Source organism: Gobio gobio (genome assembly GCF_949357685.1).
Source record: "Gobio gobio genome assembly, chromosome: 3".
Classification (NCBI taxonomy): Eukaryota; Metazoa; Chordata; class Actinopteri; order Cypriniformes; family Gobionidae; genus Gobio; species Gobio gobio.
In genome coordinates, this window is record NC_137099.1 from 12,183,368 (window position 1) to 12,255,456 (window position 72,089).

The 72,089-nt window shown below is 41.4% G+C and overlaps 1 protein-coding gene across 1 annotated transcript; it reads right to left on the reverse strand.

Annotated features, from left to right (window-relative positions):
- Positions 1 to 9,656: 9,656 nt before the first annotated feature.
- LOC307123284 (interferon-induced protein 44-like) lies at positions 9,657 to 30,590 on the reverse strand. The gene is made up of 6 exons (XM_079811772.1): positions 30,413 to 30,590; positions 30,237 to 30,270; positions 13,092 to 13,296; positions 12,784 to 12,930; positions 12,524 to 12,695; positions 9,657 to 10,196 (listed from the first exon to the last, which is right to left on the reverse strand). The coding sequence occupies exons 1-6, from the start codon at positions 30,453 to 30,455 to the stop codon at positions 10,171 to 10,173; spliced, it is 627 nt and encodes a 208-aa protein (XP_079667898.1). The 5' UTR covers positions 30,456 to 30,590; the 3' UTR covers positions 9,657 to 10,170.
- Positions 30,591 to 72,089: the final 41,499 nt, after the last annotated feature.

Sequence of the window (72,089 nt, forward strand, 5' to 3'; positions counted from 1 at the left end):
AAGACCTCCTTCAGCTTTCCCAGAAGCTCCTCATGAAGATTCAGCCCAATGCTGCTGATGACATCTGCAGTAAATGTTGATTTTGTTTTCCTCCCCAAAAGTAATATGGGGTAGTATCCAACAGCTTCAAGGCGATCCAGCTAAAATGTGATCACACCAAGATATGTGTAAATTACATTGCAAGTACACTAGTAAACTAGTAACAAACTAGTAATTGTATTACTTATTTCTTTGTTGAATATGAAAAGCTGCAATATGATCTCCATAATGGACATGTGGCTCTGCAACCCGATTTCACCCCTTGCTAACACGGGATTACACTGTAGATTTTTGTGTTATTCATACAACAAATTACATTTTTGTGTGTTATAGAAATGACATAGTTTTATATTGTGAACGGTTAAGGTTAGGCAAGAACTTACAGAGGTTAGGGTTAAGATTAGGTAAAAGTTTACATAATGTATAATAGTGTACTGTAAGTACAGGGGTCTGCGTGGCATAGTGGGCTAAGTCGCTGCATTGCCGGACAGTCTGCGTCACGATGGTCGTAAGTTCGAGTCTAACATGTACTGTCTGACTTTCCTTGGGCCACCTGCACGAACCAGTGCAGAATTGGCATTGCGCTGCCCAGGGTTTTGTTTACTTAAATCAGATTCTCTATCCTGTCATGTCGCTCTCCAGCGACTCCTTTATTGAAGTATATTCGGTTAACGTTACCCATAGGTCTCAAACCAGTTCCACGGAGGGACTAGTGTATGCTGGTTTTACTCTTTTACCTTGTACAAAACTGATTGAGTAGGTCAGTAATTGGTTAGGATCTCCCATCATCTGGCAGTCTAGGTCTTAATTGGTCACTACTTGAAGATAAAGACTAAAAACCAGCATACACTAGGCCCTCCGTGGAACCAGTTTGAGATCTCTGACGTAAACATTCTGTGCATGATCCGAATAAAGGTGAACAGTGAAAAAAAGTTGTTGGTTCAAGCGACATATGGTTGGATGAACCATGTGCGTGCCCCTTGTCATCCCACAGACCTATATAAGCAGTAGCGAAGCGGCAGACAAGGCAGGATTTGGAACATGGAATACAGAAGAGAGGAAATTCTATACAAAAATAAATAAATAAAAAGTTATGATTTTAGTTTATATCAAACACAAAACAGTTAGGCGTACCTATTACACGCCACCTTGGCACACTTAATTTTAATTTGGTGTCTCTATAGAAAAAAAAACACAACATTATTGTAGTAAAGCTTGTTTGTACGGGAAGAAGGAGGCGGGAACCGGCGAACATTCAACAAGTTTTAATCAAAAATAAACACAAACTAAAATGGCGGCGACAGCCCCTCGCGGACGACTGTCTTCTACATACAAATAAACACAAAATGAAAATAATAAGCTGCAGCCCCTCACGGTCGACTGCAGCAACACATAACAAAACATAAATAAAATACAACATAAAATCCAGGCCTGGTCCTCTCTCGTCCCTCACTGTCGTCGCTCCTCCTTTATACTCCCTCACTCCTCCGCAAGGGCCGAGATCGCTGCGGCTCGCAGCTGGCGCTCATCCTCTCTGATGAGCGCCGCCTCGTCCCGCCCTCACGGTCCCTCGGCCTCGCTGCTCGCCACATACCCCCAACGCCCTTCGCAGGCCGGGGGGCACTCCCGACTCTGCGCTCTACTCCCCCGATCACGGCGGCCGCGGGACCTGGGGGTAAGAACAGCGAGGTGAGAGAACGGAGCGGGGAGCATGAGGAGCGACAGAGACGAGAGAGTGGAGAGAGGAGAAAAAAAAAAAAAAATTCTGGTCCGGTTCCCAGACACACTGCCGCTCGGTCCTCAGCCAGCCGAGAGGCTCTTCCTCGCGGTGCCATGCGGTGGTACTGGACGGCCGGTGGACGGCTCGACACTCCTCCGCCCCCTGGCGGCCGGCGGTGGCTCCTCCTTCTGAGGGCGGCCGGAAGCGAGTCCCCGTCCCGCGCTCCCTGCTCCTCCCCAACCTGGCGGACAGCAGCGCTCCGGCTCCTCCCCAATATGGCGGACGGCAGCAGGCTTCGGCTCCGGGCAAGCGCTGGGGACTCCTTCGCCCCCTCGCGGACGGCAGCCACCCCACCTCGACCCAGGGGCACGGCAGCGAGCTCTCCGTCCCACCGACCTTCATCCGCTCCAGCACCACCGCTTCGGGCAGCCGCTCGCGGACTTCTCTCCTCCGCGCTGCCCGAACTCCGCGGCACCGCGATCCCCCTCAGCTGCGAGGGCTCTTCGACAGCGTGTCCCTCCTTCCTCCCGGGCTTCGGCACCACTGTAGTAAACGTTGTTTGTACGGGAAGAAGGAGGCGGGAACCGGCGAACATTCAACAAGTTTTTAATCAAAAATAAAGACAAAATAAATATGGCGGCGGCAGCCCCTCGCGGCCGACTGCCGCCTACACACAAACACAAATAAACACAACGTGAAAATAAAGGCTGCAGCCCCTCACGGACGACTGCAGCGGATAACAAAACTAAAATAAAACATAACACAAACTCCAGGCCTGGTCCTCTCTCGTCCCTCACTGTCGTCGCTCCTCCTTTATACTCCCTCACTCCTCCGCAAGGGCCAAGATCGCTGCGGCTCGCAGCTGGCGCTCATCCTCTCTGATGAGCGCCGCCTCGTCCCGCCCTCACGGTCCCTCGGCCTCGCTGCTCGCCACAATTATGTTAGATGTACACCTTGGGGTGAGATCATTCTATGATACAGCTAGCCTATACAATGTAAACCCCAAGAGTTCATTATTTTGTTGAAAATTAATGCACCTAATAAAGTCGAGTACAGTGATTTAAATATACATATCACAGGTTTAGAGTAGCTAAATGTTTAATAAAAAATTAACAGTAATACTTATATTTCACAACATGTGAGTTCACCTACTAAGAGTAAAAAATTGTTTGGGTAAAAAATAAATGTGGGTACACTGAAAAAATGGACGATTGTGGTTGCAGATTAACATAAAAATGTTATGTTTGATTAACATAACTATTTTGTGTTTAACAGTTATTGTATTTTGGTGTTTAACACAATATAGTTATGTAAATCAAACATAATATTTTTATGTCAATCTCACAACCCAGCTTTCCTTTTTTTCAGTGTAAGTATACTTACATACAATGCAGATAAAAAATGTTCAGAATAATCTTAATTCAAAAAGTCAAACTTTACAGTAAATTGCATTGTATGCGTAAATTGCATACAACACAGAGCCACAGAGGCTCGGGCTCTGGCGTGGCGACAACCATCATGTCCAAAGACACATGCTCGATGGCCATGATGTGGAGAGGTTCTGGAACAGGGATGGGAATTAGCACCCGCAACCAGCCAAATGCGGGTGATTTTGTGTTGTGGCGGGTAAACACTCTTCACCTACCGGCCACCGTGGCGGGTAAATAAAAATAGCATAGCGTACTGTTTCACCTGGACGGCGGACACTTTTAGAGGACGCACACCTTCAAAAAAAAATGTGGCGTTACATCGCAGGCGTTTAGAGGTCTGCAGAGAAAACATCTCAGGAGGAGCCAGTGGACAAAGAGGCGAAGGTCAAAAAAAGTTTTTTTAAAGAACGACTGAGAAAAGCAGACAATGGGGAGTCCCGCGATTGGTTAGATTACAACGAGACAAGTCTGACAAACTTCTGCTCGGTATGTTGTCAACACGCTTCAGAAGATGCCAAAACTAATAGTTTCATTGTTGGGACTAAAAACCTAAAACTGGAAGCCATAAAAGACCACGAATCATCCAAATGCCACATCCAGGTAAAAAAGAGAGCACAGGGAAAAGCAGCCCTGGAGAATATGGCTGCCATGAAGGCACTTACCAGCCTGAAGACGGCCCAGCTGGATAAGATGATAATACTGTTTAGGAATGCCCACGCAATCGCGAAAAAAGGCCATTTCAAGATTACGAATGGAAATGCAAGTAAGTCTATTTTTCTTTCTTTCTATGAAATGTTGAATAGTAGATTTTAGATTAAATGCTGAATAAGGTCAGAAGAATATAGCGCCCATGTAACTAATGGGTCATTCCTATTATACAGTGACTTTTCTGTCCCTATGATTTACTTACTCATATATTTTATAAAATGAGTCACATATTTATAATAAATGGCTTAAATTATAAATGTAGGTCTTCTTTATCACTTAAACAGATATAATAGACATTAAAAATACTATTTTGTATTTTACACATCTTTTTATTGATATATGCATTCAATTTTATATATCATATCTGAGGATATTTCATATCCTCAGTGCAAAGTAATCAACTTCCACAAGAACTATAAACCATGAAATGATAAAAATCTCAAAATATTTTTAGATAGAATAGGCTAAACTGCCTCTAATCATATGTTAAATGTTTTGCATACTTATGTCTTATTTTGAGAGGTGAGAAGCATTAACAGCATATACAGTATATGTTTTTGAACAAATTGTTTTATTATTTACCATCCTGTTGGCAAAAATGGTACTTACTTCAAACTTTACTTTTTGTTTATTTTTCCATTTTCATTTTATAGATTAGATGAGAAAAAGGGAATTAGCACAGGTAGCACATACGTGAATCGGAAGCAAGCCAGGGTGTTTATTAAGCACATAGCTGCAGCTGAGAGGAAGACCCTTCAGTCAAAGATAGCGACAGCGAAATTCCTCTCCATTATGTCTGACGGGTCTACTGACACACAGGAAATGCTGTATACACGCTTGTGCAACCGAGGCAAGGTGGAGGTCCACTTTGTAGGGATACAGGATGTGGAGAAAGCAGACAGTGAGAACATCGCTCATGCAATAGATAACATGATGAGGGAGGTCTGTGGAGATGAGTGGCAGGCCAAGTTAGTGGCATGTGCAACTGATGGTGCGTCGGTGATGACAGGGACACTTAAAGGAGTAGTGAGCAGGCTGAGAGGAAGTAACATACTCGTCCTGGGTATTCACTGTATGGCACACCGCCTGGAACTAGCTTTCAAGGATGCCATTAAGAGCTGCTCTATGGCAAAACAGATTGAAGATGTGCTGTCAGGGCTGCATACATTCTAGTGTAAAATTTCTCTCAACAGGGCAAACCTAAAGCACAGCTTCAAGATTCTGGGCCAGAATCCCCTTGTACCAACTAGGGTTGGAGGCACCAGGTGGGTCTCTCACCTCTTTAGGGCCATTGACCATTTCTTGAGGGGTTACCAGGGACTTACCCAGCACCTAGACCAGGTAGGCTAAATAACAGTGTAGAGAACTTGAATGTTAAGTTAAAAGGTTAGGTCCGTTTACTGTCAGGAATTTGTTCAGTGTAATTTAATAAATCAAACTAACTTACACTTATAACATTTATATAAAAATTATAAATTGACTAATGACTTTTCTTTATTGATTCGACGGATTTTGTATAAGGATTCAGTCACCAGATTTTTCATGTTTTGCAACTTCATGCATGATTGCCTGACTCACCTCAGCAGCCTCTCTCTGACTCTTCACACCTCAGCTATCACAGTGGCTGAAGTACACAGCTGCCTGACAGCCACCCAAACAGTGCTCACAAAAGACAAAACCAGGTGAGTGTCAGAGTGAGAACTGAAAAGTTGTGTTAATGCTTAGCTGAATATCTTAAATAAACTTACTAATGTAAATGTACCACAGACCTGGGCCCAAGCTAAAAGCCTATGAAGCATCACGAGAATGATGACAGCATCCTGAACCGTGTCATGAAGGCCAAGTTTGAGCTGCTCGACAAACTCTGCCAAAGTCTGCAAAGCCGCTTCACCGATATGACCATAGGGATTCTCCAAGCTACAAAGTTAGTGAATCTGAACAGCTGGCCTGACGCAGATCGCTCTAAATGTATGTGGTTTAGGGTCATACATAACATTTAATCTACAAAGTCATGAAAGCATATAATTCAATGTTGTTTCATTATGTCTGTCTCTTTTCAGAATTTGGTGAATCAGAAGTGGAGGAATTAACTATACACTTCCAGAGCATCCTGACATCCTCAGGGGTCGCTGTTGAGCTCATCCCAGATCAGTGGACCATTCTCGAGACCAGACTGTATGAGACGGGAGAGAGTTTCCACATGAAGACCTGGCCAGAAATCAACAGGTCTTTGCAACCACAGTGCCCCGACATCCTCAGCCTGGTTGACCTCATTCTCACCATACCAGCCTCTACTGCAGACTGTGAAAGAGGCTTCAATCAAATGAAGTTGGTGAAAAGTGACTGGAGGTCCCGTCTTACATCAAGAAGCCTCTGTGACCTACTGACTGTCCACCTATCCAGTCCCTCCATTGAGAACTATGACCCCAACCCTGCTATCCAGCTCTGGCATCAGGCTAGCATCCGGCCTAGAAGGCCACAGTTCATGGAGGGGAAGAAGAACGCTCAGGAAAGCACCTCTGAAACTTCAGAATCTGATTCTGATGAGCAGGAGTAAATTGGACTGAGAGTCGGGAGGATGGGTGGAGGAATGTTAGTTTTTTGTTTAATCTGCCCTACTCATTTAATTAAATGTATATCAGTTCATGGTTTGTGTGTGTATAAGAGAGAAAAAGAAAATGTCAGTATTTAATTGAGACTTGAGATTAAATAAACTGCTTAAGTATTGCAGAGCTTGTAGTATTAATTTTCACATGCAGTTACACATTGTCGGTTAAAAACAAGAAAGGGGCTTGTAAAAACATTGAGTGGCTGGTAGATTTTGAAATCCACCAGCCACAGTGGCCGGTGGACAAAAAAGTTAATTTCCATCCCGGTTCTGGAGTAGCGGCCATCTTGGCCGACGATTCTGGAATGTGTTCTTGAACTGGAATCCATGGTGAATCATGCTCTGTGGCCACCAGAGCTCGAGGCACATGGCCCCCTCCAAAAAACTTTTTAGGATAAGGATCCTCCTCAACCCTCCCCACAGTGAAGGTGGAACCACTTAACAGTAGAGCGTAGTCCATGTATTGTTCTAAATGGAGTTAATTTCTTCCTCTAGGCATACATGACCTTAAAGGCTTGTTCAGGCTATGCCAGTAAAAGTCCTTAAAATCACCATCTTTCCAGAGCACAGAACTGACCAGTGTAATCCTCAATGGTGTTTGTCCCCTGACGAAGAAACAAAATCTCCTTTGCTGGATCCATGTGTTGGTCAGTCGATCTGTAATGCTGGGTACAACAAAAGCAGGATGAGGCGGATCCACATGCAGATTTGGTTTATTAACAAACGTGGGTAAAGACAGAGATAGAGAACACCAGGAAATCAGGAACAAGAGCATCTACAGTGAAACATCGACTGACCCAGAACAGGGAAATCACAGTGGTATAAATACACACAGGGAAACAAGGTTAACACGATAACAAGAGGGAGTGGCTAAATGGGAAACTAATCAGCATGAAAAACTACAAAGGACTACCAACAAAACAAGAGTCCTCACAAAACACAGCCCACTGAGCAAAGTTATGTCCAAAAGACGTCTTTTCAATGTCTTTGCCCCTAGAGGCGTACGTTGAAAATACGTCCACTGAGGAGCCAAAATGAAAGTTTTAATGACGTCTGTTTTTGACGTGTTCTGCACAAGGTTAAAAACTAGTTCAAATGTGCTCATTGTGGACAAATTTTCCATTTGTAATTGCAAAGCAACTCACAGACAGTGTGTGTTTGTCCAGAAATCAGGAAAATAAAAGAAACTTAGCTCACACCTTTAGACACTTTAGAAAACTTATCATCTGTAATTCACACATCTTTGGATTGTGAGAGAATCGTGGGATTCAATCCAGGATCTTCTTGCTGTGAGGAGACAGTGTTTCCCACAGAGACACTGGTGCTGCCCTTAATCACAGACATAAGACACACTTTGACTATTTTTGTCAGACGTCTACAGAAGCTCTTACTGAGAATTAACAGAGCTTTAGATGTTGATATTTATGGTTAATTTGAAGTCACCATTGTGGTGGGAAGCGTTTGCTTTAGTTGGGCTCTTGGTCCCTGTACTTGAGTTAGCTTTTCTTTGGATGTTATAACTGTGTGTGTGAAACACAATACTTATGGCTGAGAAAGCAAAGATAAAGCGACTTCAGGTGTTGTCAGCTCCTTGTTGATGACTAAATCATCAGATGTCTAGAATCTGATGTTGTGCTTTTGAGTTTTATGTTCTTGTTCGGCAAATAATAATTTGTTTATATACTATAACCTTGTGAATCTGCTGTATTGACACCAATAGCAATAAACAAATCACTCATCCTGAAAGATGAAAAAACAGCAGGTGCACATTATTTTGAGAAAATATTTCTCATGGTCACACACAGACATCAAGATTTTGCATATGATTCACAACAACGGTGGCAATCAAGCATGAGTTTTGTATTTGAAGCTACCCATCATGCATTGCAGCATGAAGTTTTTTTTGTTATGATTGTCACCGTTGTTGTGAATCATATGCAAAATCTTGATGTCTGCGTGTGACTATGTGAAATATTTTCTCAAAACAATGTGCACATGCTGTTTTATCATCTTTCAGGATAAGTGATTATTTTATTGCTATTAGTCCCGATACAGTGGATTCACAAGGTTATAGTATATAAACAAATGATTATTTGCCAAACAAGAACACAAAACTCAAAAGCACAACATCAGATTCTAGACTTCTGATGATTTAGACATCAACAAGGAGCTGACAACACCTGAAGTCACTTTATCTTTGCTTTCTCAGCCATAACTATTGTGTTTCACACATACAGTTACAGCTGCCAAAGAAAAGCTAACACATACGGGGACCAAGAGCCCAGAAATAGTCAAAGTGTGTCTTATGTCTGTGATTAAGGGCAGCACCAGTGTCTCTGTGTGAAACACTGTCTCCTCACAGCAAGAAGATCCTGGATTGAATCCCACAATTCTCTCACGATCCAAAGATGTGTGAATTACAGATTTCAAGATTTCAAGATTTCAAGAGTTTTATTTGTCACATACACAGTTATATACACAATATACAACTGGCAGTGAAATGTAAACAGGTCCGCTCCATGGACAGTGCAAATAACAGTTACAAGAAATTAAAATAGAAATAGAATAAAATTAGAATAAAAAGTATTAACATAAGTAGGATTATAAATAAATCAAGTAAAGATAAAAATTGGAAATAAGATAAAATAAAAATATAAAAAATATGTGGATATGATAAGTGAGATAAACTGTAGACTTAAAAATAAGTGGTTAACATAAAATATATATATATATGTATATATAAAGAAGTATAATGTGCAAGGTTTATTACAGGTTGTTACACAGTAACAATAGGAACGTAAAGTGCAGTGCAATGGCAGTATATGGATGTTAATGTTTAAACTGATGCTAAGTTGTCTAAAGTGTCTAAAGGTGTGAGCTAAGTTTCTTTTATTTTCATGATTTCTGGACAAACACACACTGTCTGTGAGTTGCTTTGCAATTACAAATGGGAAATATGTCCACAATGAGCACATTACTAGTTTTTAACCTTGAGGTTCCATGAACGTCTATATCGGATGTGCAGAACACGTCAAAAACAGACGTCATAAAAACTTTCATTCTGGCTTCTCAGTGGACGTCTTTTCAACGTACGCCTTTTCTCAGTGGGAGGTTGGAATCATGACAATATATTACTTTATTGTTATATTGTAAGTCAACAATATATATTGACGAATCTTAAACACAAGTGTCACTGCATTTTCCCCATATTATTTATTTATGTCATTTAATAGTTTTAATGTTGTTAAATGTAAATATTCTTCTTCTGAATCTTTCTATTCATTTTCAGGTTTACATTTGAGTCTCATATTTTCATTGACTTTGAACCCCACTGTATTCATTCATAAAAATTAAACACAAAATCCTCTCTATAGTCATTTATCACGTTATTTGTATTACATTTAAAGAATAACGCACTCCAAAATACATTATTAACTGTATGAGATTTTTGTCAGTCACTTTGAATGTCCACCAATCTATCATCTGCAATCTGAACAATCTGTTCAAGTGCCTTTAGTATCAGAACATCAACGTCATCCTCTGTGTCAATCTCATCATGGAAGTTCTTCACTGGGAAGATGTTTGACAATGGCAAGCCAATTTTGACATTGCACAAGTCCATCTGGACAGGAACAGAATGTTAGGTCAGAAAATTAGATGTCACTTCATTCCACAATCACTTGAGGAATCCCTACAGCAAATGCAGAAGCACAACCCATTCTCACTCCCAAGGCGTCAAAATCCGAAGCATGGTCAAGTGCCTTCCGCGTCACAACAAAGACGCCAAAGTCACCCCTAGGCGTCACTATATCAACGCGCTGAGTGCTCCATTGATTTCAGTTGTTTACCCAATGCGTCAGATCAAGACGCATTTTATTCTTTGCATTTGTAAAAGCATACATGATTTTATTAATATTTTATTCATATTTAAAGGTTACTTTTATATTTTGGAGCAGCTAACCCAACTCCTACCCTAAACCTACCCACTCCTAAACAATATAGAAACACATAACAGGCAAATAAAAGTACAGTCACATTTATTTATTGCAAAAACTGACCAAAAACAGTATAAAAGTATTAACTCATGTTGCATTCCAAGTCTTCTGAAGTCACACGATGTCTTCATGTAAAGAACAGAGTTGATCTTAATGTTTTAATCGCTGAGATGATGATCCCGCCGCTCCGTTAACGCACTCATTCATATCTCATTCAAATAATACACACACCTCTTTAGCATGACGCATTCGGTCACAAGACACACGAGAACCAATGACATTTTACAATCAAAGCTGACGTAATGACGCAATTGGTCACGAGACATACGAGAGCCAATGCAATTTCACTATGAAAACTGACGTAACGGGCGGCAATATTTGAAATTTTATGTGTTCGTGATCTTCTGCGGATGGAGACGCTGATTGCTTTTGGGGATTTTCTTCACACAAATCAAACGCTTGGCCTCGGAATATTTGTATTTTTTTAATAAATTGTGCATGCAGTCGACTCTGCCTGTTATATCTCCATTTTATACCACACAAATGGGTAGGTTTAGGGATGGAATGGGGTTGGGTTACATGTTAAAACGTGTCTAGATAGCATAAATAAAATGATGCTGGCTGATTAAATTGAGAATCACAGTCCAACATGTCATAATGGCAAAATCATAACCCAATATATGATCATCATGACGATAACTTTCCCATGCCCGACGCGTCTGTGTCTGACGGCAAAGGTTTCTCATTGAAATGAATGGAGCACTCGGCGCGTCAATATAGTGACGCCTAGGGGTACCTTTAGCGTCTTTATTGTGACACGGAAAGCACTTGACCATGCGTCGGAATTTGACGCCTTGGGAGTGAGAACGGGTTGCGAAGCAATGTAAAGGTTCAATAACACAATTTTTTTTTCTCAACAAAATTGAGCATTTGTGGCAGTTTGTTGTACAGATCTACATAATTAACCTATATACATTGTCTGGGTCATATAAATAATTAAAGGAGTACTTCAGCGCTGGGAAGATGAATGTGTATTTAAACTGGGTCATTTATGTAGTATAAATGTGAAATTATTTTTTAATTTGGTGCCTTCTGGACTGAGAAAAGACAGAAAATGTGTTTGTCTCATGTGGATGAAAGACAACAACTCCCAGAATGCACTTGCTTTGCTGCCCTACGAGGCCACTCCCTACACCGCCCCCAGCGTCGTTTTGATCTTCATAATAATACAATCATTTCGTTCAGTTAGAGAATAAACACTTCAATTAAAAACTGAACGTGACTTTTCAAAACGTGTGAGTGAGCCGAACGAAAGTCACGGCACAAACACAGCAGGAGTCAGATTTCATTCAGCACGAGCGAAGAGCTGAGCAGAGCTGAGGTAAGCGTGGCAGTCATTCACGGTGCGTGTCCAGTCTGGCGTGTATCCAGTCTGGCGCGTTTTTAGATCGCATATGAAAGCAACTTTCATAGGAATTCATTGAAAAGTTGAAACACACACTTTGCTCTGCACCGCCCGTTATTAATGCCCGATCACTGTGAGTGAGATCTCTCCCATATGGGCGGGTTGATAACATGCGGAACAGCTCCGTCTACTGGCTGTAGTTTTTAGTCTCTGGCTAAAAAATCCTCAGATGGCGCAAAATGACGATATTTGCGTCATCTGAGGATTTTTTTCCAGAAATAAAATGCATAATTATCTCGTCTCAGGGGGACATGAGGGGGGAAAGTACCATAATTTGAATGTACTAACGGGTTTCTACTGATACAAATCTTAATGCTAAATCGCTGAAGTAACCCTTTAAGCAGAAAAGTTGAGCCTTGACACATGCCCTGTTTGCACTTGAACCTTTTTTCTATCAACTAGCGCTCTAGAGGAGATCTTTCCTTGAAAGCCTGTATCTGGATTTTGTCCACCTACTCATTGAAAAAACACACAAACCCAACCCACTGTATGCCCTCTTCTCTCTCATATAAGCTCATGAATGAAAATCATAATCAAACATTCAGGGGTCAGTTTTACCTTCATCACTGATTTTCTTGCGGATGATCATCAACTTGTCCAAAACTTTATTATCTGTGAGTTGGATTGTATTTGCGGCTATGACGTAAACCAGACAGAAAGCCTGATCGGAGAGGGAAGGGTCACAGGTGTAAAGTTCATCCTTGTGTGTGAGTGCCTCCTTCTCATTGAACTAAGATTGGAAATTCAACAAAATATGTTAAACGTCAAACCTACACATACCAACTTTATGTTAAAATGTTAATGTAGTGATTTATTACTTTATAGCCGTCCTTCACATGGCCAAACACAGCACTGATGATGTCATCTGGTTGTGACCCAGCCAACACCTCAGGTTCTAAGCCCTTTATGTCCTTGAAGACGAAGGGCAAAGATTTTTTCCCACTTCTGATGGTGTATCCTTTGAGCTACAAATGAAGACCAAAAATATAGAAGCATAAATATTTGTGAACAATTTCCAAGAAATCACCACATGATTATCTAAAATGCTTAACGCTCAAGAGTGGGCCAAATTACATTTTTGGGTCTTAGAAAACATTAAAGTTCTGTATAGGTAACAAATACCTACCTTTTGTGTGAAACTATGACTGTCACCAGCAGATGTATCAACTAGCGCTCTAGAGGAGATCCTTCCTTGAAAGACACTATCGATGGAGTTAATAAAACTGGACTTTCCTGCTCCAATTTGCCCAGCAACCAGGATCTTGATGTCCTTTACATCTGGATGACTCGGAGAGAAGTTTTCCAGCTTTTCTTTCAGGGCTTTTCTCTGTCTGTAAAAAGTATTGGACCAAACTTAACAAACTAAACACCAGGAGCAGGAACATGGAGTCTGCCCAGGAATAGAAGACATCAAACATATGACAACGATCCAACCCAGGACTGCATACACAAGGGGCCCTATCTTGCACCCAGCGCAATTGACTTTGTACACCGACGCATGTGTCATTCCTATTTTGCACCCGCGCAAAGCGCGCTTTTCCCTCCACAGAAGCACGTCGCTAAACTAGTGAATGAACTTGCGCTACCTGGGCGGTTCAGCGCAAAAAAGGAGGCGTGTTCCGGCGCAAACAATCCCTGGTGCTATTTTGCTGTTCCATTAAACAATTGCGCCACTGACCAGAAAAAACCTAGTCTAAAGTCAGTGGCGCGTTGCGCGTTGCGCGTTGTTCATTATGCTATTTTAAGGGCGCATGCTTGACCATAATGTATAGCGTGCACAACGCGCATACACTTTGCTCATGTAACCTACACAGATGCAACAGTTATTTTTGCAAATCATAAATTGTTACACTAAAAAAATATTAACACATGACATGATGGAAATCATTGTGGTGTGCCACAATAAATCTAATAGATAAATAAATAAAATAGGCATAAATCTAGCTTACAAATGATTCAGGCTAATTGTAATAATTAAGGATAAGACCTGTTTGCCCAATAGTGGCAAGACATATATATATATAAGGACATCTGACAAATTGGTTTGTCCGTCAAGAACCAGGAAAAAAAATCGACTGAAAAACTGAAAAAACTGAAAGACTGAAAAAAAAAAAAGACTGTGAAATCACCTTTACCATAATGTACAACATTACAACTTCACTTCTCTGTCTTTCACTGCTCTTACAAGAACATCAGTCTCCTCGGCTGTGAACCGCTCCTGGCGTGCGCCTGGTAAATACGCCATAATAATAGCAATCCATAATGGAACTTGCGCACCTGCTTTTAAAGGGAATGTTGGATGACACTCTGATTGGTTTATTCACGTTACGCCCAAACCACACCTATGAATAATGAAGCTACTTCAGACCAACCCATTTTAGATTTGCGCCGGGCGCAAGAGCCATTTATCCCGCCGGGAAAATAGCAACAGCGCCGAGACCCGCCCACAAAGTTACTTGCGCTTCACGCTTTGACACTAGCGTTTCAGATCGTTAAAATAGGGCCCAAGGAGACTATAAAGGGTACAAATCAGGAGGGGCCAATTTAACAATAATCAGATAACAAGAGGGGTGGGGTCAAGACAGAAGACTTCACTACAGTTTTGTTGAAACAATTTAAAACAAAGAAAACATGAGAATTTATCATGTTTGTGGGCCAAACTGCTGCCACTTCATGAAAAATAACTTCATGTCAGGTCAAAATCATGTTATGACAATAATGGTCAGTAGATGCCAGCCACTGTGCAAGAATCCAGTGTAGCAATTATGGACGCAGACATATAGATGAATTAATCTTCCAAATTATCAAATGAACATCCCCTTCACAAAGCCTAATTCAGCTCCAGACCCCAGGAAATCGACCATCGATCACGAGAGAGATGGAGGCTCGATTCTGCCCGGAGCTACCAGTTGTAGTTAATAATTACTCGATTTCCTATGGACTTGTGACCAAACTTACACAAAGAGGACAGAGGACTCGTTGTGTTCACAAGACAAAGAAACAAACCAGATCTCTGTCTTTGCAATGACCGGTAAATGAAATCCATGTGACACAGCTAAAACTCCAAGCAAGCTCACAGAAACTGTTACATACTGATTACATATCAAATTACTGATTATTGGACTTTCATTCAAATAGCCTTCGAAATAGCTTGTTAGTGTGTTTACAACTGATACACGTGACTATTATGCATGTACATTACTCCCAATTCATGCAATTATGTAACTATTGAATGAGTGGATGAAAAAGCATCGTGTTTGATACCGGTGTGTTCGTATGGGTATAATCCAACAGATGAGCTGAATGAAATCTTTATAGAATTGATCATGTCCTTACAGTAAGAAATTAGGTCTAAATTTACTCTCTGCTTAAGAGCAGGAAACTCAATTACTATAGATGACCCAATTTTATGGGAGGGGTGGAGACACAGTCACCCCTGAAGCCTATTTGGCCAGAACCCATCCAGGGGATGGGCAAATATTTGAGTTTAATCTCAAAACACGAACAAAGTTTTCAGTTCAGAGTTGAGTTGAGTTGAGTTCGGTTCAGAGTTCAGTTTCCAATTCACGTCACAACCAGTTCAGTTCGAGCTGGTTCGCGGCCTGTTCGCAGTTCAGAGATGAGCTAAGTCCTAGCAGTATGACCAGAGTGAGTTCTGAACGGAGAGCTCCCAGGAGACGATCTGACGATCATGACAGACCAACATCAGAGAAAATGGGTTAACAACGATTTCATTCAGGCCATTTGCTTTTCTCTCACTTTCCTTTCTTTTACTTAAAGTTTATTTTATTTCCGTTAAGTCTCGGGTTCTGTTAAGTTTCGCCGCAAAAGTCTCTCAACAACGAATTTCTAACAGTGCGCTCCAACTTCAAACAACGCCCACAAGACTTTCATCCAGCCGCCAACACGCCACGTGATTGGCTTCCCCAGACGTCGACCAGACCTTCAGCGAATCAAAGATCCGGGAAAACCCATGTCCAGCCAGGAAAAGGGAATCCCCCTTGTCAGACGACACACGAGACATAAACGCAAGTAATGCCTCTTGATTCTGAGCTGAACTGGTGCATTAGATCAAATGTAATAACCCTGCCTAAGAAACGATAGGAGGTTAAATTACTGATCAATGGTTTCTTCAGGTCATGTTTCATAAATGCATAGATTGGTTAGGATTTCATAATTTCTCTCTCTTAGAACTTATTCTTTCCTCACCTTCTTCCTTTCTGCAACGTGTGAATATGCGAGTGCGTGTGTTTATGTTAGATATTAGTTTGATGTGTTAGAGTAATCAATAAAGTTCCGTTTGTATTCAAAGATAACTGTTCTTGTGTTATGTGCTTATCAATTTAATGTCTTGAACTGCGTCTAAGTTACCTGGCTGTTAAATAGTGTTTCACTATTAATATATTAATAAACACTATTAATATTAATATCCGCTGCAGAGTTGATATTTACGGCCCGTTCAAATGAACGCTGGAAGAGTCATTTGCTCGGCTGTAAAATAGACTCTCAAAATTCCCTATGAATTCATTAATTCATTAATTTGAGCTAAATATACATGTTTCCCTTTAACAGAGCCCCCTTTAAGTTCTAACATATCGGCGGACGAATAAGTTAAGGTGTAAACATTAATTCTGAATTATTTATAAATTATAGTGTCATTCGAGTCTCTTTCATTTGAATTCAGTTCCCCGTTGAGTTATTATTTTATCTGACTCATAGTCGCTACACCAGACTATATTTATTTTGAAATTATCCAATTATTACTTAACAAAGTTTGGTGTATGTATATGCAAATATACATTAATTTCACTTTCTCTGTCTGTGTGTGAGAGAAAATGTTGTACTCTGGATCAGGACCGGACTGGGAAAAAATTTCAGGCCGGGAAATGCCACACCCATCCAGGCCATCCCATACACCCACAACAAATTTTGAAACTATCACATAAAAAAAGGTTTAACCCTCTGGAGTCTTTTTGTGGCCCTTTAGAAGTTTTGACATGCTCTGACATTTGTGTTTTTTTCAGTTGCTTATAAACAAAGTAATGGCAAAAGTGTAATTACACTGTATTCAGCACAAACTGGGCTACCAGAATATGTGAGCAACATGTATGTACATGCTTGTATTTTTGAGAGAAAAATGTTTATGCACGGATTTTGAAAAAAAAAAAAAAATGTTTTAAAATTAAGGCCTCAAAACACACAATAGATATGTGTTCACCAGGGACGTCGTTAGGCCTATTTTAGGGGGGCTGAAGCTACCCCAAAATGTTCCTAAGCCCCCCTAAATGATAATAAGAACAATAATAACAATTTGATTTATCAATAACCGTATCCTCATTCATATTTAGACGCAACAAATTATATATATATCCAGCTACAAAAAAATTGCAGAAAAGTCGGAAGTTGGACAGAAGTACCAAGAGTCGTGCTATCAAGATGATGCATCGCGTCTCATTGCATTGGTGTGAACTGTGGCAGCTTTCAGAGCATTGCAGACCGGAGCGCTACTGCAAGTAACTGGAGGATTCATCTAGTCTCGTCGTTACCAAGGTTATAACCGTTAACGAAAATGAACGAAAACTAGGTGGGTTGTCGTTAACTGAAATAAAAATAAAAACGAGGCATTACAAAAAAACGATAACTAACCAAATCTGTAAATCTGTGTGTTTAGCAAAAATAAAATAAAATTATAGATTAAATGTCCTTAGTTTTCGTCTTTATCAATGTCTTTCATAGAGCAAATAACGTTCAGATGCATTTCCTTTCCCTGCGTCTCACTCACACTCTCTCTCTCTCACACACACGCGCACACACACACACACACACCGCCGTCTTCATGAGAACGAGTGTTCGTTGAAAGTAAGTTCGCGAAAGGTTTGTATCTCGTGAACACCTTTACACAATCACACATTAAAAAGTGGAATACAAATATTTTTAATTCAAAATATAATTTTGTCAGTGTGTTAATGTCAACCCGAGAAGCGATGGCTACTTTAGAAAGTTAACTAGTCGCAAGTTTGAGGTAAAATGCACTTGGGTTGTCGATGTCAAAACACTAAAGAAGCTGTGATTAAAATATTAAATAATGTTATGTCATTAGGCTATTGTATAGGGTAAATTTAGTATAGGGTGTGAAAATTGTACAGCTGTGGTAATTGTAGCTTATAGGTTTAGCTCAATTTAGGTTTAGCTTTTATTTGTATTTTAGCTCAAAAATGGGTTGAATACATGCGGTTCCGTGTAATTAAATAGCATTCAGTGGACAACTTATCTTATATAGAGAGGAATAGTATGCTATTACTTTATCATACATTTACATGAGCAGACAGATAGCATTTAAGTCATTGCTTAGTAACTCATAGTGTAGCTCTAGATGTGAGTGCAAAGATTTTGCAAACGCAAGTTACAAATACCCTGGGGGCTAAGCCCCCCCTGTCTTCCAATCCTGGTGTTCACAATACTTTTGACTCCATCTTGTATTTCCATAGAGTTTTTTCTTTAAACTGATGTGAGAATCATTGAGCCTACTCATTAACATAAAACAATACACTGATTTAAAATTTGTAAGACAGTTTCTCTTCTCAAAGCCAATGTGCGAGGAGGCGTGATATCTAATGAATAATGATAAGATAGCACCTGAGATAACAAAGGACTCTCTTTAATGAGCTGCAGGTAAGTCTGTGACAGAGAGCAACAGGGCAAAGGAAATATATATTTTTTGTAGTTTATTATATTTGGAATGTAATCAACAAAAATTATATTTTAAATGATCAGAAGATTTGACTTATTGACTTATTGACTTAACTACAACTGGTAGCTCCGGGCAGAATCGAGCCTCCATATTTGACTTATAGATTTCTTATTTAGTATTTTTTCTTGTTTTCCAGTCCAAATATTTAAAATTCTTAAATCAAGATTAATTTACTAGGTGAGTACAAATTTCTGGGCGGAAAATAAAAAAAAAATCATAAAAAACTCTTCATACTGGCAGCCGGAGGGCGCTCCGTGCACATGTAGTCCATATATGAAGATATCTTCTTCATGAGTGCTATGGACTACATGTGCACGGAGCGCCCGGCTGCCAATATTAAGTATGAAGAGTTTTTTTATGAATGAGATCATGACGCTCGTATTACTATCTTTAGAAGGTACTGACGGTTTTGATATTCATAACTCCTGACACATATTAACAAATTACGGTCACTATATCTTTGAGAATAAAACAGAGGTCAAAAATGGAAGCTTGAGTCTTAGATCTTTTAAATGATAGTTTGTCTAGGTAATTACTTACATCTGGGCATCGCCTCAGTATTTTAATCTCTAGAGATTGCTAATGTGTCGTCATCATGACGTATTCCCAGTGGTAAACGCAAAGCATTTTGGGAATCCGTGGCACAAACGGGCGCCAGTCTTCTTTGCATGGAGGGAAGAACGCAGTGTTCAAGATGCCGTCTACCTACTGTTATAAACTGCAATAGTCCTTCTCACGATAGAAGTGGCATAAAGCTTAAGAACGGGGTATACAAATATAAGTAAACACTTTGCCATTTGAATGATGTCCTGTATGAACAAAATGACGGAGTATATTTTTATGTGTCCACTGTTCCGCGCCCCCCTCTCTCAGGCCGGCTACACACTGCAATCGTGGCGTTTTTTGTGTCTTTGCACACCAGAAGCGTGTCTGACGCGGCGATGCTGCTGCTAGGTGACATAGTGGAAGGCCTATACTTCATGTTAAACGCTTCCAACGTGTCGCGTGAAAGATAGGCGTCGGTTCTATTTGTAGCATTTTCCGCGCGGCTCGAGCCGCAGGTAGTGTGAACGCTCTAACCTGTTAACATGGGAGCTGAAATAAAAACGGACACACCACGCTTGCAGTGTGTAGCCGGCCTCACACACACACACACGCACGCAGGTTTGTTAAATTCGGACTGCATGCAGATAGATGAGAGAGAGCGAGGAGTGTGGTGCTTAAAACATTCGCATAACTTTGAACGGACGACAGTTTTCTGCCCCACTTTTACAATCTCCAGGTACTGGACCCATCCATCTGTTAAAAAGACTGCAGCGACTTGAATTCTGAAAACTTTGTGTGTGTGTGTGTGTGAACGCACAACACTTAATATGTAGTTGTATATATATATGGGTGCTGGAAGTTGGGCAAAAGTTTGACGTCCCTTGACCAGTCGCTCAGCTCGTAAGGATCCAGTCCTTTGATTCCCTTTATTTTCTCATCAGATCTCGTCTTTGCATTAGGATTTAGTTTTAGGCGATATGGTCTGACAATGTTTTCTTTAGCCCGCTGCATTTTGTAGGATTATAGTCTGTTTTTCTCTCTAATTTTTAATTATTTTCATGCCAGAACACTAGCCTGCTATGCCAGGCCATGTAAACGGGCCAAGCATACCCATAATTCTTTGCATTCTGATGACGTTACCGCCCAGTTGGTCACATGTCTTAGCGATCTCTATAGAGCACGTGCCTAGTGGGCGTGGTCGCATTAACGTATAATGAGCTGCTCAGGAACGACTGACATCTCTCTGCTTTCAAACGGATTACATAAACACAGAATATTTGTTTTTGCTCTTGCTCTTATTTGTTCTTGGTTTACAGTGTTTAAAACCTGACATTTCAGCGTTTCTTCAGACACATTTCTCTTGTTTGTAAGACAAGAATTCACTAAGCTAGAGGTCATTTTCTGAAGACTATCTGAATGAACGTCTTTGACAGAGAGGCTGCAGATCGAGCATCATGTTAGTTTTCTTCATTTTGCAAAAAGCACAACAATTTGTTTTTATTGTGACTGTACAAAAAAAAAAAAAAGGAACTTAACAGATTATGATGTATAACACTTGCCTGAATGATAAAAAACGACACAGTTATTTGATTCTCTTTGGCACTGATAAGAAAAAAAGCAAGCCAATCACGCCGGCGTGAATGCCGACTCAAGAGGGTTGAATCCTTAGGCCATGCACAATAATTACAGGTTCTCTCTTGAACTGCACCTTCACATTCCCTATTTCCTTTTCATATCTCTCTAGCTGTGTCCCAAAGTGAAGGGTGCGCACTTCGAAGGCTGTGCACTTCGAAGGCCAGACCAGGCCACGCCATCGAAGTGCTCGAAGTGCATGAAGGGCGAACCGAGGGATAGGGTTGCCAGGTCTGCACAACAAAACCCCTCCAATTGCTAATCAAAAGTAGCGGAATCACGGCCAAAATGGGCCAGCATATGCCAAAACGCGGGGGGGCGCCCAGTACAAAATTGCTAAAGTAAAGACAACTTACACCTGTGGAGTGTGGACTTGGCTACAAACAAAACAAACCACATCAAAAGTAAATGCCTCCCAATTCCAGACTTGGCAACACTGAACCGAGCGTTGTTGAATGGGCTGTAGCAGGGGCACGTTCAAAGCTCAAACCGGTGCGCAACATTTTGTTACGGTTTCCGGTTGAACGTCATGTTTCCTGGAAACGGTGTGTAACGGTGTGCAACGGGTTTGAGATGCGTTTTTTCTCGTTTGGTGGGTGTGTCAAATATGTCAGTCCAATCAGCAGCAACATGTATATAAACCACGTGGTATTAAAGAGACAGCTCACACAATGGGTCCAAGTAAAGATGTTTACAAATGTGTCCGCTGCAGCTTGGTATACACAACAATTGAAGATATTAGAAGACATGATTGTCCTAAGAGTTTTTATATATATATATATATATATATATAAAATCAACATGATGATGTATTTATTTATATATTTAGTTTCATTGCAAGGCAAGTTTATTTATATACCAAATTTCATATATGGTAATTGCTTGACATAAAGTGAGAAAGAAAATACAAGCTATTAAAAAAGTAAAAACTTGCGTCATCAGAACAGGGTGTTCAACGCTGCACCGTTTCCATTTAAAAAACGTTTTGCAACGTTTTGTTGGGGCTGAACGCAGCCCAGGTGTGTGACAACTGACAGCAGACGTTCGTGAGGAGATTTTAAAAAGAGAAATAGAGCAGAATTATTATTATTATTATTTTTTTTGCTTTTTATGAGTTTTATTGGATTTTGACATGCTTCAAAGCCTGCGATGATGGGAGACCGGACCATAAGCACGTAAATCTGTATATGGTTAAATATTTAATCATTAAGTTGCAACTATTGTTTATTTATTATGTTAAATGTAACTGTTAAAATATATTTTAAACATTTATATATTTACGTCCAAGTCTTTATTTAAGTACTTATTTTTATTCAACTCACATAATCTCAGATGCATTGTAGCTATACTTTTTATGACATGCCAGCCGTCGACCGATTCAGCCCCGCAAACCTGCGAACAGTGGAAATATGCGCTCATCCCAGAAGAAGATGATGTCCCGCTGGCACAGGCCTTACCAGGGTTTCTAATGTGCATTACCATCCCGGTCCAGCTCCACCAGCGTCTCCCGCTCAGCTCAATGAAAGTGTAGAAATGTGTTCTTCTGTTTCAGCTGTTAATTTAAATTTCTGTTGTTTCTGATGTTTATTGTAGGCCTATGAATAGTTGTAAAAAGTACTTTAAGTAATGTATAGACCAATTTATTTTCATTTACACATTTTTATTTACATGACAAGAAAATATATGCATGAACATATGAATTTCTACAAATTATAACTTGCATTACAAAAATAAACAGAATGTACAAAACAACCACATCTCTTTTATTTAGCCTACACATTTCAAGTTAACGAAAATTAACAATAGACAGCAATTACTTGGTTTAATTTACAAATAACTTGCATAAAATAAAATAATAATAATATAGAGAAATTGTTCTGTGCATCCCGGCCACGACTTTACATTCAGCCTTTGGAGGAGACATTCGGTATAATGGACCGTCGTCAGTGAGCGACATTCATTTATTCATTCATTCATATAAAATACTTTATTTTGCAGTAAAGTCAGCAGTTTTCGTTTATTTGCATTTTGACTTATAGTTTTGAGTGACAGATGTCGTATTTGATTTAGCCTATTTTTGTCTGTGATATATTTTAGGTGTTGACAGTATGCCTATAAGAAAAAATAAATAAATGATTGCTTGGCCAACATAGCCTTTTACTTCTGTTATCCCCAGTTTCTCTCTCTTTCTGTAGAGGACATTTAAAAGAGAGATTCTGGAAACGAAATCTAAATTTAGCTGGATCGGTCGGGTCGGGAATAAAATAATTTATAGCGCGTGAGCATGGAGTGAATTTGAAGTGCGAGTGGGAGGGTGCGGTGCTTAATAGATCTTATTGCGGGAGCGGGACGAAAAAACAGCCCCACGCAGATCTAATTTGTATTTAAAGAAAGTGCAGAAATAAGAAAGATAAAAGAAAAAAAGAGCAAAAAAGGAGAGAATGGACTGATTCCTCTTCTTGAGAGAATGGTTGAGAAATAAATACCACTTATGCAAGCTAAAATTGGGAAATTATCTTGCCAGGTTGCTCTACCACGAATGCACTAAACGTTTTGTTTACTTCAAGTTCAGGCGGTTGCGCCAGGCTACACTTGAGTTACCGACGACCGCTACCGTCTTTCACTGGGAAATTTAAACCCGCGCCGCAAGAAATCTGATCGAGTGCTGCGGGAATGCAGACCAGTCAAATCCTGTAGTCACCAGTATGAATTCTGGGATAGGGTAGGCTGCGAAGTTGTGGTAAGGTTCCATCTGCTGTGCCCTTCCTTTGCCTGAGAAATGGAGGGCGCATTTTGAGTTGCTTTCGACTTGCGGCAGCCTTCGTCGCGCTGCTGTGACGCAATCGCACTTCAAATGCGGCCTTCAGAGGTGCAGCTTTCACATTGGGACACCCTTCGTAGTGCCGCTGTGACGCAATCGCACTTCAAATGCAGCCTTCAGAGGGTGCAGCCTAGTGATGTTACGTTCGTGAACGAATCGTTCTTTTTGAACGAATCTTTTAGGTGAACGAATCGTTCTCGTTCAAGTAGTCCACTGACTCATATTTCTCGTTCACTGAAATTCCTCCCTCCACAGCAGCATGTGAGTGAGCGCATGCGCAGCTCTGTGGACTGTTTCTTCCTGTCAATGACAAAACTTCGAGCCAATAGCGTTCGAGTATAAGATGTGACGGAGGATGTGATTTGTTGAATTCAGTGAACGAATACGCCTTTTACTGACCGAGATGCTTTTGAGTCCGACTCTGAACCAAAGACTGATCTCCTTCTCGACTTGTTCGTGAACGAAATGAACCAGCTATTGAACGATACTGATAGCGAACATGTAGAGCTCGGCTTGTGTAGTTAGGCATATACGGTATGCAGCAAAGAAAGACATGTACACTTTACCATTTTAATGAAAACAGTGTAATAATGCAGGCTGATGGTTAAATGAATGTATAATTACTGATGTATTGTGTTTGTATTATTTATTTTCATTGTTGTTGTTTTATAAAATTAATACAAATTACTTCATTACGTTTGAGTCATGTCATGCAATTCTCCAAAAACTGCAAAACAAATAAAAAATGCGATATTATTGGAGTTAACGAACACGTCCATCACTGACCGAGTTGCTTTTTTGAGTCTGAACGAGAGATCTCGTTCGTGAACGAACGAACTGATAGGCCTACATCTGGTTCATGAACGAATTGAACCACCAACGATACTGAACGAACACGCCCATCACTGAACGAGAGAGAGAGATCTCGTTCGTGAACGAATTGAACGAACTGCTGCTACATCTCGTTCGTGAACGAACTGGTGGTGCATCTCGTTCGTGGAAATGGATGTCGGTCATTTAGCATGTGAATCACTCTCGTTCAGCAATAAGCAGAGAGCGGATGGCTGCAAAGCGCAGTTTTAGGCTACGATTGTTTATAACTCTACGTTCGTTTACCATAATCCCAGATATATCTGAATAATATGAATGTGTAAATGTCTGACCAAACAATTAATTGTTAATCATGCAAGAAAACCTTTGTGCTTTGGTCTTCTGAACCACTTATTTAGACTTATTTTATTTAATGATAGATGCACACATTTTAATAAAGCCAAATGATTTTTTTGTAAGTAAATACGTTCGTTGACTTAAGAAATAACGCATAAGACACTCTTTTTGCCACCTGCTGGGATATTTATGGAATATAAAAAAAAATGGTCACTGAACGAATCAATGAACGAATCTGAACGAATCATTTTGATGAACGAACTGAAAATGAACGAATCTCTTGAAAGAATCGAAATTTCCATCACTAGTGCAGCCTTCACATTGGGACAGCCTTCGTAGTGCCGCTATGACGCAATCGCACTTCAAATGCGGCCTTCGAAGTGCGCGCCCTTCACTTTGGGACACAGCTTGTGTGTCTCGACTCTCTCTCCTGTGTGTGTGTTTACTTTTTTGCTACTTTTCTTGTACCTGTCACTTCCTCTTCAGCAGGTCTACCGTTAGGAACAGAAGTCTCAACGTTGTTGCAAAAAAAACAAAAAAAATAGCACGTAATTTGTTTTCAGCGAATCTAAATTTATTTAGGTAAATTCAAAGTATCACATTAGAACAATGTGTTGTTGTTTTATCTTAGAATGTCTTAAATATCCAATATTTATCAACTATTTCATGCAAATATATTAAAGCAAATTTTCTAAATTGCTTAAATGTCAAAATTAGTAAAATAATAAATACATCATGTTAGTATCTTGTACATCTATGTATAGAAAAATCTTAATGCTGAACATGTTATTGCATTATTAATAATATGTTTTGTGTTGCTGTCTGCCCTAATTCCCTCCAAACCAAGCCTGCAGCACTCTTGTTAAAATCCGAAGCCGAAGCGCCTCGATCGCCCTCAGGTGTTTGGTCCCAGTATAGCTCATAATCCCTGCCCCTCCATGTATGCTAATGGACTCGAGACAAACTACAACAAACTATAATCAAATTACACTTCATATCATTTTTTCCCAACTTTGGTTTCTGTCATTTTAGGCAGTTTTTATCACATTGATTTCATTTCAAGGTTTGACAGCTTCTCTTTTTTCTGGATTTTCGGGAAGAGATTGGAGCTTTAGCTTTAATTTCTACATTTCCGTTACTCTTTATTTCACATGACATAATTAATAATAATTAATCTGCGAGTGTGTAGGCAGGCTTTTTATATAGCGGCTCTACTTCCTTCTCTCTACTGCGCAGACCCGGTCCCGAGGTCAATACTGCACAGACTGTGTCCCAAATCTGCGCAAGAGGCCTGCGCCCTATTCAGACCTTTGGAGGCTTCACTTTTCTTCAGCAGAAGAGAATGAAAGTTGCGTCGTCCATATTTTTTTATGGTCTTTGCTCCAAACTTTAAAAAATGATTTAAATATATGTCTGCTAAATTACTACTGTATACAATAGATAATAATTATGTAATTTAGCACACAGTTTTTTTTTTTTATGACGATAGTAATGGGGTGCTACTGTTAAAATTTGCTAGCGGTTTAATAGCTACGTTAAAGGGGTGATGAATTGAGAAATTAACTTTCCCTTGAGCTTTTGATATATAAAAGGTCATGGTATTATAAGAATATCCTGTAAGTTTCAGAGCTGAAAACTTCCTTGTTAGTCAAAGAAAAGCTTTTATTGACACCAGGCCCAGCAAATGAGAGATCTCAGAATGTGCCAAGCTGTGATGTCAGAGTGTGGTGAAACCGCCTCAACAGAAGAAGAATGCCTGATTCTGTAGCCCCGCCCACCGACTTGTGCCTGACATGTTATAGATAAATAACATAGGCCTACGTAGAGCTAAACCGAATCGAACTTCCAAGCAATAAACATGCCGCATAAGCTTTTTCTTACGCATCTTCTGAATGAGTACAGGATCTCCTGATCAAAACACAGACGAGGACACAAAAAACAAGTGATCGTCGGAGCGCCCCGAAATTCAGCTGCCGCCATTCTTTCTTTCTTTCTTTTTTCAGAAAAACAAGATTCCGCCTTGATTTTTCGTTTTTCGTTCAGAGGTAGAAAAATTAATAAATAGTTTGAATTTTCGATTTCTACACGTGGGCGGGAATTATATGCCCCTTTCTGCTGATTGGTCAGCCGAAGATCAAACTATTCTGTCACCGGTTCTTCCTCAGTTCCACACAGCAGAATAAAAGTCCTGCGCTTCTGCAGCTGTACGGATTCTTAATGCGTTTATTGCAGCTACATTTCATATTTTTCTCATCAAACAAACAGACTAAAGAATGGCTCGACACAACCCATACCGAGGCGGGGCAGAGCCTAGACAGGGCTTTCGTCTGTGTAGATATTATTCACCAGTATATGACGGCTGTCATAGCCTACCTTGGTTTAGTAAATATTATATATATATATATATTAAACACTAATGCAAAAAGGAAAGAATAATGCGTTGGAACCAGAAAAACCAGAGAACAACAGAGATATTAAAATACATACTCTTCTTATAATTTTTTTTATGTTTTATTAAAATTGATCTCAAAAGATTTTCATTAAAGCCTGTAATAACTTGCCATTTCGGTTTGTTTCTCAAACCAGTATACCTTCAGAGCGCATGGAATATATAGCACGAGTTGCATATTTGCATCCGCTTTAAAAAATAAATAGGCCTAAATAAAAAGAGCAAATGCGAACAGGACATTACAGTGATTAAGCCCAAAGTTAATGTGGGTGGGGATAATTAACACAGTGTATAGCCTATAACGCATCGTATGCATTTTGTAATAATAAAGCACATTTTATAATTTACCGCATTTGCCAGAAAAGTCGCACCGAGTGTAATTCACATCTCGCGAGTCGCCGGCGCTATCACTTAATTTTTTCCTCATTCGAAACAGTAAAATATTTACTTTATTTGTGTACATTTAAAATTACTACAAAATGTCATGCCTTAGAAAAATAAAGAAAACAGGATGTGCTGCTTTAGCGCGTCTCGGTCTCAACATCTTCTGACGCACAACATGAACTAAAATAGGCTACAGCGAATACTGGACGTGCCTACTTTAAAAGGTCAACATTTGGATTATTTGACGTTAAATGCATTATATAAGTCACTTTGGAATAAATCACAGCATGTTTCATGATAAAAAAAAACGTGACTTTACAGTACGAAAAATATGGTAGGATATAGCAAATAATTTTGCGGACCCCTTGCACTTTCCTGGACTAAAACCGCTGGTCTACACAGAAGAAAGCCCTGTCTAGGCTCTGCCCCGGGACGGGTTGTGTCGAGCCATTCGTTAGTTTGGTTGTTTGATGAGAAAAAATGAAATGTAGCTGCAATAAATGCATTAAGAATCCGTACAGCTGTAGAAGCGCAGGACTTTTATTCTGCTGAGCGGAACTGAAGAAGAACCGATGACAGAATAGTTTGATCTTCGGCTGACCAATCAGCAGAAAGGGGCGTATAATTCCCGTCCACGTGTAGAAATCGAATGTTCAAACTATTTATAAATTTTTCTACCTCTGAACGAAAAACAAAAAATCAAGGCGGAATCTTGTTTTTCTGAAAAAAGAAAGAAAGAAAGAGTGGCGGCAGCTGAATTTCGGGGCGCTCCGTCGAGTTTGTCTTGAAAAAGTCGGACCAACAAGATCTAAAAGCTGCTAAATTTGCTGTCGTGGCAGGCGAAATTAATTTTGAATTGCAGCTTTGGACATGGTAGCCAGGGGACTAAAGTTTTCACGGACGGCGCCATCTTTGATTTAGCACAACTATTTGCTGTATCGCGGCCATAGTTTGACCAAACTCCCCTCCACAATCATTCCCTTTAAATAGTCTCCATAATGGTTTGCCTGCTGATGTATATATTGGATAATATAATTAAAAAGCTAACAACCATTAGTGTAATGACAATTTTACTCCTTGCATATAAAAAATAATAATAATGAATTAGCCAAATTGAACACTGGGTGTTTATTACAACTTCAGAATTATATATTCATATAGACTGACATGTAAAGGAGCTTTTTGCACAGTGGTGGCCACTAGTGGAATGAACTGTCAATAGTGATAAGGTACAGCTAAGAGTGGTCCAGACAAACCTTACGAAAGTATGACTTACAGAAGGTATTCTTAATTAAGATATTTTCGGGAAACACATATTAACGTTAAGGTACACCTTAAGGTATAACTTAAGAATGACGTAGTGTTAAGAAGGTTTCGGGAAATCCAGTCCTGGCCGCTTCCTCGAGTCTGTCGCACTGATTCTGTTCGAAACATTTTGGCGAACATACAGAGCTCACGCGAGCTGAATCGTAGCTAACTATGTCATGATTTATTATTGATTTATTGTCAAAAGGCGAATTCAGGAATCACTTTAGCGCATTGGGGTAATTGTATATAAATTAAAAAGGCAATCATATATCATTGAAATTATTTTTATTTATTTATTTTTTTAAGAAGAAGAAAGAGGGCAGCACGCCAAATCAGTTGCCAGGCCACCAGGAATTCCCCCGGTGCTCCCAACGGCTAGTCCGGGCCTGCTCTGGATGTTTTAGTCTTACTCCTTCATTTCTGTGTGTTCATTCAACATTGCGCCCGATTATACATTTTATTCAACACATATTTAAAAAATTGCTCTGCATTAACTTTTTTATTTTCTGTGGTTGGTCAATGTTGACTGCGAACACCGAACAGCCAAGAAGTGACTTAGACTCATCAAATGAAATTCAGTTTTTATTTTTTAGATTGCATAGGCATATCTAAAAAGATACTGAATCACTCAAAATGAAGAAACCATTTTTATATAATCATATTCATCATTCATTAGGCTAGTATGTTCAATTATTACTAGTAAAAAAAATAAAAATAAAAAAATTTGTGAGGCATGGCCAACCGAATGAAGGGATTGATATCATATTGTTACCAAATCACTTATCTGATCATTTCAATGCCAATATTGCCATTATTGATATCAACTTCTGAGGATAAAATAGCTCATTAAATGGATAAAATAGATCCTTTTCGACTTTGTCATTTTCACCAAGTAAACTGTTACATACATTTTCATGCAAACATAATTAATACAATTATTGTTATAATATCATATGTTAAAAGGTTACATCACACATGATCATGGCCAATCATAATTTTATTGTTATGCACAAGATTGCGGTCTTTCTTAAGACGACAAATAATAGTTGGTAAAATGTATGGGGAGAGATACCAATAATATTTTACAAGTAAATTAAATTCTTAGCTTACACAGTATTTGCACTTTAATCTGAACAGATCATTGTTTTGACTGCTATGCACAAAGATAAGACAGCCTGCACATAAGAATAGCTTATGTACAAGTATAGCTTACCCAAAGTCAAATTTCCTCCATGGTTTATCAAGTTCTGTGGAAAAACATATAGCAATTAAGTTTAACGATAATTTGGTAGTATATCTCTGAGAATGCATCTATGTTGTGTGCATGCAGTATGTGTTCTATACTGTACTTTTTTTATTATTATTAATATGGAAGAAAGACCCTCTCACCTGGACACACTCCTTTCACTGGTTTTGAGCCTGATGATCCCATTTTATTTGTTTGTTTGCTTCTTCCTCTTCCCTTCAATATATTTATTTCAGCTCTGTCCTGGAGCACAGTTGTCTTGTATCTCACTTTAAGGAAGTGAAAACAGGACTGCTATATATCTCTCTTCATTTCAATTTCACTTTCATTTTTAAACGTTTGCATGCATAATTAAAACTGCCCACACCCAGTCTTGTCTATGTCTATGCTTTTAGTCACATATTGACATGCATATTATTTCAAACATTAGATACCACACATAAATATGGTTTAGATATGTACAGTGCACATTTTTGTTGTTGCAGTCTTATGCTAAAATGCCCTACATTATTTTTTTTGCATCATTCTACACTCTTTACCCAATAAACACAAAAAAAATATTTGTTGATCACTGCAAATTATTATAATTTTTCTTAAATGTAGCAATGCATAAATATTAAGACCCTTAACTCAGTACTTGGTAAAAGCAACTCATCAGTCTAGTCTGTCTGTTTAATGGCTTGCAACCATAGATGTCTTGTTACCACTGTTTTTCTTCCACCACAATGCACGCAGCTGTAAGCTGTGATGTCTGCTCCCACATGGTCTGTAGGAACATATGCTATGCACCTGATCTGCCCCTGCAGGAGAGGTTATTTTTTTAAAGGGTATGACACACAGTTTCTGCCAATCTCATGCTAATCTCGAGTACCTACCCAGATAGAATGGTGACATTGATACAATGTTGAGTTTTGATCCAAACCATCATTTTAGTTGAGATTGAAATTTCATTGTTTAAAGTATGTTGGATCAGCACACATGGGTGGAGACAGTGACATTGAACTAACAGTGATTTGTAGTTGATGACCACAAGATCATGCAGGTGTGAATCTCTGCAGAACACTAGTGGGTGTTTAATAATGATATTCAGTTCTTGAACAAATCGTTCTCTTGAGCCGGTTCTCACCATTAACTGAACTGAATCGAACTTTAGGGTTGATGACGCAAGACGCAAAAGCCGAAGTAGCGCGTATACGATTCATAAAGACCAGGTCCTGACATTTCATCCTACCCTTCAGATTGTCCTACCAGGGCTTACTGCGCATGGGCACATCATTATTTAATATTTATTTTTACAATATTTACATTGATTTAAGTGTCCATACCTACGGATGTCAATAAAGCCTCAAACCACATGAATATGATGCTGGTAGCACAATCTGGTAGGTAGCATTTTTTTAATTGTTCTACCTACTATTTTTCATGGGTTGTACTCATAGACAACAATATGGACGTAGTGTCCGTGACGTCACCCATAGGATTCTGAAGAGCAGTTTTGAAGCGTAAAGTAGGGACGAGCTGCCCGTTGCCATCTTGGCAGCACATTCATCGCGCCTCACTCCCGGATAACAGAAAATGGGCAAAGAGGGGACGTGGGTGGAACTGAGGTGACGCGAAGACTAACAGACAGCAGATAAATGGCTATCCACCTGTCACTCAAAGTGGCCACATCCTTAATTATGCAGAACTTTAAGGCTTTATATAATGTAAACGAATGAGTTATAAAAAAATTCACCCCCCTCACAGTTGTCATTAAATGAAATTAAAATAGATATATAGACCAAAACCACAATTTGTACCAGGCTGTAAACATTTTTTTCTATTGTAAAGTTGGGCATTTTAACATGTGGCTCAATGAGATTCTGGTCTAGCCTGGTTAAAACCAGACCATTCTCAGTAGTAACTGAGTTATGGTCTGGCAAAGCTTCATAGACAAATCATTTCCAAAGGGGCGTCACCAACGGGCGTCGCTCAAATGCCTCTCGGCGCAATTGGATAGACCTCAAACCAATCAGAGCGATGAGGGAGATGACATATGCAGAGCGACATAGAAACTCTGGCCGTCTCTCAATATGCTTACTTGTCTGTACTTCTGTTCTCAAATAGGAAATGTCCCCGGTTTCCATTTCAGAAATCTGGTCACCTTACCTAAACCACATATTAATGTTTAATTATTTTTAAAATGTAAACGAAAAGAGGCAGGGTGTTTTATACTTCGTTTTATTATAAATATATAAGATAATGAATGTAGGCCTAACTACGCGTTGCCTGAACCACATGTGTGTGGCTAATATGTTTAAGTTTTTTTTATTTTTTATTAAATGAGGCAGTGGTGTTTTATGACATTTTTTGTACGCGAACTTCTAACTTGCGTCCGTGACTTACCCAGTTTGACTCCGGAGAATGAACTCCCGATGACGGTAATAGTTAATATTAAACATATTATAGCCACACAAATGTAGTGAAGGCAATGCATATGATCTTCAATGCATGTATATAACAAAACGAAATATTTAAAAAACCCGGCCTCTTTTCGTTTACATTAAAAAATAAAAACATGTAATATCATGTGTGCATAATATAGCCTATGATTATCACTGTAATACAATGAGATATGACATAAAACAAAATCCAGTCTCTTTTTGTTAAATGTTAGTTTAATGTGTGATCAATATCCATTTTAAAAGTATAAGTAAAAGGTATAAGAAGCTATACAATACATAAAGCAAATCAGTCAAAGAAAGTCAGCGCTAGGAGACTACGGTAAAGTTTAATAGCTTACAAATATAAAGTTATGAAACTTCACTTTGCCCTCAGACAAAACGATCTGTCAGGGAACAAATTATAGATTAATGAGAGCAAAGATCAGCCGTTAGATCTACACAAGACGAATCATATCTTCACATCAGAGCCAGCGGCAGACGGCAGAAGGACTGGCCGAGGAAAGGCGCCTCTCGGTGGGGTTGAGCAATTGAGCGCCGCTGGTCCACTGGAGCTCACAACTCCAAAAACGGCAGATAAAATTTTCAAAAAGTCGCTCTCTTTATAAGTAAACCACAGATTTTGGCTTTAAAAACAACTACATTCTCGCCTGAAAAGGACTTAAAACTATATTTTGTGAAACATTAACACTACCAGAGGGCTCTCGCTAAGACAAGCAAGCTGGTATATCAGACTTTTGCGGAATCCAGTCGGTAAGACAGCGATAACATCTTTTTTAGATATGAAGGCTTCTTGTGTTGTTCTTTGCTCTGGTTTTAACGGAATGGAAAAGTTTAAATCGCTTAAAACAGCCGCGATAGCTGATAGTGATGTTCCACTGCTGCATCCATCTTTGTAGTCAGTGTACAGAATCTGCTTCACTGTCGCTGCGCTGTCGTCATCGTGTAAAGCCCGCCTCAACGTTTCTGATTGGTGCCTCGATTTCTGGGGCTTAGAAATGGGTTTGAATGGGCTCTTTGCCAGACTACTTGCAGAGCAAATCTAAATTTACCGGAAGTTGTCTGGGTTTTCCCAGGCTAATTCTGGTCCCTTTTGGAGTCTGTATCTAGCGGCCAGTTGATGAATTGCAGTTTAAGTCACTTCCGTATTGGCTTCAAGAGAAACTGGGGGAGGTTGCTGCTTGGTTGTACTAAGGGGGTTGTACTATCTGTAGGGGGCCAAGCAATAATAAAACAATAAAAACATCTCGAGATTAAAGTCATTATAATGCAATTAACCTCTTTTTTATTAATTACATAATTATTATCTATTGTAAAATTACAGTAGAAATTGAGCAGACATATATTGTCACATGCCTGTCCTGTCTTGTGTGCACATGTGGGTTTTGTTAGTGTGGCCATGTGCCTCTGTCATTGTTTGATCCCTCCCCCTTGTTATCTGATTATTGGTTTAATTTGCCCCACCTGTGCCCCCTCTGCCTTGCTTGAATTCTCCCCTTTATATACCCCTTGTGTTTGTCAGTCTTTGTCAGATCCTTGTTATGTCTACGTCTCCCGTTTTCCCCCGTGATTTCTCTTGGTATGTTTTTGTGTTATTTTATGTTTTATTATGTGTTTTGCCCCCTCGTGGGTTTTTGTTTTGTATTTATGTTTGTTTTTGTTAATAAATCCTCTTTTCACTGCACTTGAGTCCTCGCACCAGTTTTCCTTTATGTTTGACGTGACATATATTTACATCGATTTATAAATTTGGAGCAAAGACCATAAAAAAATATGGACAACGCAACTTCATTCTCTTTCACTGAAGACATTTTTTGAGAAAAAGGTCAAAATACAATGTTGAGAATAAACTTGTGTTTGAAGAGAAAAAATAAAAAATGAACACGCATTTGATCAGTGTTCATTGCATACTGATTGCATATTCATTGCAACATGACAGAATTTGGATCACTTAGTCAAGCTATATTTTAGACTTTCTTTCAGTAACAAACAAATACTATTAGCTTTTAGCTAATTATGACAGAATAATAATTAGCATACAAACTTGCAAGCGGCAAGGTCTTTTTAGAAGAAAAAACAGTCCAATTTGCCCAATGTAGCTACTCCCTTTGGTCCAACATGAAATAAAAACCAGTGGACAAATGCAAGGTTAGCGATGAAGGAGATGCTTGAGAAGATGTCAGTACAGCTGCACTGGCCCAAATGCACTCTGGCATATGGACAGCTATGATAAACTAAAACCGTACGGTATTGTCATTAATGGCTGTATAGATGGTTATAGTTGTTACATTCCATGGATGTCATACATAACCAACAACAATCCTATAAAGTAGTAGCCAATTACTTCATAAAAACTGTTGTAAATTTCCATCCATTTAGCCCAAAAACCGGATGCAAATGTCTTGGTCAAAAGGAATTCTGCGTGTAAGCCTTTTCAGCCTTTCGGTGAAGTTCTCTTAATTTATTGATATCTCATTTTAAATCTGACTCCATTAATAATTTTATCTGACTCCAATTTTATGTGACTCCAAAGTGTGTTACGTTTAGAGTTTATCAGCTGGTTTTAAGATTAGTTGCGATTTTAATTTAGATCGTTGATTTTCTTTGTATCTTCCTAGTTTTCATATTCGTTCATCGAGAGACCCAATATCGCAGAGAGACAGACGCGTCCGGTTCGCACACTCACGGGCACAAAATGATTACTTCTGTAATTAGTCAGAGGATGCAGAGTGAATATTTTACCTTTAAGTGGTTGCACATGCTCACTCAACAAAAAGTGTAATTTTAATAATATTCACGAACTGCAACTTGCCAATCAAGCGACAGTCAGAATGGAATATCGCGCACGCTGCGCCCCATGCTTCAGTCGTGCCGTCATCGGTGTGATCAATCATAACCCTAGATTTTGCGGTAATAAAGGAGTATACATCGATCCATACTAGAATAATGATTCAGAATCATACAAGATAAATCAAGATTAATATTTATTTTGGCCAGACAGGAAAAGTAAATAAGTACACAAGAATCCATGGTACACAACTGATCAGCGTAAAAACATAAAACACAATTGCAAAGCAATATGAAAATAATTTAAAAGAGTCATCATGTCTTGCACAATACATGCAGTTTGGGTCAGTGTCTCAAAGACACTGACCCCACCACATGGGGGTTCTGACTACAGAATATTCCCCCCGAGAGTTAGGTTATCCAGCCTTAAATACTCCAACTATAATTACTCCAAAGTAATATTTGCAACACACTCACCTGGTTTTGGGGGAGTGGATCAGATATCTTTGAAGAAATTCCTCAAAAGGAGGACTGAATTCTCATTAGTTTTCAATCTTTCTAATACTACCAGTGACTGCAGTGAAACTGAGACCATTTTACCATTCGCACCGAGACCTTTAAAAAGACATCAAACATGAAAGGGATAAAACAATAGATTTACAAGATACATCATCACTGGTATGTCTGGATTTGGTGACTTGAAAACAGGGCAAGGAGTAGTGTTAATTTTGTCACCTATTTTTAATTTAGTCTTAGTCTTAGTCTTGTGCCAAATGTCCTTGTTAGTTTTAGTCATATTTAGTCATTCACATATCTTTTTTTGTTAGTCAAGTTTTAGTCGACTAAAAGTCTCGTCATTTTAGTCTAGTTTTAGTCAAAAGACAACTCAAGGTATCTTAGTCAAGTTTTAGTCGACCAAAAGTCTAGTCATTTTAGTCTAGCTTTAGTCAAAGGAAAACTCAATATATTTTGTGGCAAAATAAGTTACATAAATTACATATAACCTGCAAAATGTTTGTGCCACAACACCATAGCTAACTGGTTGATTTACAGCGTAGATGCCTAAAATCAGCATTAGCTTATGAGACGATGGGCACAAATATTGATTTCGATCTTGATTCAGTATGAATTCATATGTATATAGCCTACTCTACATATAAGGGAAAATACGTTTTTTACACTTTTTTGGGGTTATATTATATTTGCTTGCATTCTTTACTACTCACTATTATTAACATTTCAAAATTTCACAAATAAGTAAGCAGTTATGATCTGCAATACTTTGAGCAACTAGACAACATGTATATTTATTAAAGAGCCATACAGGCTCCAGTGGGTAATGGCATTACAAGTGAAAGTTTTTATTTTTCCAGCCACTAAATGGCTCTAATTTGCCTCTTTGCAGTGGAATTCTCTATTTTAACCTTAATTAATACACTAATTGTAATATAAATAATAAAAATATTAGAAGAAAAATATTTTAAGTGGTCATTAATGGACCATAAGTATTGCACAAATAGTATTTAGTACCAAAAGATCTCCTCAAAATATTCAATAAATATTATTGAATTAAAATATAGGCTATTTATTTTTAATAGTTAAGGTGTATGGTCACATTTGACCATCAATGAGTATAAGTGTGACTTAATTAGTAAGGAATACCTGAGGGCTAAATACAAGAAAAACATTAATATTAATGTTAACAATGTTGCATCTCCACCACTCTCCATAATAAAACAATACTGTAAATGTGGCTGACGCACACTATGCTGTACGGTTTACCAAACATTGCTGCAAACACCTGTATAGTGAAGCTGTTGTGTAACTTACGCGGCTTAAGTCATTCACATGTACTGACACAGCGCTAGAAGTATTGAGCGCTCCGGGAACCACGTGACCACACGCGCGCGGCCGCGAGATGACAGGCGGAGTCTGAGAGAGACCTGAGGCACGTTCAAAGCTCAAACCGGTGCGCAACGTTTTGCTACGGTTTCCGGTTGAACGTCATGTTTCCTGGAAACGGTGTGTAACGGTGTGCAACGGGTTTGAGATGCGTTTGATCTCGTTTGGTGGGTGTGTCAAAAATGTCAGCCCAATCAGCGGCAAAATGTATATAAACCACGCAGTATTAAAGAGACAGCTCACACAATGGAAGTAAAGTTGTTTAATGTGTCCGCTGGTATTAGAAGACATGATTGTCGTAAGAGTTTAATATATATATGTATATATGCCTATATATATATATATATATATATATAATCAACATGATGATGTATTTATTTATATCTTTAGCTTAATTGCAAGGCAAGTTTATTTATATACCAAATTTCATATATGGTAATTGCTTGACATAAAGTGAGAAAGAAAATACAAGCTATTAAAAAAGTAAGAACTAGAAATAAAATGATTTAAGTTAGAATTGATTACCAGGAGATAAAAAGGTTCATTAAATGGGATTGGGATGTTGTCTTTTATTCTGGACGGCAAGGGCAGTGATTGCATGTATTTTGCAGTATTAAACACGCATTTATATCGATTTCATCAGGCTCCAAAAATTCCTCAAAAAGAACACAAAGAATGGCCTTCTCGGCTGCCATAGTTACAACTCTTGCCTCAACAGAACAGGGTGTTCAACGCAGCACCGTTCCCGTTTAAAAAACGTTTTGCAACGTTTTGTCTGGGCTGAACGCAGCCCTGCACTCGAGCTACAGCGGGAACTCTTTCGGAATATTTCGAACAGCTGAATATTCATCTCATGATGAAAAAGTAGAGACAATTGTAGACGAAAATGAAGAGAGATTTTATCTTAGTTTTTATTTTATGCAAAACATTTTAGTCTCGTCCTTTTTCGTCAACAATAATGCATGTTAATTTAGTCTTAGTCAGTGTTTTTGGACATTGGTACAGTCTCGTCATCGTCTCGTCTTCGTCATGGAAAAAAAGGTTGTTAACGAACATATTTAGTCTCGTCTCGTCTGACGAAATTAACACTAGCAAGGAGAGGGCAAAATGGGGAGGGGGAGAAATGTTTGTCAGGGTGTTGTCACACAGTTTCTGTGAGATCTTCTCTCAAGATTAGTGACTTTTATTGTTCAATTGCTGGGGTGTGTATCTCAGCTTTTGTCTTAGCACCAAAACCGATCCTTACATCATCATCAACCATTAAGTATAATAAAGTTTTTTATAACCATATTGAATAAATTTGAACAATATAAATATTTTTAATCCCGTTTTGCATCACTCTCGTCTCGTGTTCAGCGCATCTCTTTATTTATTTATTTTTTTTATTAAATGCCAGTAACATATACATAACAAATGTAAAACAAAAATACAGATAATATTCAAAATTCAACACTACAACAAAAAGAAAATAAAGTCTAAATTAAAATTAAATTGTATAAGTAAAAGAAAAGAAAAATCAATAAAAGAAAAAAAGAGTATGAGAACATTAAAACAATTTATTTCAGCGCTTCTCTTGCGCTTCCGTGAGTCATCCGCTTACGTCATACACAACTCGTGTACGTGTAAAATGTCACATGATCTCCACTCAAAATATAACAATTATTATTTTTATTCATACATAGTTAATTCACAATGTATAATAATAGATTGTTTCAATATTTTGATTAGAAGTATATCTATTAGAATATACAGTTATATTATTTACACCACATTTAACATGGGTTACATTAAGGTCAATTTTAAGTAAATTTTTTGAGAAGTATATAAAATGTAGACTGAAAGTATACTTTCCTTTTTTTAGTTTAAAATAAGTATACTAATAGAACACTTGAATAAACATATTTTTCATAAGGGACCACAGGCCACACTTACCAAGAGCACAGGATGTGTGAGGAGACGTTTACACAGGAAATCATGTTCATGTGTGCAAAGATAAACAGAGTGCAGCTGAACAGATGGGTCTTATCTTGACTCACAAGCTCCTCCAAATGCACTGAACAAAATGATTATGGCCCTTATTAAATTAAGCTTAGTAAAATTTTGCTTGCTATAATTTAAATAATTTTAATAAATAATAAATTTAAATTTAGTTTTTGAATTAAAAAAAAAAAAAAAATGGAATTACATGTGTTTTGAACCAAGCTAAGTAAATTAATTAGATCCAGTATAAAAGTTGGTCCAGTGGCTTAAAACCATGGAACTGATATGCAGAAGGTTGCTGGTTCGATCCCAGTGGTTACCACCAGTGTGTCCTTGAACAAGGCACTTTTCTCCATGTTGCTCCAGGGGGATTGTCCCTGTAATAAGGCCACTGTAACTCAGTCCACTTTGGATAAAAGCGTCTGCCAAATGCATATGTAAAAAAAGGTTGGTTCTCTGCGCATGCGCATGAACACTGTTTCTTTGGCGCCTTTGCAGTCAGTTTCACGCATAGGTTTCACGCAGTGAGAGTTGAATCGAGTTTCATCATTCGATGGATTCGCACGGTAAGTAATATTTCATATTATACATGACTGTTTATCACAATAAATTGTTTGTTGACTATAACGTTAAAGAATATAAAAGGTTCAGAACGCATATTGGACAAATTCCACAGCGGCCATCGATCACACAAGTTACCTCGCACGCCGGCAGCCTTATATACAAATACTACCGATTTATGTCATGTAATGTACTTTTAAGATATTTTTAGGCAAGAATGTTGCTTTATAAACGTAAAATATACCGTTTATTCACAAAGATAGCTCCTATTTAAAGTTGCTTCAACGTTTTTGAGCTCCAGTCGTCATCAGCCGTTCTCACCGAGAACAGCTTTAACGTTAACCGCCGCCAGTGCTGCTAGAAGCGGCAGTGGCTTCTAATGTGTCTTTGGTGGTTACACATACACATTAGCCGAGCGCCGGGCGTTTCCAGCGGCTGAAAATCACTGTGGTGACACGTGAAACACGTAAATGTAGCGTTTGTGTAAGTTACATAGAAAAACAATGGAATAGAAAACGCGTTCTGTGTGAAAAGCCTCCAATATATCAGTCAACGACTGTGTTTGTGTATGTTTGTGTGTGTGTGTGTGTGCTTGCGCTTTAATATTTTATAATATGTGGAGAATTTCCACATATTTCCCAGTTCAAATTCACATTCACAGTACAGCGTTGGAATTCTGAACCTTTTTAGTGTTACACGTTGAAAAGGGGTTACTATGATCCTGCAAATATCTTTACCACTGAAGCCATTCATTTAGCTAACTTTAATAGTGTGGTAAATGTATCCAGAATGAACAATAATAATAATTTTATGCTTGCTTTTCTTTGAGGTGTTCCTTGCACAGACGGAGTTTCCAGGTTCACATTTTAGTCCAGTCCCAGTTTTGTTCCAACAATTTGCACAGTAAGTAGTATTTCATTATGGGACATCATTCAATATTGCAAACAATCTGTTGACTGTTTAAGAAAATAGTGGTTATGAAGCATTATATAATATGCTCAACGCTAGAACATTTATATTTGGTTATGGATGTTTTTTTTTTTAATCTTTACTACAGAGACATCCCTTCTTTTTGCTAGCTTTAATAGTGTGGTAAATGTATCCAGAATGAACTATAATAATCATTGTATGCTTGCTTTCATTTGAGGTGTTCCTTGCACATGCGAGTGACAACAGACAGAGTTTCCAGGTTCACATTTTCAGTCCAGTCCGAGAGTTTTGTTCCAACAATTTGCACAGTAAGTAGTATTTCATTATGGAGCATCATTCAATACAGTAAACAATCTATCTAAAAACACTAAACAAATGTTTTAACCATGCATGTAATACTAGCTTTTCCGAAATGTATGAAAGATTATTTTATAGAAGGTTCGAGTGGTGTGTGTATGAGAGGAAATGGAAACAAGCACAATATGGCGCGTGTCTACTACCACGGAGCGAGCATATTCAGTTCTTTCCTATGCAAGTTGAGCATCTTCAGGTTCGCAAGAGTGAAGCTCCCCTAGTGTCAACTGGCACGGAGCAGGGGGAGCATTTTCAGTTCATTCTTATTGAAGTTGAGCGTGAAGTTCAACTTTCATAGGAATGAACAGAAAATGCTTCGCTCGCTTCATGCCAGTATTACCATTACGCTGCAGAACAAATATTGCCCAGCACTTGCCCTCCAACTTCAGGGAGAAACTGCTGTCTTTCCAGCGCTAGGTGATAGGCCTAAGTGAAAAACAAAACATTCATGTTCTCAGATAGGTAATGTGGATCAAACCCCTGTTTGTCATGCCACAATCTGTCACTATAAATAAAAAAGAAAATAAATCAGTCATTGTGAAATCTACTGGAAATGAGAACTACAGGTGATTTTTATTTTTATTGTATTAAAGTCTTTTTTTATTTTTACCAGTATTTACCAAACGTACAATATAAAAATAAAAATGTGCAATGTGACAGTATTTTCAATTTGGTCCTAAAAAATGGCTGACGTTTATAACATTGCCCATAATAACAGTCCATTTCTACAAACACACTTTTGATCTGCTGATTTGATCTGCTCAAGAATCATTACTCCATCAACAACAATTCCAATATCGTCAGTCTCCAAGAGAACTCCTTCTTCCTTTTTAATCACACATGCCCATAGTGATGTTTGCCAGGTCTTTCAAGAAGTCATCTCTTTGACTGTCCTATATTCAAAAACAACAACAACAAAAAAAAACATTATTAGACATTGTTTGTGATTCATAATGGTTTGACAAGTTTATACAATCAAGGGTGATCGATAAGATTTTTTAATGTTTTTAAAGTGACAGAATTTTCATTTTTGGGTGAACTGACATCATTTGCTCACCCTCAAGTTGTTTCAAACCTGTATGAGTTTCTTTGTTCTGCTGAACACAAAAGATGATATTTTGATGAATGTTTGTAACCAAACAGAGAGAGAGCAACCATTCACTAGTAGGGGAAATAAATACTATGATAGTGAATGGTTACTCTCTCTCTGTTTGGTTACAAACATTCATCAAAATATCTTCTTTTGTGTTCAGCAGAACTCATACAGGTTTGAAACAACTTCAGGGTGAGCTAATGATGACAGAATTTTCATTTTTGGGTGAACTATCCCTTTAAAAGAAGTTTCGTCTGCTCACCAAGGCTGCATTTATTGAATTAAAACTACAGTAAAAACAGTAATATTGTGAAATATTACAATTTAAAATAACTTTTCAATTTGAAAATATTTTAAAATGTAATGTATTCCTGTGATCAAAGCTGAATTTATCATCATTACTCCAGTCTTCAGTGTCACATGACCCTTCAGAAATCATTCTAATATGATGATTTGATGCTCAAAAAATACTTGATGTGTGCATCCTTGCTGAATACAAGTATTAATTTCTAATTAAAATAAAATTCTTACTGACCCCAAACTTTTAAATGGTAGTGTATTGTTACAAAAGCTTTGCATTTTAGATAAATGCTGTTCTTTTGAACTTTCTATTCATCAAGGAATCCTGAAAAAAAAAAAAAAAAAAGTTTTCAACATTGATAATTTTGAAAACAAATAAATAAAAAAAGTTATTTAGGATCATGTGACACTGAAGACTGGAGTAATGATAAAAATAAAAAAATTCAACTTTGTAACATATTCAAGTGGAAAAGAGTTATTTCAATTTTAATAATATTTCACAATATTACAGTTTTTCCAGTACTTATAATTAAATAAATGCAGCCTTGGTGAGCAAACAAAACTTTAATTTTTAACCATTTATGAGCCACGAAAAGCCCTGATTACCTAGATGAGCAACAACTTTTTTTGATATTTGAATCACCAGTTTGTCCAGCACATTTAAATTGCCCACTGTTCTTCAGAAAAATACAAACACTCACCATGCACTCCTTCACCAGGCATGCCTCATCCTCACCAAGGTAGATACATCGAGCTCTGAGGATAGCCTCTCTCTTTATATGGACATCACTTGTCTGAAAAAAATTATTAAATTTGTAATATTTACAATCCATAAACAGTTGGCAGAAAAATGAATTACCTTAATTATACCCCATTGTTTTGAATATAAGACAAACCCCTTTTTAGGACCAAATTGAAAATACTGTCACATTGCACATTATTACTTTTATATTGTACGTTTGGTAAATACTGGTAAAAATAAAAAAAGACTTTAATACAATAAAAATAAAAATCACCTGTAGTTCTCATTTCCAGTAGATTTCACAATGACTGATTTATTTTCTTTTTTATTTATAGTGACAGATTGTGGCATGACAAACAGGGGTTTGATCCACATTACCTATCTGAGAACATGAATGTTTTGTTTTTCACTTAGGCCTATCACATAGCGCTGGAAAGACAGCAGTTTCTCCCTGAAGTTGGAGGGCAAGTGATGGGCAATATTTGTTCTGCAGCGTAATGGTAATACTGGCATGAAGCGAGCGAAGCATTTTCTGTTCATTCCTATGAAAGTTGAACTTCAAGCTCAACTTCAATAAGAATTCATTAAAAATGCTCCCCCTGCTCCGTGCCAGTTGACACTAGGGGAGCTTCACTCTTGCGAACCTGAAGATGCTCAACTTCCATAGGAATGAACTAAATACGCACGCTCCGTAGCAGTAGACACGCGCCATATTGTGCTTGTTTCCATTTCCTCTCATACACACACCACTCGAACCTTCTATAAAATAATCTTTCATACATTTCAGAAAAGCTAGTATTACATGCATGGTTAAAACATTTGTTTAGTGTTTTTAGATAGATTGTTTACTGTATTGAATGATGCTCCATAATGAAATACTACTTACTGTGCAAATTGTTGGAACAAAACTCTCGGACTGGACTGAAAATGTGAACCTGGAAACTCTGTCTGTTGTCACTCGCATGTGCAAGGAACACCTCAAATGAAAGCAAGCATACAATGATTATTATTGTTCATTCTGGATTCATTTACCACACTATTAAAGCTAGCAAAAAGAAGGGATGTCTCTGTAGTAAAGATAAAAAAACATCCATTACCAAATTAAAAAAAGTAAAAAAACACATCCATAACCAAATATAAATGTTCTAGCGTTGAGCATATTATATAATGCTTCATAACCACTATTTTCTTAAATCAGTCAACAGATTGTTTACTATATTGAATGATGCTCCATAATGAAATACTACTTACTGTGCAAATTGTTGGAACAAAACTCTGGGACTGGACTAAAATGTGAACCTGGAAACTCCGTCTGTGCAAGGAACACCTCAAAGAAAAGCAAGCATACAATGATTATTATTGTTCCCTTTCGTTCAGTCACTACGACGTAACGTTAGTGACTAACGAATGGGGGTTTCGCTTAGAAGCCTATCAACTTCGAGTTTTGAGAAAACGCCCAATGGCGTGCCAATGCCATGGGGCATGCGGAATTTGCATACGTAGCTCCGCCTCACTGCGTGAGTATATAAGGAAGTACGAGGCAATATCGCATTATGTTTCTGCTTTCGGAGCCAAGAGTACCTACCTCTTCACTCCTACAGCCTTCTGAGACTCTGTCAGCTTCTTCGAGACGAGCAGCTTTCCAGTCGGTGTTGGTGTGACGGCGCGTTCCAGTGATCGCATACTTCCTGCCTGCTGATCTGTGCAGTGGTCCGCCTGACAGCTGGTGTGTGTTTCCCTGGGCGCTTCGGCATCGACTGCAAGGTTTTCCTCTCACAAAAAGAGCTTGCGCGTGGCACGTCTTTTTCAAGACGGCTCGCCCGTGCACTTCCGGGTGCGATCGATTTTCCGCTGCTGTCTGAGGACGCATTCACTGCTCGAGCATGTTTGGGCTTCAGCGCGCACGGGCAGTGTTTGCGGATGTGTCACGTTTCCATTACGGGGGCGTGACCATCGCGATGTCACGGTCGAGACTCAATGATCTCCGTGAGGAGAGAGAGTCCCCTCTGCCACACCCCAATCTACCGTCCCCGAGTGAGATGGTACTTTGGCTGGTGGCCAGGGTGACCTGAGGGCGGTGCTGTGGTATTAAGAACCCCGACGTTCATTCCTCGGGCCACACCCCCCTCTTATACATCGCTTCCGCGAGTGTTGGATTGAATCTACGGCCCGTCTCTGACGCCCCGTTCGTTCAGTTCACGCTCCGGATAGCAGTGAGATGTCGATCGCCGCATCCCAAGGTGGGCTGGAGTCCTTTGGGGATGACGATTAGGTTGTGCTCCGCCTCCGGGTGTGTCAGCACTGCCTGATCTGACCTAAAGTTGACAGCCATGTTATCTCGGGCAGCCGCGAGTCTCGCGCTGGTGTGGAACTCCGCCCAGTCGTGGGTGCTCGTGGTTGCGCGATTGGTTTTTGGGGGCGGCACCCGACAGCTGTTGGGCCCCGCCCCCAATGCCTTTCGCTCCCGGGGTGCATGAGGAGATCACGCGGTCCCGGAAGTCCCCGTGCTTCTCGCGACCGTTTGGTGGCCTCCTCCGCCTTCTCTGCCCTTGATGGGGCCGCGGCCTAGGGTACACTGGGGCCCCCTCCCCCCCCACTGTTGAACTCTCTGTTGCGCACTACGGTGTCCACAGAGGGCTTTGACGTGGCGTGGTGTGGCTGTCCTAAGCACCCCCCCCAAAGCCTGTGGGCTCGTCTACTTCGGTGGCGTGGTCCCGCAGTGCTACGGGCAGGCCGCCGCCCCTTTGCACATGCACAAGGGTGGAGCCGACCCAGGGCTCTTCATTGAGCTGCGTGCCGCAACTGACCCCGCCCCCGGGCGGTGAAGGTGGCCACACGCTCCCTGGGTCGGGCGATGTCCACAGCTGTGGTCCGGGAGAACACCAGGCCTTACCTGGTGATGTGGAGGACGTTGAGCGGGCCCGCCTCCTCAACTCACCCATATCCCAGGCTGGCCTCTTCGGCGGCGCGGCTGAGAACTGCGCCCAACAGTTCTCGGCCGCCCCAGAGCAGACTGAGGCTGCAACACGTACTGCCCCGGCGGCCAGCTGCTGCACCAGCCGCCGGCCCAGTCGCCTCAGTCCGCTCGCCGCCGAGGGCGCCCTCCCTCTTCCCGCCCGGCCCCAGCAGCAGCCTTCACCTGGGCCGCGCCGTGGAGGTGGTTGAGGATATCGCCCAGTCCGCTCCCCAGACTGGTTAAACGCCAGGATGGAGGTGGACAACTCAGAGATGGTTCCAGTTCTTCCCAGGGGATGGTAGCAGGGCCTCTCCTTCCCCCGGTGGAGGGCCGGGGGAAAATCCTTCCGCTGCTGGCCCCCGGGCTAGCAGCGCTTGGGAAGAACTCATGTTCCTGTCTCTGAGCACCCAGAGACCGGTGATGACAGTGCGCGCCACCCTCGGGTCTCGCCACTCGCATCCCTCTCTGTCGCCAGCCCCCTGGCAGAGCAGACCCCAGTGGAACGCGAGTCCTTCCCTGGTCTCCTCTGTCAGGGCGCAGCCGTTAACCGTGCTCCGACCCGGGGACGCCCAACAGCCTCCCCTGTCCGCGCCGGTAACGCTGCCTCGCTGCCCCACCCAGGGTACGTCTGTCGTCCGGATGACCCCGTTGGTGCAGTCTCTGGAAGCCTGGCTTCAGCTTCCGGGGCTGTCCCGCTGGGCTGCCCGGACCATCAGGCTCGGCTACGCGATTCAGTTCGCGCAGGCTCCTCCCCGTTACAGGGGAGTCCGCTATACCATGACCGGGGCCCATGCCCCCGTCATGCGTGCGGAGATTGCCACTCTACTGGCGAAGGGTGCGATCGAGCCTGTCCCTCCAGCCGAAATGAGGTCGGGGTTTTACAGCCCCTACTTCATTGTACCCAAGAAAACCGGTGGGTTACGGCCAATCCTGGACCTTCGCATCTTGAACCGATCCCTTCACCGGCTTCCGTTCGAGATGTTGACTGCGAAACGCCTTTTCGAATGCGTTCGTCCGTACGATTGGTTTGCAGCGATTGACCTGAAGGACGCCTACTTCCATGTCTCCATCCTTCCTCGACACAGACCGTTCCTACGGTTTGCTTTCGAGGGGCGGGCATACCAGTACGCAGTTCTCCCATTCGGGTTATCTCTGTCCCCTCGCGTCTTCACGAAGATCGCCGAGGCAGCCCTTGCGCCCCTTTGGCAGCACGGGGTCCGCATCCTGAACTACCTCGACGACTGGCTCATACTAGGCCACTCTCGAGAGCAGGTTTGCGGACACAGAGATCTGGTTCTCCACCACTTAACCCGTCTGGGCCTTCGGGTCAACTGGGAGAAGAGCAAACTTTGCCCCGTGCAGAGGATCTCTTTTCTCGGTATGGAGATCGACTCGGTCGCCATGTACGCGCAGCTTTCGAGCGAGCGCGCGCAGTCTCTGCTGACTTGCCTCCGACAAATCGAGAGCAAGAATGCGGTTCCACTGAAACTTTTTCAGAGGCTCCTGGGGCATATGGCATCTGCAGCCGCGGTAACGCCGCTCGGATTGCTTCATATGAGACCGCTTCAGCACTGGCTTCGCGATCGAGTCCCGAGATGGGCATGGCAGTCTGGCACGCTCCGGGTCCAAGTGACTCGGGCCTGCTTACAGACACTCACCCCGTGGTCGAACCTCAGCTTTCTACGGGCCGGTGTGCCCTTAGAACGAGTTTCCAGGCATGTTGTCGTATAGACGGATGCCTCTGCCACGGGCTGGGGTGCCATGTGCAATGGACAAGCAGCCGCGGGCTCCTGGACAGGACCCCAGCGTCTCCTGCATGTCAATTGCCTCGAGTTGCTGGCAGTACGGTTCGCCCTGCACCGCTTCCGAGCGTTGCTGAAGGGTCAACATGTGCTTGTCCGGACAGACAACACGGCCGTAGTAGCGTACATCAACCACCAGGGCGGTCTACGCTCCCGCCGCATGTCTCAACTCGCCCGCCATCTCGTCTTATGGAGTCAGAAGCGCCTGAGGTCCCTTCGTGCTGTCCATATTCCGGGAGTCCTGAACCACGCAGCCGACGAGCTCTCGCGGTTTCAGCCTCTCCCGGGAGATTGGAGACTCCATCCCCGGACGGTTCAGCTGATTTGGGAACAGTTCGGCGACGCACAGGTAGACCTGTTTGCCTCCCACGACTCTTCCCACTGCAGCCTGTATTATTCCCTGACCGAGGGCACGCTCGGCACGGATTCACTGGCGCACAGCTGGCCGCGGGGCCTACGCAAATATGCGTTTCCCCCAGTGAGCCTACTCGCACAGCTTCTGTGCAAAATCAGGGAGGACACGGAGCAGGTCCTTTTGGTCGCCCCGTACTGGCACGGCCGGACCTGGTTCCCCGAACTCATTCTCCTTGCGACAGCCCCTCCCTGGCCTATTCCTCTGAGACCGGACCTCCTTACTCAGAGACGGGGCACCCATTGGCACCCGCGTCCCGACCTTTGGAACCTCCACGTGTGGCTCCTAGACGGGACCCGGCAGGTTTGAGTGGCCTACCACCTACGGTGGTCGCCACCATCACTTCCGCTAGGGCAGAGTCCACTCGGCATGCCTATGCGTTGAAGTGGAACCTCTTCGTCACCTGGTGCTCTTCCCGCCAAGAAGACCCCTGGAAATGTCCGATCGGGTCCGTGCTTCAGTTTCTCCAAGAGGGGCTGGAGCGAAGGCTGTCTCCCTCCACCCTCAAGGTATATGTGGCCGCAATATCTGCCCACCACGATCTCTTGGAGAACAAAAAGGTAAGTCAGCACGACCTGGTCATCAGGTTCCTGAGGGGAGCTAGGAGTCTGAATCCTCCTCGCTCTCCTCTCGTACCCTCTTGGGACCTCGCAGTAGTGTTAACTGCTCTGCAGAGACCTCCCTTTGAGCCTTTGCGGTCGGTCGATATTAAGTTTCTGTCTATGAAGACGGCTCTGCTGACCGCATTGGCCTCAGTCAAGAGGGTCGGGGACCTGCAGGCATTTTCGGTTGACGAAGCGTGCCTGGAGTTCGGGCCGGCTAACTCTCACGTGATCCTGAGACCCCGGCCTGGATATGTGCCCAAGGTTCCCACCACTCCGTTCAAGGACCAGGTGGTGAACCTGCAAGCGCTGCCTTTGGAGGAGGCAGACCCAGCCTTGGCATTGCTCTGTCCAGTACGCGCTCTCCGCGCCTACGTAGACATGACGCAGTGTTTCAGGACCTCAGACCAGCTCTTTGTCTGTTATGGTGGAGAGCGGAAGGGAAGTGCTCTCTCAAAGCAAAGGCTGTCTCACTGGATAGTGGACACCATTGCTTTGGCTTACCAGCAGCAAGGCCGACCATGTCCCCTTGGTGTGAGGGCACACTCCACCCGGAGTGTGGCTTCCTCTTGGGCTCTAGCGCATGGCGCCTCGCTAGCAGACATCTGCAGAGCTGCAGGCTGGGCGACACCCAACACATTCGCCAGATTCTACAATCTCCGAGTGGAGCCAGTGTCCGACTATGTACTCGCCCCCCCGAGGGGCCGGTGATGGGCCAGGCTCAGGTGTCTTCGCTTGCTCGCCACTCCACTCCATGGACTGGATACGTGCGATATTTTTCCTCAGGTGAGCTCCCCGAGAGCCCTGAGCTCCTCCAGCACTGTCGACGCCGACATCAGTTCAGTCTGCCCTCTCGAGCCCAGACCCTCATGTCCGGCCAGGTGCCCCATGTGCATGGTTCCCTCCGGCGACCCCCACATGTGTATTTCACCGTAAGTCTCCGCAGTGAGCGGGTTTCTTCCCTTGGCGTGTCCCCGCCACCCCTAGGGTTAAAAATCCACCTTCGGCTGGTACCCTAGAGATCTTCCATATGCAGCCCTCTCCGGGTCATATGTGTCTCTTAAGTCCTCCCCACGGGTAGGCATCTTGGCATTCCCTCACTGGGATATGCTTCCCAGTGTACCTTGGTAATCCTGTGTTAAGTGGGAGTCCTTCGTCCGTACTAGTCTTACGACAGGGAACTCACACTTACGCAGGGCGCTGGAAGACGGCTGAGTGGCGGGATTATATTGGGACCCCCATTCGTTAGTCACTAACGTTACGTCGTAGTGACTGAACGAAAGGGAACGTCTCGGTTACGGATGTAACCCTCGTTCCCTGAGGAGGGAACGGAGACGTAACGTCCCCTTGCCACATCAGCTGTGTTGCCTGGAACGCAGGAGTTCAGTCTTGGCTCCTCAAGCAGGTAACATAATGCGATATTGCCTCGTACTTCCTTATATACTCACGCAGTGAGGCGGAGCTACGTATGCAAATTCCGCATGCCCCATGGCATTGGCACGCCATTGGGCGTTTTCTCAAAACTCGAAGTTGATAGGCTTCTAAGCGAAACCCCCATTCGTTAGTCACTAACGTTACGTCTCCGTTCCCTCCTCAGGGAACGAGGGTTACATCCGTAACCGAGACGTTCATTCTGGATACATTTATCAGACTAATAAAGTTAGCAAAATGAATGGCTTCAGTGGTAAAGATATTTGCAGGATCATAGTAACCCCTTGTTAACGTGTAACACTAAAAAGGTTCAGAATTCCAACGCTATAATGTGAATGTGAATTTGAACTATAGGAAATATGTGGAAATTCTCCACATATTATAAAATATTACAGCGCAAACACACACACACACAAACACAGTCGTTGACTGATATATTGGAGGCTTTTCACACAGAACGCGTTTTCCATTCCATTGTTTTTCTATGTAACTTACACAAACGCTACATTTACGTGTTTCACGTGTCACCACAGTGATTTTCAGCCGCTGGAAACGCCCGGCGCTCGGCTAATGTGTATGTGTAACCACCAAAGACACATTAGAAGCCACTGCCGCTTCTAGCAGCACTGGCGGCGGTTAACGTTAAAGCTGTTCTCGGTGAGAACGGCTGATGACGACTGGAGCTCAAAAACGTTGAAGCAACTTTAAATAGGAGCTATCTTTATGAATAAACGGTATATTTTACGTTTATAAAGCAACATTCTTGCCAAAAAATATCTTAAAAGTACATTACATGACATAAATCGGTAGTATTTGTATATAAGGCTGCCGGCGCGCGAGCTAACTTATGTGATCGATGGCCGCTGTGGAATTTGTCCAATATGCGTTCTGAACCTTTTATATTCTTTAACGTTATAGTCAACAAACTATTTATTGTGATAAACAGTAATGTGTAATATGAAATATTACTTACAGTGCGAATCCATCGAATGATGGAACTCGATTCAACTCTAACTGCGTGAAACCTATGCGTGAAACTGACTGCAAAGGCGCCAAAGAAACAGTATTCACGCGCATGCGCAGAGAACCAACCTTTTTTTTACATTTACATTTACATTTATGCATTTGGCAGACGCTTTTATCCAAAGTGGACTGAGTTACAGTGGCCTTATTACAGGGACAATCCCCCTGGAGCAACATGGAGAAAAGTGCCTTGTTCAAGGACGCACTGGTGGGGACCGCTGGGATCGAACCAGCAACCTTCTGCATATCAGTTCCATGGTTTTAAGCCACTGGACCAACTTTTATACTGGATTTAATTAATTTACTTAGCTTGGTTCAAAACACATGTAATTCATTTTTTTTTATTTTATTAAATTCAAAAACTAAATTTAAATGATTTAAGCAAGCTTAATTTTATCAAGCTTAATTTAATAAGGGCAATAATCATTTTTTTCAGTGCAGGTGGATTTTAATGATGTCGCCCTAAAGGACATTTTTTTTCGCATTGGGTTAAAAGAACCCATTTGTTCAATGCTTCCTGGGGGAAAAATCCACCGGTCCCTGGAGGAGTACATCGACCATGCACTACTATTGAGCGGCTCCTCATTTACTGTGGGTTTGCGGATGAGGAGCAATCCCACAGCATCTACCACACCAGAGTGCCTTCATGCACCCACTGTCATGTCTGGAGTCATTCACGTCATGCCTGCCACGCCTGATATCGCTCATGCCTGCCACGCCTGATATCGCTCATGCCTGCCACGCCTGATATCGCTCATGCCTGCCACGCCTGATATCGCTCATGCCTGCCACGCCTGATATCGCTCCAGCCCCAGACCAGTGTCCTGAGGGGGCCCCAGCCCCAGACCAGCGTCCTGAGACCTGTGGGTGGGGAACATGTGTTCAGTTCAGATTATTTTATCTGTTTAACTCCGATAATCCTGGATGCAGTCTTAATTAACTTGGTCACTCGGTTTCTACTAGACAAGGTAATATAATCACACCATACAATGACACGATAAGAAATAACAGATTCAATAAAACTCAGATAAAACCTTTACATACCTTAAAATAATAAATTTTCCTTAGGAAAAACAAACATTGACCTTTTTACAACTGGCAACAGTGTTGTCGTCAAAGTTAAGTTTATTATCAATCACTGTACCCAAATACCTATACTCATCCACCAGCTCAAGATCCCTACCATTGATTACAGTAGGAGAGACAGAAATGACAGACTTTACAAAGTCTATAATCATGTCCTTGGTCTTAGCTATATTTAAATTTGGCCCACAGTTTGTACACCAGGAAACAAAGTCCTCCACCACAGAGCAATGTCTCCTCATTTGCTAAAAGGCTCAATGTATTGTCCAATGTAGTACTGCAATCATTGGTATGTAAAATAAAAAGCAGGGGCGAAAGTACGCACCCTTGAGGAGAACCTGTGGAGGAACATAACATGGAGGATAGCTGACCATTCACACGCACACACTGTGTCCTGTTCGTTAAAAAGTTGACTATCCATCCTACCAGATTACGATCCAGGTTAAATAATTCCACAAGCTTCTCAGCTAACACATGTGGCCTAATTGGGTTGAATGCACATGAAAAATCACTAAAAAGCCAACCGTGCCCTTGCTTTTGGAGTCGCCAGATGTTGAGCTACTAAATGCACTAGAGTCGTAACGGCATCTTCAACACCCCTATACGCAAACTGAAAGGGATCTAATTTATCTTCTACATACTTCAATATTTCCCCTCTCACAATCTTCTCAAATGTTTTCATCACCAGAGAGGTGAAGGCTACTGGTCTGAAATCATTTAAAACATTTGCCACAGGAACAACTGTGGAGTGTTTACAAATTTGTGGGACAATTTGCATCCTAAGGGAAAGGTTAAAATCTGTGTGAATATATCACTTAACTGTGAACTGCAGGCTTTCAACACCTTACCACTAATGTTGTCCGGTCCAGCTTTTATTTACTTTTATATTTTTAAAAAAACCTAGCCACTGTAGGAGCATCAATATTAAACACTGTATTAACTTGTGAATCGTCATCCTTTACATTATCATCATCCACATTAAATCTTAAATAAAAATTGTTTAGTTCATTAGCTAAACATACATTAGACGGATATCCATTTAAAGAGACCATAGTCCTATTGGTTTCCTGCAGACCTGTCATTAATTTCATTCCGTCCCACACTGCCCTTATCTGATTAAAAAATGTATATTCTATTTTTTTCTTTATAATTATGTTTTGCCTTCGCAATAGCTGCTCTTACTTTCTTCCTTATAACAGAATAAGCAATTTTGTCACCGCTTTTGAAAGAAACCCTTTTTTTCCTTTAAAAGATTTTTCTATTCTGCATTAAACCAGGGCTTATTATTTGAATAGCAGATGACCACCTTAGTATCAATCACATTCTCAACACAAAATGAAATGTAACTGCATACCACATCAGTCAACTCATTGATATTATCTGACTGTTTGTGAAAAACGGTCCAGTCCGTGCACTCGAAGCATCCTTGCAGTGCCAATATATCCAAAATTTGTTGTGGGTGTATGAGATGGGCTGGATGGGTGTGACATTTCCCGGCCTGAAATTTTGTCCCAGTCCGGCTCTGAAGGCTTGTGTGCCCTTTAGTATTAAACTGAGAATGCCTTAAACATTCATGAATTTGAATTGAGTAAGTAAAGAGGATGTAGAATTGTAATTCAACTTTCAATTCAAGGAAGTAGAATTAGGATGGAACGAAACTAAAAGAAATTAAAAACTGCTTTCTAATAATTAATGTTTGAGATGTTGCAGAGAGTAAATGTTTTTTCTATTATATTTGACTTTTTTTTTTTAAATTGAGGGTGGGCAAATGTTTCCAGAATGATAATTTCAATGAATCCTGACAGTACAGACACTCTAATTAAAATAACCTTTTAACATTCATGTTAAAGCCAAGCACATGCATGAATTGAACAGGGGCCAGTTCTTAAATTCTGTCCAATCCAGAAAACTACACAATTTTATGTGTATAAACATTTATAATTTTACCTTTAATGTTGATATATTTTTTTCACTTACCCACAGGAGTTTTCCTCCATGGTTTGTCAAATTATGTGAAAAGAATGTGAATCAATTTATGAAGTCTGTTCTTGCGTAGCCTCACTTATCGCAACCCGTTCCGTTCCAACCCGTTCTCATCAGTCTGCGTATAAATGACACGACTTTACACTTTCCAAGTGCGTGTAATGCCTACGCCAAAGTACAATTCACTTACTAAATTAATACAGTTATAATACAAATTCAAATCTATATACCTATTGTAAATAATATATATAGTTAAAAATATGACTGCACAACAAACTGTATGCCTACATAATTTTCACTTTATTGAAGAAAATAAGGATTAAAAAAACAATTATTTGAATGGCAACCGTTATTGAAAAACGCTAGTGATAAGGTTCCACACTCAGGCCAGTCAGTCCATAATAATGTATTTGTATGTGACATTCAGATCATTACACATCAGTGTACCTTATTTCTACATTAAAAAATAACAGAAACAGACACTCCAACAGGTCAAAGTTTAATTTTCATTTTCAAACTTTGTCTGGTCAAGTTCAATGACTCATAATAAAGACATTGTAATTCTTCAAAATGTGTACAAAAGAAAACATTGAAAAGGTAATTTAAATCTGCCATCACCCGGTTTTTAGACCATTACCTTGTTTCATTCTTTCCTTTCTTATTTGTCACCATTTTTCTAGTATTATACTGGTTGCCATTAGGAGCTGCATGTCAGTAAAACAAATATGTTACTTTCAATTGCAGGTAGCCGAGGTAGACCAGCCATTCAAATAACACGTGACCAAATTGAATTTTTAATGAAGCAAGGTCACACAGTCAAGCGAATGGCAAAAATGTTAGGATGCTCATCATCATTTCTGTACAAGAGGTCCAAGCTGCTTGGTGTATCAATCAGGAGCAGAATGTCAGGAGTGGATGATGAAGAACTTGAAAATGTAGTGAGACGACTCCAATGCCAGTATCCAAATACTGGAAGTGAGGTAAGCCTTGTTTGATTTTATTTTAAGGTCAGTCTAATCAGTTCATAAACGAATTATTATTATTAAATTTTTTTTCAATTCAATGCAACCATTTTAGATGATGCGAGCCTTACTGGTTGCAGAAGGATTGAGGGTTTCCCGGCATAGGGTTTGTGAGATGTTGGTCCGTATCAATCCAGCGGCTGCTGCAAGGAGATGGAGTAGCACAGTGGCTAGAAGAGTTTATCATGTGCCCTGTCCCAACAGTCTCTGGCACATTGATGGCAACATGCGCCTCATAAGGTTAGTTTAATTGTAGGTTTTGTGCTGCTAATGCACCATGAAAATGGCGTGACAGTGCATTTCTGCAATGCTAAATTATAGCCTAGTGTAGACTTGCATTATACAATTCTGATTGATAGAATCTACAGCCAAATATGTTTAGACACATGCAATTACCACAACCTAAGCAGCCATTGTAAATCATAATACTTTGATAACATTATAACAGTTCATATTGTCCTGGCCTAAAACGACTAAATGTTAAATCATTAAGACATTTTAGATCCAATGCCGTTTTGTAAAGGTGGTTTGAAAGAGTATGTACTGTGAAACTGTACAAATGTTTCACTTGATGCATTTTTTAAATGAATTATTAATACATTACATACAATTATTCTAAGTATAACAATGTAGTTTGTATTAAGTGGACCCTGTACAGGTCCATATATACATGACATCATCATGTATACACTTTCCATTTTAAATGTCTGTGGAGGAGCTCTGACCTCATATGTTATGTGGTACCATTTGAAAGCTTAGTCTCTCTACTTTCTGGAGACATGCATCACTTTGGCATTTGTTTTACACAAACTAACTTATTTACACTAAATTACCCTGGTAACATTTCCGCCTGGATTTGCCCTACCCAAATTGAAAAGCTTCCTATACCCACATACAGTGGTCTAAATTCAAAAGTTTGGTGTAATTTAACTGGAAACCCTTTTAAGTAAACCACTGCTAAAAGTGATAAACATGTAAGTATATGCTGTCTGAGCTGTAATACCCAGGTGTACCTAATGTACACAGGTGATGATATTTATTTTAGTACACTTCACCAAAAACCACACTACAAAAGAATTGTGTAAAACTCAGTAAACCTTGACATTATTACTTATGACATGAGAACAAAATATATGCACACATGTATAGAAATAAATTTACGATCTTTTAAATATTTCCTAATTTCACTAAACATTTTAGTTTCGTGATTTTTTAAAAAAAATTATTAAACATGGATCTTTATTTAAAAGGGCATATTTCTGCTTTTGTAGGCTCATTTTGTAAATATAAGCACCTAATTTGTATGTGCAAGGTCCTCCCTTATCCATTTGTATAAATCTTGCATACAACAGGATACAGACAAAATTCTTTTTTCCACTATTTTCTGGAATATAGTGGAAACAGCCCAAACTGTCTGCAGGTTGCTAGAGCACACAGGGCCTGAATTACACACTTTCAAAACTGAATATATATTACATATATAATATATTATATAATATAATATAATATATTACTGAATATATTACAACATTATACTTACATGTTTATCACTTTTAGCAGTGGTTTTATGAAACTTCAAAGGGTTTCCTGTAAAATGAAACCAAACTTTTGAATTTAGACCACTGTATGTGGGCTTTTCAATTTGGGTAGGCCAAATCCAGGTGGAAATCCCAAAAATGGTCCCAGACTTTAAGAGGCTAATATTCCAGTTGTCCTTATATTGCCCTGCACTTCCTCATTTCTTGATTATTAGACCCTGTTTTTTTCATCATTTATTCATGTTAAAACAAAACATTTGTCCAAACAGTTCTTGATTATTTGTGTAAAGATTGATTTGTTCACAATTAAATTTAAAGTGTCTTTTGTGACGTCCTGCATAACAGAAACCTGGGAACTGTGAAAAAGTGGGACCTGTAGGACCTCTTTGTTCTTCACACTGTTCTACCTATAATATTTAACTTACATTTGTATTTGTATTTTTACTTTCAGATGGGGCTTTGTGATTCATGGTGCAATCGATGGACATTCACGACTAATCACATACCTAAATTGCAACACTGACAACTGTGCCAATACTGTGCTGTCTCAGTTTATTCAAGCAACATGCCTTTACGGTCTGCCCTATAGGGTAAGGTCAGATCATGGTGGTGAGAACTTACAAGTGGCCTTGTTTATGAACCTTGTACAAGGACTTCAGCGCCGGAGTCACATTACTGGGGAATCAGTCCACAACCAAAGGATAGAACGTTTGTGGAGGGATGTATTTTTACATGTGCTACAGTCATTCTACCACATGTTCTACAGTCTTGAAGATTCTGAACTGCTTGATCCTAGCAATGACCTTCACAAAGTTTCGCTCAGCATAGTTTTTCTACCACAGATCCAAGCTAGACTACAGCACTTCAAAGAGGCATGGAATCACCATGCTTTGCGAACAGAAAACAATAAAACACCAACACAGATATGGACAGAAGGAATACTGTCAAGGATAGGAACTGACAGCACAGCCATCAACAATGTGTTTGGAGACGATCTCTACAGGCCAGAACATTTTAATGAACTCCTGGCACAACATGGCATTGAGTCTTTGCCCATAGCTGAAAATGAAGAAATCCCAGCTGTAATTGTTGAACAACCTCAAATTAACCTTACTCCTCAGCAAATGGAAACGGTTTCCCATGCTATTGAGCATATTACAGATTTAAAGATTAAGTTTCAGGTATGTTGTGCAGAAATTGCTAATGTTATGGCAAACTAGTGTTGCCGATTAGAGTGTTTTAAAGAATGTCAGTCTTTTGTAATATTTTAATATGTAAAAGTTTTTAAGAAACACTCCACCGTTTTTAGGAATAGGGCTTATTCAACTTCTTTCCTACATTTAGATATGTGGGCAAATGCATTTTTGTCTTAGTGGATGCATTGTTTTAGTTTGGCAGGGTCGCCGCTAGCTTAGCTTAGCATAATGAATGGAATCCTATGTTGCCAGCTAGCATGTCCCGAGTAAAAGTGATCCCAAAAAAAAAAAAAACCCACCTAATTACTTATTGTGGCCTACGTATTCACGACGAGTACAAATAGCGATGCAGATTAAGATTAGGCGATTTCCTAGGCAGATATTGACTTGGGACTATATTATGGGGAAGCACAGGCGAAGCACTGCTACTTGGGCGCAGAGATATCACGCAACACATGAAATCCCACAGCTTATATAGTTTGGGTATTTCATGTGTTGCGTGATATCTCTGCAGTGGGTTTTTTTGTTTTGTTTTTGGATCACTTTTACTCGGGACATGCTAGCTGGCAACATAGGATTCCATTCATTATGCTAACTAAAACAATGCATGCAATGAGACAAAAATGCATTTGCCCACATATCTAAATGTAGGAAAGATGTTGAATAAGCCCCATTTCTAAAAACGGTGGAGTGTTCCTTTAACTACAAGAATGCTATGTTGAAGAATTAATATATGATATTGAAAATTATTTTCTATGAAAAGCTGGTATAGTGAGAGAACCTAAATAAACAGTTAAAAATTTGCAATGTAACAAGTGTTTTTTCCACAACAAAACACAAACACGCATAATGCAAAACAATGCATTTTATTTTGGAATGGATGCACATTTCAAACATATTTGACTTCAAGGTGCTTCTTAAATGGACCTTTAAATTAATAAAAGCTTTACTCAGTTGTAAATGTACCTAAAATTACTTTGTATAAAAAGGTAATATTAAAGCATGAGACTTCTGTAAGTCATAAATCATTGACAACATTTAATTTTACTATTCCTTTAAAAGAGGGTGGGTGAGTGAAATCTATTGCCCCTTCCCCATTTTCCTCAGCATCAACAAACACTACATCTAATTTTGCTTGTGGGTTGAATCGTCGCCGCTTGACAGCTTGTAGGCTGCACTGTAGTATGTTTTCTCTGAAAACATTTATTTGGTTTGCTGTTGGGCAGATGTTTCCATCAATTTGGCTTTGCAGTTTTTTTAGAATGGTCTGTAGGTCAACCCTACAAGATACAAAGATTTGGATTGTTTTTAGTCAAATGCTGAACATTATGGTATATTTTAGAATATTGCTAGTTGCATAAAGCCCCGCATGTGAACATGCAGGGACTTCCAGTCACAAAAGCAACCTCATCCCATTACTTTTAGATGAAGAGTTGGTGGCTTGTGTGTGTGTGTGTGTGTGTGTGTGTGTGTGTGTGTGTGTGTGTGTGTGTGTGTGTGTGTGTGTGTGTGTGTGTGTGTGTGTGTGTGTGTGTGTGTGTGTGTGTGTGTGTGTGTGTGTGTGTGTGTGTGTGTGTGTGTGTGTGTGTGTGTGTGTGTGTGTGTGTGCGCGTGCGCGCGTTAATTTGCGAATGCATAAACTTTTTTTTTTAACTGTTAGTAAATGAGCATATATAGGAACATACTCATCTAGGGCCAAGGACCTCCCTTGATCCAATAGGGATAGATCTACAATGTCTGATGGCTGGGGAGATGGAGAACTAAGTGGTGTCTCTTCATCAAAATCAATGACAATTGGCTCTGTAGGTTGGTCTTCAAAATTAAAATTAACGAATGGAGTCTGGGCTGTGAACAAAGCCACGGAAGGCTGTACAGAGGGCAGAGCAACTGGAGACTGGGCAGAGGTCAGAGCGACTGGAGACTGGGCAGAGGTCAGAGCGGCTGGAGACTGGGCAGAGGTCAGAGCGAATGGAGACTGGACTGGGGATAGAGTCACTGAAGACTGAACAAAGGGAGAATCCACTTGAGGCTGGGCAACATTTACAGGGTCACAGTGTTTTTCCTGAAATGAAAAGAACAAAGAACTAAAGTGACAAAACTGTGATTTAATTAGTATTGTTGAGTTAAAATTGTTGATTTCTTAAATTTAATCAATTCTCATTTAGACAGTCTGATTCTTAAATGCCAAGAATCCACCTTTTACTCTATGCTGAGTATACTCTATTCTGAGTTAAACTTGAAGCACACTTTATGACTCTGAATCATTCTAAGAAGGAACTCAACACATTTGAAGACTATACACTTACACTGGAAAAGATTCCAAACACTTACACACAGACATTAATGTATACTGTAATCACAGACTGAACATAACTGTTACTGACTCTATACATTTGGGCATGATGAGTTATAATCTGTCATGTACTGGATTTTATTTAGTAAATGTGTTTCCATCATAGATTATGTGCATGTTTCCATGCAAAATGCACATAAATATAGGTGGATGGACACATAGCTAGTGTTTCAAACATGCAAAACCGATGAATAGGGGGTTTGAGGCACTAATAATTAAAAATATATATAAATTAAAATTTGTATTTAATGTTATCCATGTTATATTTAATCTTAACTATGTACACTTTTAAAAAGATCCATTACATCATCAAGTTTTAAATGCTTTAAATGGCCAGTTTATGGTGTCCGTTTTATTACTGGATAGTATATCCCAAAGCTAGCCTACTCTTCTCTCACACACTCAAAAGTATGTACTTTTTCTTCACAAAAAGAGTACATACTTTTAGGGCATGGTATAAGTAGGCAAACTAAGACGCAGGATTCTTAACAAGCCTTAAGATAAAACTTAAGAGGGACAATTTTTAAATTAAAGGTACGATGGTACGAGCATGGGGGGGGGGGGGGTAGCATCATGCTTTGGGGGTGTTTTTCTGCACATGGGACAGGGCGACTGCAATGTATTAAGGAGAGGATGACCGGGGCCATGTATTGCGAGATTTTGGGGAACAACCTCCTTCCCTCAGTTAGAGCATTGAAGATGGGTCGAGGCTGGGTCTTCCAACATCACAATGACCCGAAAGACAGCCAGGATAACCAAGGAGTGGCTCTGTAAGAAGAATATCACGGTTCTGGCGTGGCCTAGCCAGTCTCCAGACCTAAACCCAATAGAGAATCTTTGGAGGGAGCTCAAACTCCGCTCAAACTCCTCAGCGACAGGCCAGAAACCTGACTGATCTAGAGAAGATCTGTGTGGAGGAGTGGGCCAAAATCCCTCCAGCTGTGTGTGCAAACCTGGTGAAAAACTACAGGAAACGTTTGACCTCTGTAATTGCAAACAAAGGCTACTGTCCCAAATATTAACATTGATTTTCTCAGGTGTTCAAAACACTTATTTGCAGCTGTATCATACAAATAAATAGTTAAAAAAAAGTCATACATTGTGATTTCTGGACTTTTTTTTTAAAATTATGTCTCTCACAGTGGACATGCACCTACGATGACAATTTCAGACCCCTCCATGATTTCTAAGTGGGAGAACTTGCAAAATAGTTGAATAATGTTTGAATAGTTTTAATAATGTTCAAATACTTATTTTCCTCACTATATCTATCTATCTATCTATCTATCTATCTATCTATCTATCTATCTATCTATCTATCTATCTATCTATCTATCTATCTATCTATCTATCTATCTATCTATCTATCTATCTATCTATCTATCTATCTATATATATATATATATATATATATATATATATATATATATATATATATATATATATAAAATTAAACAATAAAATATTTAGTGGCAGCACTAACCTTTTTGCGCTTTTCTTCCAGAACCTCATAGCAGTGCCTCCTTCTGTCCTGCAATACCATATATGTAATACACTTTTGTTTTAAACAAAATTGAACCTTGGCAAGCAAACTGCTAATAGTCAAAAATTACCTTTTCTATATCTGCCAACAAAGAAGCATTATATTCTTCATCTTGCTGGGAACGTATAGCTCGCCACTCCTGAAGGAAATAAAGCACAACTATGAGTCACAAATCAGTCATATTTACAACCATTGACAACATAAAAAATAACTTCACTCACACGCAGATTTACAGATTCTGTGGTCTCAGCATTGAAGGTTTCATCAAGTGCTGTAGTGTTTGATGGTTGTTGCGAGTTCTGGGGAATGGCTGCGGATGGTGTCATTACCTAAGAGAAGACAAAAAAAACAACGACAAAGAATTTGTTAAGAGTCATCGCACAGTAAAGAAGTTACTTGAACTGCCACTTAACATTAAATGTGCACTGTGCACAAACATATTATTTATATTTATTTAAATGAAAGGCCAATTCAGCTGAATACATCTTAAAGAAATGGCTCGTTCATTTGTACATCTAGGGCCAGATTTACTAAACAGGACACATTAGCATAAAAACACAATCTTATGAATGCATTGATGGATAATAAAGTTCTGTGGGTGATTTACATAAAATTACATTAAATAACTTCACTTACACACAGATTTACAGATTCTGTGGTCTCAGCATTGAAGGTTTCATCAAGTGCTGAAGTGTTTGATGGTTGTTGTGAGTTCTGGGGAATGGCTGCGGATGGTGTCATTACCTAAGAGAAGACAAAAAAACAAGTCACCGCACAGTAAAGAAGTAACTTGAACTGCCACTTAACACTAACCCCCGGTTTCACAGAAGGCTTAATGCTAGTCACAGACTAAAATGCTGTCTCAACTGAAAATATCTTGCTCTGACAGATGTTAAAATATGTCAGCTCCATTGTTCTGACACAATATGCACACATGTAACATTTTGTGCAGAAACATATCATTTATATCAAAGTTCAATTAAAGGCCAATTCAACTGAACATGTCTTAAAGAAATGGCTCGTTCATTTGAACATTTAGGCCCAGATTTACTAAACAGGACAAATTAGCATAAGAACACAATGCACTGATAGAAGTGTAAAGTTCTGAGAATTGCTAGCACATTGACGGACATTAGTAAATCACATCATAAAGTTTGGTTATGCCAAAGGAGTGTTGTGATGGAGCAAAAGTAAATCTGTCAGTAAATCTGGCCCTTGGACTTTGTTTAACATGTAGTGAAGTCATACCTGTGAAACTTCAGCTCTTGGGACTATATAGAGCCTGCTCTTTCCAATTGCTTTTTTTAGGTCTTTCACACTATTTGAATGCACTTTTTCTATCTTCCGTCCTTTTCCTGCTCTTGCCAAATGAAAACCTATTAAGTTTAAATTCACAGTTGGGTAGCATTGGCAGACAAAATTGTTTAATTTAATTTGAGTCCAATTTAATTGAATTTTTGATCGTTGGATTCCTCTCCCTGTTGTTTCATGCACTGGTCTACCTACAAAATTGAAAGTACACATAAGTAACATAAAATAAACAACAGCTCATCAGCTAATCATATACTGTATGTAATAGATCAGGTTTAATATACAGATCACTACCAAGTTGGTTAACAATAAGTAGCATTTCCTGTTTTTAAAATGATTTTTTTCCTGTATTTAAAATACGTTTATGCCCACCAAGAAAATATAATAAGAAAGTGTAATAACAAAATCATTGCAGTGTAGACCGCTCCATTGATTATGAGTTTTTGAAAGTGTACTACTTTGCATACCTCAAATTGACCTAAAGTAATAAACAGCTTCAGTGATTATAATTCAAGTAATATTTGCTCACTTTTTTAATGCTGTATTAAGGTTTTTCATGCTTCTAACTACAAAATAAAAAGTTTTTGGTTTAATAAACTCATTTAAATGAGTGACTATGATAACCATAGCAATGGATGAAACAAAATACTGATACTGATATCTGATACTGTGTGTCAAATGATCTGTGCATTAAGTCTTAGAGTGTAAAAGCCAAATTATAGAAACAAAACAAAAAAGCTAAATAAAATAAAATAGTTCTAAATACTTGTTTTTATGATCTGTCCTGACAGTCATTTATTTTTATTAATAAAAGGAAAAGCTAATGTTTTGAGCAACCTCCGTTACAAAATGGTTATGAAATTTATTTTGGAATTACAATTCAAATAACACCGTTACATCTGAAATCCTTATATATCATTTACCCAATCCCATGTTCGCAAATCGTTCAAGCTCTGTTGAAGATGGTAAATTCTCAATATCTGGGCCAGAGAGGAGGAAAAGTTGTGTTTGCCAGACAGAATTTGCTTGCCTTCCCGTGGTCCTGGCATACACAAAAATACACAGTTAAATAATATCTTAAACATAGGTAAATCACTGTTAATTATGCAAATGATTACAAAGCACAGTCCGACTTACTGTGAAGTCGTTGGACCTGACGCCGGAAAAGGCGTCTAGTTGAAGTAAGGAGGTTGTTATTAGTGTTAGCTGAGAGCTGTTGTCTGGCCCTTGAGATGCTGTTAAAAACTCTGTCAAAGATCATCTCTTGATCTGATGACATGGTAGGCTAAGAGAAAACTGCATTTGGTAGAAAAAGTAAAAAAAATAATGATAATAATTTACACAAAATTAAAAACAATACATAATAAATTGCAAGACAGAAAACAATGTGATAATAAACCAAAAATGAAACTTAAATATTACATAGATTTGTGTGGATGAGCATGTACAGAATTGTCTAAAGCTGAAGCTGTGTTTTATTCAAATAATAATTTTACTAAATATATACTGGTTTAAAGTGGATTAAATGACTGCAGGTTAGTCTCCTTGGAATGAGATGTCATAAATACAGATTAAACAATCACTGATTCCTCTGGTTTCTAAATCATATTATATTATTTACCACAAATGACATGTACTTGAGCCTTTTTACTCAGTACTGTTTAGTTAAAAGGATCTTGTCCTTTATACACATTGTTCTAAAAAAAAAAATATATATATATATATATATATATATATATATTTCTTCACTGCCAGACTACACCAGCAAATCGATACTCGGTTACTTAACGTAACCTCGGTTCTCTCTAGAAGAGGGAACGAGTATTGCGTAAGTTCCTTACGCTACGGGAAAGTATTCTTTCTTCGAGATTTCTGAAAAACCCAAAATTATCCTTAATTTTGTAACATTGTCAACGCAGTGCGGCAGCCTGGCAGACCATAGCAGGCTATTCCAGCGTGCTATTGGCTGCTCTGCTGGCAACTGCAGCAGCCTATCGGTGAGCCCGCGTGACGTGGCGACCAATGAGGGCGCTTCGCGCCCACCTGGCTTCATTTGCCTACAGGTGGGGCGTGGCCACGTGTATATAAGCGGGGCTCACGGGCTGCATATTCGGTTTTCGTAGTTCTGATGCGTAAAAGCCCGCGGGGCGCACGGCAAGGAACGCAATACTCGTTCCCTCTTCTAGAGAGAACCGAGGTTACGTTAAGTAACCGAGTATCGTTCTCTTACGAGAGGTTCTCTCGTATTGCGTAAGTTCCTTACGCTACGGGAACATATTGTCAACGCCGTGCGCGCCTCGCATACAGCATATGTATCCCAGGGAACCGGGGAAAAAACACTGCTCGGGCAGGGTGGCCGGTAAAGGAAACGGGCCACCACATATACGGACACTTCATTTGAACTGACGGGTGGTTACAACAGGTGGTTACAACACCCTGTCCCATGAATGAGGGAACGGCACCTGCCGGTCTCCTTCAAATTCACCACACCTTGTCTCATGAATGAGGGAACGGCAACGCCAGTCGCCTTCAAATTCACAATATCTTGTTATATGAGTGAGGTAACGGCACCGCCGGTCACCTTCAAACTCACAACAGCTCGTCTCGTAAATGAGGGAACGGCACCGCCGGTCTCCTTCAAATTCACATGAGCCTAGTACCGAACTTACTACCAGTATGTGAGCTATGTCTGCGCAGAATCACTGGGCAGAACCAACAGCCCTATTGAACTGATAACACTTTCGCCTGTAAGGCAGGAACTTCCAGATTGTAAAATCTCACGAACGTAGACGGGGAGGCCCAGCCTGCCGCCATACAGATATCGTGGATGGAAATCCCTCTGGCCCAAGCCCACGAAGAGGCTATGCCTCTGGTGGAGTGTGCTCTGACACCTAGCGGGCACTGCAGGTGTTTGGAAGCGTATGCAGTTGCAATCGCGTCCACTATCCACCTGGACAGGGTCTGTTTCGAGGAGGCGAGACCTTTAGCGCGCCCTCCAAACGAAACAAATAGCTGCTCAGAACGCCTGAAGGCGGCGGAGCGTGTGACATAAACCCTCAATGCCCTGACAGGGCAGAGGATATTGCCACCGTCCCCCTCGTCGGATGCTGGCAGAGCCGAGAGGGAGATAATCTGCGCCCTGAAGGGAGTGCCGATCGCTTTGGGGACATAACCATGCCTCGGTCTGAGAATGACCTTAGAGTCATTAGGACCGAACTCCATACACGTCGGGCTCACTGAGAGCGCGTGTAGATCCCCCACGCGTTTCACTGAAACCAGAGCTATCAGGAACGCGGTTTTTAGCGAAAGGAACCTTGGTTCCACAGTCTCGAGCGGTTCAAAGGGATGAGCCTTCAGGGCCTCTAGGACCAAGGCCAGATCCCATATAGGAACCAAAGGGGGCCGCGGGGGATTCATCCGTCTGGCTCCTCTGAGGAAACGGATGATGAGCTCGTTCCTTCCTAGCGTGCTACCTAGCGTCGTCTGAGCGAACGCTGCTATAGCCGCCACATACACTTTGAGCGTGGAAGGGGACCTGCCCAGTTCCAAAAGCTCTTGGAGGAAGGAGAGCACCCGCTGGACCCCACATTGCTGTGGGTCCAATCCCTTGGAAACACACCACTCAGTGAACACCGACCACTTAGAACTATATAACCGCCTCGTCGAGGGGGCTCTAGAGTGTGAAATCGTGTTCATAACCCCTTCGGGCAGGTCAACGGGTATCCGTTGGTCACCCATACATGCAGAGATCATCGCTCTGGATGGGGATGCCAAACTGACCCTCCTGCTTGAGAGAGGAGGTCTGCTCTCAGCGGAACTGGCCAGGGGGGTGAGTGCGACAGCTTCACCAGCTCTGGGTACCAAATCTGGTTCTCCCAGCGCGGCGCTATAAGGAGCACCGGGCGGCGCGTCTCCCTGATTTTCGCTATGACCTGGGGCAATAGGGAAATCGGCGGGAAAGCATACAGCGGGAGGCTGGGCCAAGGTTGGGACAGCGCATCCTCGCTTTTGGACAGAAACGTCGGGCAGCGGGCGTTCTCTTTTGTTGCAAAGAGGTCGAGCTCCGCTCTGCCGAATAGGCGCCATACCAGCTGGACTGTCTGGGGGTGCAGGGACCATTCTCCTGAGAGAATGAGGCCCCTGGACAGCTTGTCCGGGCCCACATTGAGGTGGCCCGGTATGTGCGCAGCTCTCAGCGAGCGCAGCGAGCTGTCTGCCCACACGAGCAGGCGTTCTGTCAGATTGCCCAGACACCTGGACCTGACACCGCCCTGCCGGTTCACGTAGGACACCACTGTGGTATTGTCCGACCGGACCAACACGTGGTGTCCTCGTATAAGCGGGAGAAACTGCTTGAGCGCGTTCTCTACCGCTATCATCTCCAAACAGTTTATGTGTAGGAGTTTTTCCTCGCTCGACCAGAGGCCCGAGGCTGATCTGCCCTCGAAAACGGCGCCCCAACCCGTGGTGGAGGCGTCCGTCGAGATGACCTTGCGGTGTGAGATGGCTCCCATCGTCACTCCCCTCTGGTACCAGTCGGCTACTAACCAGGGCTCTAGGCTGAAACACAGCTCTGAGTCACTCTGATCCTGAAGCCTCCGGACGCCCAGGCTCTGTGAGGCACTCGGGCGTTTAACCAGCATTGCAGCGGGCGCATGCGCATTAAGCCCAGCTGGAGCACAGCTGCAGCTGAGGCCATACGTTCCAGCATCCTCTAAAAGAGCTTGAGAGGTGCGATTTTGCCCGGCCGGAAGTACTCAGCCATGCGCTGAACTTGGCGCGCGCGTTGGGGTGACAGGCGGGCTGACATTGCCACAGTGTCCAGATTCAAACCCAGAAATGAGGTTGATTGCGTGGGCACTAATGAGCTCTTGGTCCAATTGACCGTGAGCCCCAGGCTGTCCAGATGGCTGAGCAGCATTGCCCTGTGGGCGAGGAGCTCGGCCTCTGACTGCACCAGGATGAGCCAATCGTCCAGATAGTTCAACACTCGCATCCCTCTTTTTCTCAGAGGAGCGAGGGCCGCGTCCATGCACTTCGTAAATGTACGGGGTGCTAGTGACAGGCCGAACGGAAGGACGGTGTATTGATAAGCCTGACCGTCGAAGGCGAATCGTAAGAATGGCCTGTGACGTGGCGTTATCTTGATTTGAAAATATGCATCTTTCAAATCTAGGGAGATTAGCCAGTCTCTCGGGCGAGTATGCGCGAGGATCTGCTTGGTCGTGAGCATCTTGAACGATCTTCTCATAAGAGCTTTGTTCAGACGCCTCAGATCCAGAATCGGTCTGAGCGACCCATCCCTTTTTGGCACGAGAAAATACTGGCTGTAAAAGCCTGACTCGCTCATAGAATGGGGAACCGGTTCTTTAGCCCCTTTGCACAGCAGCGTGGCTATTTCTGCTCGAAGTAGATGTGCTACTTCCTCGCTCACTCTCGTCTCTGTACGCGCACAGAAGCGCGGAGGGTGGCGAGCGAACTGCAGAGTGTAGCCGTGCTTCACTGTTTTCAGCACCCATTCTGATACACCTGGAATGGCTTCCCACGCTCTCGCGTGTGCCACACGGGATAGAACGGCCTCCGGGCTCAAAACGCCGCACTTCGCGGGTTTGACGGCCTGTATAGGAGGGGCGGGCGCAGTGCGCGCGCTCTCTGTGCTGTGGGCCAGCCGATCGCTCTCGATGGCTGGCCGCCTTACACACTGTATCTCTGCCGCTTCGAGCGAGGAGTGGCTTGTGTGTGGCCCTACACTTGTCGTTCCGGCCACCTTGGGCGGAGAACAAATGGTGTGTGGCGCGGCGCATGGCCCCCGGGGGCAGAATGTTCGCGAAAATGTGTGAGCGCGTTTGAGCGGGCACAACTCTTACGCGTGGAACATGACCGGTTAAGAGTGGCTGTGTGACAGCGCGTGTGGTGATTAGGCGTGGGCGCAAATAAGCGGACACGTGACCTAGCTCTAGCACTCGAGCGGCCGGTGGCCGCTTTATGTGAGTGAGAGACACGGGATTTGTGGTGCTTGGGTGCAGGGGTGAACACAAAAGTGGGCACGTTTACTGCATTTGAAAACACATACGGCGTGAGCCGTGCAACCAGAAAAAAAAGCAACTTCGTGATTTCTCTGGTTCGTCGTAAAACGGCGGTTGTAGACAGGCGAGAGGGCAGTTTTGCCGGCTCGTTGGCTGCGTGAGAGCCATCTGCAGCAGCCACAGGAGTGGGGGCTGACAGGAAGAAGAGTTTTGACGGTGGTCCGGCCACGGCGGGACTTAACCGTCACTTCCCCCTTCTGCTAGGAGGACTTTGGAGGGGCTTCAGTTGGAAACAGGCGAGAGGGCGAGTCCGCCGGCTCGTAGGCTGTGTGGAAAACATCTGCAGTAGCCACAGGAGTGTGGACTGACAGGAAAACAGAGTTTTAACGGTGGTCCGGCCGCAGCGGGACTTAACCGTCTATTCTCTCCTTATGTATAGACGCCCAAAAATACTCGAGCGCCACGTGGTGCAAGTTAGCTTTCTGTATGTAAGAAAAGCTGGCCGCGAGCCCGGGGAAGCGGACAGTAAACATTTTTATCTGCCGCGAGAGCTGGGCTCGAACTCGGGTCTCCGGCGCTTCAGCCGCTGATTTTGCCGCTGTGCTACCGGGAGGGACACAATAGCGTTCAGTTAGCGCGAGCATATGGCAGTACGTCCTCGTGCTTATTGGCAGTCGTGCATGCATAAAAGACAGGCTCGTTACTGCAATAGTAATATTTCCAGCCGCCTGAACTGGAGAGGGGGCTGAGAAATGCTAGAGAAAGGCGGTTCGTCCGGCCACAGCGGGACGAAAACACCCTCTGTTAATTTTCCGGTGAGTGCGGCGCGCACACGCGCGCTGAACATGCTCGTGACCGTGCGCACTCTCATTCCTTGCGAACGGCGCAATCTGCGCGGTCCAACAGGGGGGAGTGCGGGTTCGTTGGAGAGCATATGTCAGCGTCATGTCTCATGACGCCGTTTGTTCGCTGGCGTGCGTGTCTTAACAGGCTCGTGTACAGCAATATGAACAATTCCAGTCGCCTGAACTCATGAGGGGACTGAGAAATGTGCGCGAGGGTGGAACAGCTCTCTTGTAACGTAAAGAGAGCTGCAGGACCGTCCGTTTCTGCCATCCCTTGTATGTAAGCGGCGCATTAGCGCGGCATGAACAGAGGGGGGAGGAGGCTCGCTCCGAGACCGTTCATTTCTACCATCCCTTGCAAGCGGCGCGGTGGCGCGGCTTGAACAGAGGGGGAAGAGGCTCGCTCCGAGACCGTTCATTTCTACCATCCCTTGCAAGCGGCGCGGTGGCGCGGCTTGAACAGAGGGGGAGGAGGCTCGCTCCGAGACCGTTCATTTCTACCATCCCTCGCAAGCGGCGCGGTGGCGCGGCTTGAACAGAGGGGGAGGAGGCTCGCTCCGAGACCGTTCATTTCAACCATCCCTTATAAGCGGCGCGGTGGCGCGGCTTGAACAGAGGGGGGGAACAGCGGAGTGATGTCATCATAAAACTGCTCGAGTCGAGCCCGCAGGGTCGACATAGAGAGTTCCTCGCACTCGGGGCAATCGCCCGCGAGGAGTGCGGCGGCGGCGTGGTCACGGCCCAGACAGAGAGCGCAGACACATGGCGGTCTCTGGTGCTGAGCTGCACGTGGCACGAGCCGCAGGTGGAACGAGGCGTTTTGATAAAAACGCTCGTGCTCTTTTATGAAACGTGTGACGCAACGGCGAGAACACGTGCAATGAAAGGATATAATGCTGCCGGATAGCAGAGCAGGCACGGATGGCTGAAGGTGGCGCGATGCTGCCGGCTTCTTCAGGCGCTGTCCTCTGCTTGCTCGTCTGCACGTTCAACGGCGGCGGGTTCCAGATCCAGCGATGCGAAGGGCTTCGCTGAAGAAAAGAAAATCGAATATGCAGCCCGTGAGCCCCGCTTATATACACGTGGCCACGCCCCACCTGTAGGCAAATGAAGCCAGGTGGGCGCGAAGCGCCCTCATTGGTCGCCACGTCACGCGGGCTCACCGATAGGCTGCTGCAGTTGCCAGCAGAGCAGCCAATAGCACGCTGGAATAGCCTGCTATGGTCTGCCAGGCTGCCGCACTGCGTTGACAATGTTACAAAATTAAGGATAATTTTGGGTTTTTCAGAAATCTCGAAGAAAGAATACTTTCCCGTAGCGTAAGGAACTTACGCAATACGAGAGAACCTCTAGTAAGAGAAACCTTGTTCGCAGCAATGTCACATTTTTATAATGAAAGATAAGAGAATATTATTACCACCAGCATCGAACATGAAGATGCATGGAGCCAAACAAGCTAGCTATTTTAACAAAAGCATTGGTCTAAACGCTACATAAAATACTCGTTTACGTTCCTAAACGAACTCTGAAGACATTTCCAATTACATTTCATGACTACATGGAGCAAATCCGACCATGTTGTAAACAACAATAGGTAAAAATGT

Coding starts and splice junctions, on each gene's coding strand:
- LOC307123284 (XM_079811772.1), bottom strand. CDS start 30,455: ATGGGATCATCAGGCTCAAAACCAGTGAAAGGAGTGTGTCCAG. Junction 13,297..30,236: donor TGGAGGAAATTTGACTTTGG/GTAAGCTATACT, acceptor TACTTTTTACAG/ACAGAGAAAAGCCCTGAAAG. Junction 10,197..12,523: donor CAAGAAAATCAGTGATGAAG/GTAAAACTGACC, acceptor CATTTGCTGTAG/GGATTCCTCAAGTGATTGTG.